Genomic DNA, 72,089 nt, shown 5'->3' with positions numbered 1-72,089 from the left:
TTAACAGGCACAATCCTTTTAAGGAATAGCAACATGCGCCTGATATCGATTGCATTACCGATAATGCCCATGTGGGCATAGATAGCTCCAAACTTTCCGTTTAACTTGATTAAGCCCCAGTGGGCATACCTTTTGTATTTAGCTAACCACATAGCGTAGTTCCACACATATTATAAAAATAAAGTGAAATTATTCAGCCAGCAATAAACTTATTAACAAAACAAAAATACAATGAAAAAATATAAAAGAAAACTATAATATTCTAAACTTAAAAACGGAAATCTCAGGAAGATTAATTTAAGCTCATCAAAAGCCCCTTAAACTACAAATGTGTATACAGATCTTCTTCCATATTGAGGCCCATAGGTGCTTTACTGTTCAATTCCACAATATAGCGTGATTCCAGTTTTCTCAAGCTCTTCTGTTTATCTCCACCCCTCACATTAGGGGCAATCGCATCAATAACAAAATACGTTAAACCAGTCACATCACTACCATGAAAGGCTGCAAAATGACGTGCCACAGGGTAAGCTCTATCTACATGTTTTATAGCCCTCAAATGTTTGAAGTACTCTCTTATGGACAGGATGAATTGTGCTGCCCATGTACTGAAGATTGCAAGGGCAACTCAGTACTTACACAGCAAACTCTGTTTTGCAGTCAAATTTCCCCCTAATGTTCTTTTCAATTTGCGAGCAACCTGTCATAAACTTTTTTGTATTTTTGCCATGCTGGCATGCTTTGCACTTCAAACACTTGATAAATCCATCATGACGTTTTAGCCATGATGTTTTAAGGGGCTGCTTCAGGGATTTAGGTGCCATGTTACTGACCAACATTTGCTTAAATGATTTGGCTCTTCTAAATGTTATCATAGGTTTCTTTGATACAATTTGACCCAAAATTGGATAATTTCGTATCAAGTGCCAATGTTTGATCAAAATACTGCGCTCTTGCCCATGTTGTTTATTAAATGAGGTCACCAATCTACACTCATTAGAGCCCTGTAATTGATTCTGCCTACGTTTACTCGTTTCTGATGGTTGAAATAGAATTTCTTCTCTTGTTTTTTGCTTGACCTTGTGAATTGCACTCTGAATGCACTCTTCCCCATATCCTCTTATTTTGAAACGAGAGCGTAAGGTCTGTAATTCTATCTCGCTGGTGGCAGATTCACTACAGTTATGTACTGTTCTTAAACATTCCCCATAGGGGATGCTTTTAATGAGGTTACTGGGATGAAAATTTGTTGCATGTAGCAACGTGTTTCCTACTGTAGGTTTTCAAAATATTTTGGTATGCAGTTTACCATTCTTCACATACACAGTAAGATCTAAAAAGTTCACTTCATTATTATTCACAGTACTGGTGAATTTTGGATTTAGATTATTAATCTGGAGTTTTTTAACAAAGTTATTGGCTGATATTTCAGTTCCTCTCCATATGACGAACAAGTCGTCGATGAAACGACTCCAGTGGAGGATGTTATTTTGCCATTCTTCTTGGCACTGCTGACGGACCACCTGCTCCTCCCACCAGCCCATATGCAGATTCGCATAGCTGGGGGCGAAGCAGGTGCCCATTGCCGTGCCGCAGAGTTGATGAAACAGTTCCCCATTAAAGAGAAAGAAGTTATTTTTTAGGCAACATTCCACCATTGAGCATAACATTTGTGTATGAGCCCATAGGGAAATTGGTCTTGTCCCCAAATAATATTTAATGGCATTAAGTCCATCTTGATGTTTTATGCTTGAATACAGCGTAGTTACATCGATGGTCATAAAAAACATGTCATCTTCCCATGGCAGATCATAGATGCTCTTGAGGAAATCACCTGTGTCTTGAATAAATGAGGGTAATAGCTTTACCATTGGACATAAGAATGAGTCAACAAACCTGGAAGTGTTTTCTAAACCACTCCCAATGGCCGAAATAATCGGCCTCCCTGAGGGATTGTTCAGATCTTTATGAACTTTTGGTATTAAATAAAAGACTGGAGTTACTGGGATATTGATCTCTAAATACCGAAATTCATCGTGCGATAGCAGACCTTAGTCATACCACTGCTGTAATTTGGTATTAAACACACGATTGCTTTCTGACATCAGGTCAGGGGGGACCCTTACATAGTTATTCTTGTTATTAAGCTGTTTATATGCTTCATCTAGATATTTCTGTCTGCCCCATAAAACTATGTTCCCACCCTTATCGGCATTCTGTACAATACAATTGGTATTTGAGGACAGTTTCTTAATAAGATCCACACAATTTTTTTGTTGCTGTGACCATTTTTTATGTTTAGACCCTGTGCATTTCTCCAGATTCTTTAAATCATTGATTACCAGTTCACTAAATATGTCTACTGAATCCTTTACAGTTGTGGGGATAAATCTTGAGCGAGGCCTAAAACCTGTAGAAACACTTTCCCCAATTGAAACACCTTGTTCTAATGCAACTTCCTCTGCATTCTGTGATGCAACTTCTGCAGCAGCTGAATAGTCATTCTCTTGTTCGTTGCCCATTTGTCCCAATTCCAGTATTAAGTTCATATCATTGACCTGTAGATTTCGTAGGTCACTCTTTATTACAGTACCTTTTTGGGCTACCTGTACCCTATATTTACCAGGATTCATTGCGAAACGTTTCTTAAGTTTTAGCATTCTGGTGTACTTGAATGTATCAATTCTAGTAGACACATAATTAAATTCCGCAGGGGGACAGTATGACAGACCAAGTTGTAGAATTTTTTCTTCTTTAGTTGATAACGGGATTGATGTTAAATTAATTACTGCCGTGGGACTCTCAGACGAAGTTACGTCATTTACTTTTTCTTGCTTCTCCCATTGCCGGTGCCACTGTCTGGCCCCTTTGCGCCTCTGTTGCCTCTGCCTTTTCCCCTTCCGGGTCATTCAAGTACACCAGAATGCTAAAACTTAAGAAACATTTCGCAATGAATCCTGGTAAATATAGGGTACCGGTAGCTCAAAGGGCTAGCCCAAGGGTCCCCCCTGACCTGATGTCAGAAAGCAATCGTGTGTTTAATACCAAATTACAGCAGTGGTATGACCAAGGTCTGTTATCGCACGATGAATTTCGGTATTTAGAGGTCAATAACCCAGTAACTCCAGTCTTTTATTTAATACCAAAAGTTCATAAAGATCTGAACAATCCCCCAGGGAGGCCAATTATTTCGGCCATTGGGAGTGGTTTAGAAAACACTTCCAGGTTTGTTGACTCATTCTTATGTCCAATGGTAAAGCTATTACCCTCATTTATTCAAGACACAGGTGATTTCCTGAAGAGCATCTATGATCTGCCATGGGAAGATGACATGTTTTTAATGACCATCGATGTAACTACGCTGTATACAAGCATAAAACATCAAGACGGAAATAATGGCATTAAATATTATTTGGGAGCAAGACCAATTTCCCTATGGGCTCATACACAAATGTTATGCTCAATGGTGAATGTTGCCTAAAAAATAACTTCTTTCTCTTTAATGGGGAACTGTTTCATCAACTCTGCGGCACTGCGATGGTCACCTGCTTTGCCCCCAGCTATGCGAATCTGCATTTGGGCTGGTGGGAGGAGCAGGTTGTCCGTCAGCAGTGCCAAGAAGAATGGCAAAATAACATCCTCCACTGGAGTCGTTTCATCGACGACTTGTTCGTCATGTGGAGAGGAACTGAAATATCAGCCAATAACTTTGTTAAAAAACTCCAGATTAATAATCTTAATCTAAAATTCACCAGTCCAGTGAGTAATAATGAAGTGAACGTTTTAAATCTTACTGTGTATGTGAAGAATGGTAAACTGCATACCAAAATATTTCGAAAACCTACAGTAGGAAACACGTTGCTACATGCAACAAGTTTTCATCCCAGTAACCTCATTAAAAGCATCCCCTATGGGGAATGTTTAAGAACAGTACGTAACTGTGGTGAATCTGCCACCAGCGAGATAGAATTACAGACCTTACGCTCTCGTTTCAAAGTAAGAGGATATGGGGAAGAGTGCATTCAGAGTGCAATTCACAAGGTCAAACAAAAAACAAGAGAAGAAATTCTATTTCAACCATCAGAAATGAGTAAACGTAGGCAGAATCAATTACAGGGCTCTAATGAGTGTAGATTGGTGACCTCATTTAATAAACAACATGGGCAAGAGCGCAGTATTTTGATGAAACATTGGCACTTGATACGAAATGATCCAATTTTGGATCAAATTGTATCAAAGAAACCTATGATAACATTTAGAAGAGCCAAATCATTTAAGCAAATGTTGGTCAGTAACATGGCACCTAAATCCCTGAAGCAGCCCCTTAAAACATCATAGCTAAAACGTCAAGATGGATTTATCAAGCGTTTGAAGTGCAAAGCATGCCAGCATGGCAACAATACAAAAAAGTTTATGACAGGTTGCTCGCAAATCGAAAAGAACATTAGGGGGCAATTTGACTGCAAAACAGAGTTTGCTGTGTACGTACTGAGTTGCCCTTGCAATCTTCAGTACGTGGGCAGCACAATTCTTCCTGTCCATAAGAGTGTACTTCAACATTTGAGGGCTATAAAACATGTAGATAGAGCTTACCCTGTGGCACGTCATTTTGCAGCCTTTCATGGTAGTGATGTGACTGGTTTAACATATTTTGTTATTGATGCGATTGCCCCTAATGTGAGGGGTGGAGATAGACAGAAGAGCTTGAGAAAACTGTAATCACGCTATAATGTGGAATTGAACAGTAAAGCACCTATGGGCCTCAATATGGAAGAAGATCTGTATACACATTTATAGTTTAAGGGGCTTTTGATGAGCTTAAATTAATCTTCCTGAGATTTCCGTTTTTAAGTTTAGAATATTATAGTTTTCTTTTATATTTTTTCATTGTATTTTTGTTTTGTTAATAAGTTTATTGCTGGCTGAATAATTTCACTTTATTTTTATAATATGTGTGGAACTACGCTATGTGGTTAGCTAAATACAAAAGGTATGCCCACTGGGGCTAAATCAAGTTAAACGGAAAGTTTGGAGCTATCTATGCCCACATGGGCATTATCGGTAATGCAATCGATATCAGGCGCTGTTGCTATTCCTTAAAAGGATTGTGCTTGTTAAAGCCATGATACAATATCATTTTAATCTGTAGATTCAATAACATTGTCTACATTTTATTGTATATTGCTTCGTTCTTATACATACTCCGACACCGCTTACCGGCTTTTTTGGTATTTAGCAGGCAGAAACTACTAGTCTTTTGTCTGTTACAACTGGTTTGTAGTCCTCACATGACTTTATCACGTGCACAGCATAAAATGGTGGGATTGTTTGACAAAAATTGGTTGGTGAATAAGCCTGCTGGTCCAGGCGAAACGCGTCCGACATAGCCACTGATTAAACCCTGGCTGCATTTGTCAAGACACTGCGTCGTGTCCTTTTGTTCTGAGAGGAGCGTTTGTTTCTATTTAAGCGGACCAAGCTTGGAGGTTCGCCTGACGACGCACCCGCTGATTTGGTGTTTGCGGTGGCTGTATCCAATCAATTTGGAAAAGGATATATATATATATATATATATATATATATATATATATATATATATATATATATATATATATATATATATATATATATATATATATATATATATATATATATATGATATAACCAGGGAAGGGAAGTAAGTACTGGAATTAAGTACTGCCCCCCTAACGAACTACAGCCGACAGTACAGACGTCAAGGTTATGCCACAAGGAGCTGTCAGCATATTTAGCTGACAATGACTTCAGCTGGCCAAAAAACAGTTGTAAACCCTAAATATGAGGTCTAGGAGAAAATGCTACCGTTTGGATTAAAGGCACTTTACTAATCTGAAAGCACTTCTTTGCACAGTTATAGAAATCTGCTACAGCCAACGAAGAAAAGCACGGACTGAAACTAAGGGCTCAGACTCGAAAAGACAAGTGCAAAGCTGAAAAAAACGAGAATATAAACTCTGTCGCTTTACTGGCTTAAGTATAGTAAGCTTTTAGAAAGAATTTATAAACACAAGAAATGTGAAGTAAGGAGTTTTATATGTACATTTCTGATTTTAATTGAAACTGCTTTTGTATTGCAATGGTTTTAACTATGCAAATAAAATTAAACTTGAAACTTGATAGAATATGAAGCAGAAGAAGTAGTACAGCGCTGCCCAGGATCCCACAGGAAGTCAGAGGAGAAAAGGGATCCAAAGGGGAAGCCTGCACAAGTCAACAAGATGGCTACGACTCAAAGGATTGGCACTCAAGAGGCAATTTAGCATTCAGAATAACTACACCCAAGATGGATGTGCAGACATATATATATACACACACAACAACATTAACAATAAAAGTAATGTAGGGTAAAGCACTAGGGAGCTCCACACGGTAAGACTGAAGCTCAATAAGTTCCTTACCCACAATTGCTGTTATAGATACTGACTGCAAATATCCACATATGGGATATGCATGCAAAGGAAGGGTCTGTGGAGCTGATACCCATGGTGATGTTATAAATGTAACTCAAAGACATTACTCACAGTGAACAAGAAACACCACCTAGGTTGTCAGCTGTGCCCACGGATCCTGGCGATCAAACATTAACAGACAAGGCAGTAACAACAAGGGGGTAGAACTTAACACAAGCACAATAGACAACAAGCTAGAAAGGGGAAGTGCTTAACAGAAAATGAACGAAATCACAGGGCACACTTGGCAGAAAGCAACTAACAAACATACAAGGTAATAGAAACAAGGCAGCAGGAATAGAAAGACTGTCAACTAGGAACTGGAACCAAGTAAATGGGAAGAAAAGCAGGAGCTGGAAAAGGATATACAGAAGGGTAGGCTACAAGGGTATACTAGAACAGTACTGAATCAGAAGACAAGAAAACACAGTAGCACTGAAAGCTGTGCAGAAGCAGAAATGAGAATTGAGCAAAAGCTCAAGAGCCAAGGTAGCACTGCAGGCAGTGCTAGTTCATGAACAGGAAATTACTATGGCGCAGGAGTCAAGGTAGCACTGCAAGCAGTGCTAGTTCAAGGAAACAGGAAATAGCTACAGCTCAGGAAACAAGGAGTCAAGAGAGCACTGCAAGCAGGGCAAATGACGAACAAGAAATAGCTGGAGCCCAGGAACAAAGAATAATGATAGCCCAGGAACTCAGGAAACGAGATAGCATTGCAGGCAGTGCTAATTCAGGCACAAGGAATAGCTACAGCTCAGAAATCAAGGAACAAGGCTTAACTTGGTCTCACCAGAACACAGCTACAATGACAAACCCTTGGCCCGAAGGGAGCTGGGACTTAAAAGAACTCACAGTAATCACATGCATCAGGTGTGAGCAGGCTAGCAGCAGCCAGCCACATGTGAGCTGAATTCCTCCACCCATCCTTGGCCTGCAGGGGTGGAGACGAAGCAGTGAGCAGGGGAATATAGGTAATGGAGTTTCCAGCATGAGCAGACTGGTTTCCACAAAACCCGGCATGAATTGGGAATGGATGTCAATTCCTAAATGGTGTCCAAATGCATGGAAGTCAGGATATGTATGCAAGGGAATATCTGGAAGCATATTAGAACACTGGAAAGCCCCACAATTCGCCCCCCCCTGGTGGTGGACACGAGAGCACAGGGAGTGAATCGTGACAATTGTCATTTACAACACCAATAGCTCTAACTCTCACAAATGCGAGTCCCAGTGCATTGCAAATGCTTGTTAGTTAATGTTCTCATATAAGCTACCTTCTACTTTGTCTTCTAGTATAGTGTGTAGAAGCTACACATTTTCTTTCATCTTACATACACTCACAATGTTTTATCTAAATTACTTTTTTTATACTGCAACCTAATTAGCATACCTGTAAAAGCTCTTTGATGCCCTCCAACTTTAATTACTATTTCTGTTAACATCTTTTTATATTGGAAATCACAGGTCAGTGCTATAGCGATCCTCCTTCACTCTCAGTACAAAAGCAGCTGAAATGGCTAACCCTCACCATGTACTCTTACTCAGACACCTGTAGTTAACAAATAACCGGCTTTCTTTCATCTTTTATTTTTGTTATACCACTTCTAAATGATCAATATTTTTTTTTAACCATTTCCATATTTCCTGGAGAGAATTTGTATTTTATTTTCCAGTAAATCAGCAGATCCACCGTGACGCTCAGCGTGGCCCCATGTAACTTCATGGTGGACCTGCGTATTCACACAGAATCCCTTATAAGCATTTAATAATTTACTATTAATAGTTTGCATTTATGTTTTACTTTGTAAAAACGACTCAATTAAAAGCCAAACACTCCAAAATAACCAATGTTTTTACAGCATTCTTTTTAAGTTTTACAGTGCAGTTGTTTTTCTTCCCATATTCTTGTAGCTCCATGCCCATGGTGACCATGTTTGCAGCACTCTCTACCTACCACTAGGTCACAAGTACACATTAAATTCTGTAAGCAGTATGCTAGCTTCAAATTAAATTGTAGTCGGTGTGGTTGACTGGTTGCAATTTCAAGCATATCCCTAACAGCACAATTGTATTTTTTTCAAAACCAATCACAAATGTAGTTACTTATTTCTCTAAATCACTACCTACTTTTAGTTCCATGCACACCTCCATCATACAATCATATATGTTCTTTTATATTCTACTTGCTGTCCTCCATTTCGGTTCCCTTTCATCTTCAAAACTGTCTCATTCTACTACAACTTTCTCCTCTGTGCTACTCCTCCTGCCTCTAAAATGGCCATAGTGCAGATTATGGGTCATATTTTAGTGTTTTGAACATCATGGATCCCAAACCAAAAGCATACATTTATGTAAAACAACAACACATTTAATACAGTAGACATGTAACAGGCTAAATAGGTATCTACAAGAGTGCAGGAGTGATTGTATAGATCTGTGAGTAAGAGTGTCAGTGGTTTTGATGCTATATGAGTAGGCTGTCCGGAATTCAGTTAAAACCGACCCTGCCCGACAGTACCCTACCGGATGAAAATCAGCTGACCCGGTTGAAACCGAGTGTCACTGATTTTCATTGCGGTTGCACCACTTGTCCACTTGATGGAGCCAAAGCACTGCAGATCAAACTGCAATTTAGGCCCGAGAAGGAAGCAGCCCCGAACGTGCATCACGGACCCCCATTAAATTCAGGGGAGACATATTGGTTGACACGGTTGGTGAGTGTGGCCAGGTGCCATTGAAAATACTGTCTGGATTTTGTCTAGCCCCACACACCTCACCACACTTCAGGCAACCGGGACGACCAGACGACGACCGCCAGACCGTAATGTTCCGAGGCCTATTTTATTTTTTAGCCATCCAAGGTAAATGTTGGGAGTGTTGTGCAGTTCTATATAGCGCTTGTCATCTGTAATGTCTGTGGTGCGGTTGTTCTTACACCCCTTCGTAGAGCATGTTCAAGTGTTTTGCGTACTTTTTAAAATGTTCTTGAAACTCTCAATGCGGCCCATGAGCAAGGGCCCCCTGCCTGGCTAACGTGGGGGAGAGAAGCTCAGCCCATCAGCAGGGTGGTGTATTTCAGGGCTCCGGCCAAATGGCTGCCCTGTGCCGCACTAACAGAGTCATTTCAAATGCAGAGTCTGTAATGAAGCTGATCAGCATGCAGGATGGAAAGATAATGGGAAGTGGAATGCAGAAGAGCAATAAACAGCATAACCATCAAGACCAAAATAGTGGCATTGTTTGGCTAATTGGCAAGAGTTCAACTTCACAAACTCTAAGACTTAAAGCATAGACTCGCCCATAAACTTTGAGAATAACAGCAGGAGAGGATGTAGTCTAATGGTTAGGGCAGTCGACATCACATCTAGCGGGGTTCGAGTATCGGCAATATCGCTCAACATCCTGTGATTCTGGGCAAATCACCTAATCTACCCGTCCCTAACAAAAATGAATGTGCCCTTGTGTAACGCAACAGGTGCTCATGTGAAGCGCTTCAATGCCTTCAGGTCGAGTTAGCACCATATAAATCTCTGAGGGGAAAAAAACAGCAGTGAAAACCAGCCTAGCTTTACTCAGAGCCGTGCCATCATGCACACTTTCTTCAAATGACAACACATTGATTTTAAAATGAACTATGAGGACTGCAACAGAAGTGTGCTCTTCCCTGTTTGCACAGCAGTCACCTGACCATGAAAATGTTGTCGTTCTCATTATTTCCTCAACAGTACGAAACTGGTTTCTAAGTGTTTTTTTGTATTGATCTAATTTGCGCAGAACAACATGCCCCGCAGAATAAAGACGGCAGAAGATTATGTGCTAGAAAACAAAGATTTCCTTGATTGGAGAAGGAGGATTCTAGCACTATATAACTTGGAGTCCGGTGTCTGGGCTAGGTGGGGTAGAGCCAGGCGTGAGTTTGGTAGAAAGATTTGGGCTCCACTTGAGGCATGGATAGGTTAATATCTATCCTACTTAGGCTAAGCAGTCAGGCACATAGTACTATTGTAAGATGTAATATAAATGCCCACTAATGTCGAATTATATTGTTATGATAAATGATGGAAGCATTCTTATTAACCTGTTCTTTTCTTTCTGTTCTATTGCTTATTAAGTGTCTGTGTCAGGATTATACATGCCTACAATTATCTTGTACTGTTTCATTTGCTCTTTCCTTCGTTTTTATTCTCTGTTGTAATCACAAGCACAAATAAAAAAAAAAAAAAAAAAAAAGAAAACAAAGATTTCATGGTTGAAGAAGTGCGTGGGCAAAAGATGTTAATCTGCAGGTTTTGCAGAGTGACTGTCCCAATAGTAATTGGGAAGACTGCAAGCCGAATTGCTGAACATCTTGTCACCAAGACCCACTTGAAATTGAAAGAGCCACCTAATAGCGACAGCCTATGCCAGATGTTTCTTGCTGAAACAATGACACGCTTCAAAAGAAAACGTGAGGAAGAAAAGGATGTGGCACATGAATTTGTACGTGCCCTAGTGCAATCTGGAACCAGCTTACACCAAGTCGATGGACCGATTGGAAATCTGTTCCACAAGCGTGCACCAGCATGCAAAACATTACCAAAAGCAACACAGATGTATGAGAAATACCTACCAGAGGTGTTCCTTGCAGACATTGAACATATTTCAGAGTTACTCCAAGGTGATGTAAAGATCACCGTTACCATTGATGAAACTCCAGAGATTCGTGGCGACCCAGCTGTGGCAGTGCTAATCACATTTTGTGATGCAAAAAATGGATGGTACAGACGTACCATCATGGCAGATCTAGATGTACTGGAAACATGCAATTGCAGTGTCACTTGGAATGCTTCTGCAGAGAGTTCTTACTAAGTTCAACAAAGATTGGAGTGATATTGTTTGTATTTGCAGCAATTCAGCTACGTATATGAAAAAGTTATGTGATGACCTGTCAAAAGCAATACCTGAGCTGAAGTGTTTTCCTGTGAGAGATCCTTGCCACTTGCTAGATGGTATGCTGAAGGCATCATTATAATCTTCTGAGCTAATGAAGAATGCTATTGATTTTGTAGTCCATTCAGGCACACTGTTTCGTTATGCAAGGGAACTCAAACGTAAATATTTCTCATTTTGTGTTTTGTGTGGCAGCAAAGAAAGAGTCATCCCAACTGTGTCATTTAGTCGGTGGTTCTCAGTCCTAGAGGCTGTGAATGCAATATTATCTATGTGGCGACCATTTACTGAATTTTTGCTTAGTGATGATGCAAAAGGCAAGAAATGTGAGGATCTTCGGGTGCATATTGATAGTGATGTCAAAAAAAGTACACTGTATTGCATCCTTAGATTTTTACAGGAAAACATGACTGCTGTAGTGGACATAATAAAAAAACTAGAGTCAGAAAACACCCTTGTCCACCAAGAGTTCAGCATAATTGGTGTCGATGTCAAACATCTCTCTCCTCTAGAGTAGGATAGGCGACACTTTTAATGACTTTGGCACTGCAACATGTTCCCTGTTAGAATGCTTGCCACTTGGTAAGCAAAGAGGTGTTGAGGACCAATTCAGGAAATTTTATTTTACCATGCATGAGAAATAGCTAGCTATGATGCATAGAAATGTCCCTTCACCAACCATGGCGTTTGGAGCCAATGAAGCCTCACTGTGGTACTCTGCACAAGTATTAGATCCCTTCCGTAAAGGGAAATTTTCTCCGGACTTTGAAAAATACAGCTTCATTTTGGACCGCTTTAATACCTCTGAGGCCATATGCACCAAGTTCAATACATATGTCGCAGAACCTGTCCCAGAGAATGTCAACCTTCAGGTGCACCAGTATTGGCATGGAAAGCTACGTCAGTGGCCAGAGTTGGCAAATTGTGTACTGGCTGTTTTGGCGTTGCCAGTCTCAAGTGCCAATGTCGAGAGGGCCTTTTCACAAATAAAAGTATACATGGGAAGGAAAGAGAGAGCGCGAATGACCAAAGAATCACTGAAGAAATATTGTATGGTGTACTACAATAAATGTGACTTGTAAACATTTATTTGGACTTCATATGCACTGTACGTACACTGTCTATATACCATGCATCATTGAAGAAAGCCAGCAATAATAAAAGCAAAGCGTTCCATAAACACTGGTAAAACACCGTTTCAGTTGTTTTTTATGGCACGAAAATGAGTAACCACTGAAAAGCACTGTTTTTTTCAGGTATTGAAATCACTGGAAAACACTGACAAAACACCACCAGAATTTACCAAAAATAGAAACTGAAAACAGGAAAGCCTATATATGAGTTAGTGTATAAGAGACTGTATCGGTTTCTCACTGGGTGTGTGAGTGGCAGTATGGGTCACTGAGTGAGCATGTGACTGGGTGAGTGAGTAGGCGTTTGACTGGCTGTGTGAGTAGGTGTGTCATAGACGGATAGGTGTGTGGGTGGGTTTGTGAGTGTGTGACTTGGTGCATCAATGGTTGTGTGAATGGTAATATGGGTATATGAGTTGCGGTGTGAGTGGTTGTATGGGTGTGTAGTAGTTTTATGGATGTGAATGGCTGTGTCAGTGGTTGTATGCATGTGTGAGTAGCTCTGTGGGTATATGAGTGGGGGTGTGACTGGTTGTATGGGTATGGTAGTAGGTGTATGTGTAACTGTGTAGGTAAGTGTGTGAGTAGCTCTGTGAGTGTGGAAGTGGGTGTGTGAGTGCTTCTCTCAGTGTATCAGTGGCCCTGTGAGTACCTGTGTGGGTGTATGAGTAGTTGTATGGGTATGTGAATTGGAGTGTGAGTATCTGTGTGTGGCTGAGAGGATGTGTGAGTATCTGTGTGGATCTATGAGTGGGTGTGAGTGGGTGTTTGAGTGGATGTGCGATTGTCTGTGCATGTGTGATTGGGTGTGTGAGTGTCTGTGTGGGTCCTGTGAGTGGGTGTGTGAGTGTCTGTGGGTCTGTGAGTGGGTGTGTATGTGAGTGTGTGGGTCTGTGAGTGGATGTGTGAGTGAGTCTCTAGGTGGGTGTCTGAGTGTCTAAGTGGGTCTGTGAGTGGGTCGGTGAGTAGGTATGTGAGTGTGTGGGTCTGTGAGTGGGTATGTGAGCATGCAAGTGGGTGTGTGACTGTCTATGTGCATCTGTGAGTGGGTGTGTGAGTGTCTGAATGGGTGTGTGAGTGAGTGTGTGGGTTTGTGAGTGGGTCTGTGAGTGTCTGAGTGGGCCTGTGAGTGGGTGTGTGAGTGAGTTTGTGGGTCTGAGTGGGTGTGTGAGTGTCTGTGTTGGTCTGTCAGTGGGTGTGTGTGTCTGTCAGTGGGTCTAGAGTGCTTGCATGCCTCTGAGTGGGTGAGTGAATGCCTGCGTAGGTCTGTGAGTGGTTGCATGATTGCCTGTGAGAGACTATAAATGGGTGTGAGAGTATCTGTGTGGGTGTCTGAAAGTGTTTTTTTTTTAAAGTGCATCAAGATTCATGGATCCAGTCTGGATTTACACAGGGCAGCGCTGAGCCTTGCAGGGGATCCACATATTCCCAAGGTGGAAAAAACCACCAATATAACTAAAATATTTAACCAACATAGGTCCCTCGGACACCCCTCTAACACGCCCATGGGGTCAGGGTATCTCTACCCTGACCCCTTTAATCATTTTCCAGAAAGAATTAAAGTACCCAGGACTGTTCCCCGATAATTAAAATGATGGCCGCAACCTCCCGGTCAGGTTGTGGTCAGCCAATCATGGCGTTGATGGTGGCGCGTGACTATGTGGCTCCACCCAGATTTACAATTTTGATTTTCCCGTACTAAATCTACACTACTAAACAGATTGACAACAAATCACAAAACGGGCTCTTTCTGGACCAAGAGCTACCTCTTTGCCAAACTTGGTGTCATTCTGTCCAGCAGTTGGGGCTGTAGTCATGTTCGAAATCTCTATCGTAAATTGAATCGGAAATGCACATTTATTTACCCTTCCCCTTTTTCTCGGCCCCCACTTCACGGATCACCCCAAACTTTCCATACAAAACTAGACAAAGTTAAGTATTTTTTTGGGAAAACGTCATGAAGAGCCGTCAAATGGCACGAGAGTTATAAGCAAGTCAAAAAATGTTTTTCCTATGGAAACTAGGTCCTAACTATAACTGTGTGTGTATGTGTATATATATATATATATATATATATATATATATATATATATATATATATATATATATATATATATATATATATATATATATATTTTATTATCTACTGACGGTCGCCAGTAGATGGTTATAGTTAGGACCGTGTTTCGATAGGAAATCCGCAACATTCTATTTGGAATAACTTTGGTGCCGGTTGACGAATCCTCGCGAAATTTTCAAAATAGGTGGGGCGCTCCGCTCCGCTCCTACCCTGAAAGTCTCGGGGGGATTCGTCAAGCGGCGGCTGAGAAAAAAGGGGGGTCCCAAAACGCATTTTCCCCATGCAATTTTCCATAGGGACCTTTAGTCCAAGGTACAGCCCGAACGGCTGAACAGAATTGCTTGAAATTTGGCAAAGAGGTAGTCCTCAGGTCAGGCATGTGCCTTTTGCAGGTCTGGTGTCAATCTGTTCAGTAGTTCCTGAGAAAATCAAAAGTAAAATCATATATATATGTGGGCGGAGCCTAACCACACATCTCATCCTGAGATCTGATTGGCTGTCAGCACTTCATCCAAGAAGTGTTGGCAGCCATCTTGGGACCAATATACATGATAGCACCTCATTAAAAAGCATTGCAGTTAATAGAAGGTTTTAAGACTTTAGTTACATTATAAATCATTTGTTGATGGTACCATACTCATTTTAGGAATTGTGGTATGTTCTAAGGTGATGTCACCATGTGAAAAAGCCTTCTGCTGGGATATCATGATTGAGAGAAAAATATTTTCTCATGCTTTTCCCACAGAGGTTTGGAAGGTGATCTATAAGCTAAACTGAGAGCTTATTTTCTGTAAATTCACATTATCTTTCTCAGTCATGTGAGAATGAAGTCTGAAATTCTCAGTAAAACATGTACATCCAACAAGGGCAGAGACTGTCAGTTGATTCCTTTGTGTTCTACTGCAGCTTCCCAGAGTGTTCCAAAGAACAACTAGAGCGCTTACAGTCCTACTTATGATAAACGTATGGCACACCTGAAGCCATCTTGCTTGGATTATAGTGGTAACTCTTAAAACATTTAATTTAAAAAGGAACAAAATTAGGGGATTCATTTTTCCATAAAAAGTATGATTAGTGCTGCAGAAAGAAAAATTAGGGCACATTTTGAGTGACTTCTCAAATCCTCTTCTATTTCATTAAAAAATTCTGACATGCAGACTGAAACATGCACTTTCAATACCAGCAGCAGTTTTCCCTGGTGAGCAGTAGCTTTACTACAGTGATCTAATGAGCAAAAAGAGTGCTAACATTCTGAATTTATGGCAAATGTGTGACACATCTGAATGCCTTCTTGATGGAATCAAAGTAAAAAACTGAAAGTATTTCCTACTGAGGAGACTGCAGTAAATGAGGAAATTAGGAAACTTCATAACAAATAAGTCTCCCAAGATGGCCACCAGAGACAAAAGAGCCCAAATGTAGCCCAAATATCACCCAGATGTAGCCCAAGTATAGCCCAATGACAGAATGTCCCAGAGTGTTCTTAAAAACAACTAGAGCACTTACTGTCTTCACTATGACAAAAGTTTGGCACACCTGAAGCCATCTTGATTGGAATAAACTGGTAACACTTAAAACATTTAATTCAAAAAGTAACACAATGAGGGGGTTCATTTTGCCATAGAAATTATGATTAATGCTGAAGAAAGAAAATGAGGGCACATTTTGAGTGATGTTACTCTACCAGATGAGTCGTTAGTTGATATTCTTGGTGAAAGTATTAAAGATGACAGTATAGCTGATTACGCAGACAGGGAGGATTCTATGATACATACCCTGTCAACATTAATTAAATCCTTACTTTCTCCCATACAAGAGAGACTCTATGGTATAGAGAAGCTACTTCAGATGCTGCAGAAAGATATAAAGATAAAGCAGTGCAGCCAGGAAAAAAGGGCAAATAATGAGATTATTTCGGTGGAACAACCGTCGATCTTAAATGATAAACGACTGGAAGAGAATAAAAGAACCCGTATAATTCCTCTCCCTAAACCTATGCAAAATATAAATGGCTCAGTGGTGACTGCAGATGTTCTGGGATCTATTTTGGTCCCTGAAGCAACTGCATCAACTATAGTTTTGCCCTCCGTACCCACTCCTAACCAAGATAAGGTACAACAGGAGAAAACTGAAAAGCGTAGAAGTATAAATCTGCCTCCAGATGCATGCCCTTACGTAGTAGTATTAACTGGGGTCCCTGAACTGGCTCCACATATTACAGAGCCCTTTGAAGCACTTAGAAATAAGGTGATTCACTGGTTAAACTCAAACTATCCCATACCATCAGTTTTGTCCAGTAGAATCCTAATGGTCCAAAGGGTTCCATGGGTGGGCTATAACAGAAAGAAATCACAGGGGGACTGCGTGGTTATAACTTTTGAAAATCCAAAAACGGTAGACTACATCTGCCATAGCATTACTAGGAATCAGGACTTGTTGATTAAAACTAGACCCCTATCGTATTTCTATGCTCCAACTGTACAACCAGATGACAGATGGAGCTGGACTAGGAACGAAAACTGCGCAAGGGAAGGGAGGAGATATAATATGTATGGGGAGTTAAATACTACTAGGCAGGGATGGAGGGAAGATGACAACTGGACCCTCATACAGCGAAAGGTAGGAAGAAATCAAAAGGGAGGCTTGTACTATAGGGGAGATTGGCCAGGCATACAGCCTGTTCCATTCTCACTCCCATGCTATAACAGATTCAGCCCACTTGATATGATTGATTGACGCCGAGGGTCTAAAAAACCCACTGAATCGTTCCCATCTGTAAACACTATTCTAAATTCATTAGCGCTCAGCCTATCTCAGGAAGACTCTGATACGTCCAATGGCAATCTGTTTAACAAGTCTGTACCAGTAAGCCAAGAATTGAATAATTTGGTCAATCCGATTGTGCAAGAGTATGCTAAACAAAATAATGGATTATTTCTACATAGCAGACAAAATCCAATCCCTGAGCCATTACAAACTCTAGAAATTTTAGGTGAACCCGTAGCTGAAATAGTTGAGACTGACGGAGGTCATATTGTTACAGATGAGGCAACAACATCTAAGTACAAAGAAAATTGTACTGTGATGTTCTGGAACGTGGCAGGTCTAAAGCACAAAATTCTTAATCCTTCATGGAAGACAGCCACGGATAATATGGACATTATGGCCTTCCAAGAAAGTTGGACTATAGATTCCATACATTTAACTGGCTACAAAACGTATTGTACTCTTGCAGTGAGTGGGACACATGGGAGACCCAAAGGCGGCATAACTACGTACCTCTCAAATTCTTTATTATGTGAGAGGGTTCGTTTTTACCAAAGCTGCAGCTTTTACCATAAAGTAGTCATAGATACTAAATCTGGGATTTGTCTTGTTGTTGTTAATTTTTATAACAACATCCCAGGTACAGCAGTTCGGGAGATTCTGAAAAAGCTAAACGAGGATCTGCAAGGGGAGATAGTTAATAAGACGAGAGAAGTAATGATTTTATGGGGGGGATTTTAATTGTCATCTTTGCAAAATGGGTCAAAAGGGAATTTGTGGTTTAATGTTAGAGCAAGACATTAATCTCACACATTTTGACCACACTCTAACTGGGGACTTGTTGAACGAGATATTATTTAATTGTGATTTAGGATATATAAATGAACTGGGCATGCGCCCAACATCTTTTGTCCCGACCTTTATTGGAAGGGGTGCATCGACCACTATTGATTTTATTATTTGTTCAAATACCTCTGGATTTAGGGCTTCTAACTATAAGATTTATGAAATACCATTGAGTGATCACTACCCGCAAGTACTTGAAATCGATAGCCCATTTACAGCACGCCAACAAGATAGCTTGCAGATACAGGCAGCCCCAGATGTGCAGATGGGGAGACAGAATGGGTACTCCCTTAAGTGGAGCATAGTGGTCCCGGACGAATTTTTAGCAAAATTTGTTAATACCTGTTCAGATAGTTTTAGAATATGTCTAGATGAAAATTCAAAGAGTGACAATATAATTGAACATTTTAACATTATAGCTGCCGCCGTTAAAGAGAGTTTAAGGGTGGCTTCCAGAAATAGGTCTAAAAATGACAGAAGATGGTTCGATAATGCATGCACTAAAGCCCTGACCGAGCTTAAACATGCTATTCACCGGGAACCCCGGAACCCTACCTTAATAAGAGACTTAAGGCACCGTTACAACTCTGCATTGCAACAAAGAAAGAATAATATAAAGAGGATGGCTTGGGAACAATTATGTGAAGCCTCACAGTCTAAAGATACATCGGCATTTTGGAGGGTGGTTAATGCGTCCCTCCTTTTTGATAATAGCAAGGCCCGCTTAGAAATTGCAATTAGTGAGGATGATTGGGTCACACATTTTTCCACCCTCTATATGAGTTCAGAACAGTTCCCACAAAAGGTTTCTACTCTGTTACGAGATAAAGGGCTGGATGTACAAAAAGTACCATCTGAGGTCCCACGGGAGAAAGGGGGGTTTCCCGAAAAAATAGTGGTTACATTGCCTGAGGTTTTATTGAGCCTAAAAGCAACAAAGGGTGGAAAAGCACCTGGCCCAGATGGGATCCCAGCTGACCTGTATAAAGCAAACAGTGATATCTGGGGTCCCATCTTGGTACAGCTTTCTAATGCAGCATTGGCAAAGGGTTTAAGCCCGTCATGGTTTACATCCATCATTGTCCCCATTTATAAAAAGGGAGACAGACAAAACTGCGCATGTTACAGGCCAATATCCTTACTCGATTCATCTATAAAAATCCTTGGCAGAGTGATTTTAGCTAAACTACAAAACTGGGCGGAGGATAACGGGGTAATAAGTGACCTACAGTTTGGTTTTCAAAGGGGCATAGGGACGATAGAGCAGTGCTTAAATTTATTTTTTGTTCAGCAGAAGTATATATCGATAAAGAAAGAGCGCATTTACTTCGCCTTTGTCGATCTTACTTCAGCTTTTGACTGCGTGTTTCACGATAAATTATGGAAATTGATGCAAAGGATGGGCGTGGATGATTCGATTCTCTGTTTTCTAAAGGAGCTGTATTCTGGGGCTACAGCCACTGTCCGCTATGGAAAAGGGGGGGAGTGTAGTAGATCTTTTGGGATAGGGCGTGGAGTGCGCCAGGGATGTGTCCTGGCGCCTTTCCTATTCCTGATATACATAAATGGGTTAGAAGATCGTCTACTGCAGGAGGGCAGGGATATGCCTGCTGTTGGTAATAGGCGTATCCCTGCGCTCCTGTATGCGGACGACGCCGTTTTAATGGCGCGAACGCCAAATGCCCTCCAAAATTTAATCACATGCTTCAATAAGTTTATGTACAGTTTGGATTTAAAAATCAACTGTAGTAAAACTTATACCATGAATTGCGGAATACGTTCTAAGAAGAAGATGAAAACTATTTTAATAAATAACGTTTCTGTAGAAAACACGCCCGCCTTTTCTTATTTAGGCATCTTATTCCATGAGACTGGCTCATGGACAAACGCGATTAGGGCAAGAACTCTCTTGTTCTCAAAAACAATAATGGCCTTGAAGAGTTTCATACAGAAACTGGGAAAGAAGCCCTTTAGGGAAATTTTAACTGTTTATAATGCAACGTGTATATCGGTGGCCGTGTATGGAGCAGGACTTTGGGGGTATGCTAATATAAATGCTATCCAATTGATTGAAAACAAGTTTATGCGGTACATGCTGTCCGTACCCGATAGCATTGCGACCCTCAACTGCCACGAGGAGCTGGGACAGCCGTATATTTCAGATATAATCAGAATTCAGCCCATCCTACTATGGCACAGGGTTTGGACTGTCAATGAGTGTGTTGTAAATCGTGCCATACTCCAGGATGTGTTACAACTTGATCATGTAAATGCCTTTAAGTGGCTAAATTATGTGAAGTCCTTTTTGATCGAAATATATTGTCAACAATATTTTGAGGACCCACTCTTAATGGTTCACATCTCCAGAAAATCACTGAAAAAAACCTGTATGGAACATCTCAGGGAGAAAAGAATACGTGAGGAAAAAAAGAAACAAACAGTGTGTTCCCACCAGTTGATAGTGAGTGGTGCAAAATTACAATCATACTTATGTCTTTCTATGGAAACTCATGACAGATTTTGCCTTATACGTTTCAGATTTAACATTCTTTTTAGACTTTTAACTTTCCCAGAAATGAATTCTTGGTCTAATGATTTGTGTTTATGCCCATGTGATGAATTATCCTCGCAATCCGATATTCATGTGCTGTTTTTCTGCAGATTTTACATTATGCCCCGTAGGAAATTTATCATCCCAATTCTTAAAGAGATGAAGATAAATAGATGCCGCCCAGCGTTTTTAGAATTGCAAAGAACGGACACTGTATTTATTGTTGCTTCCTTGACAGAATTTTTTAAAAATGTTTTTAGATTGCGTAAATCAATGGATGGATAATTTGCTCTTGCACTTCTCCCCTGCAATAATAACTATGTATTGAATTATTTTAATTGTATTTGTATTCTTGCTGCTTTTATGGTTATTGTTTTTTAACCGAATAAAGTATATTTTGACTTTGACTTTGAGTGACTTCTCAAATCCTCTTCTATTTCATTAAAAAATTCTGACATGCAGACTGAAACATGCACTTTTAATACCAGGAGCAGACTTCCATGGTGAACAGTAGTGTTACTACAGTGATCTAATGAGCAACTAGAGTGCTAACTTTCAGAATTTATGGCAAATGTGTGACATATCTGAATACCTTCATGATGGAATCAAAGTAAAATGCTGAAAGCATTTCCTACTGAGGAGACTGCAGTACGTGAGTAAATTAGGAAACTTCATAACAAATAAATCTCCCAAGATGGCCACCGGAGACAAAAGAGCCCAAATGTAGCCCAAAATCACCCAGATGTAGCCCAAATATAGCCCAATGACAGAAGTGTGCAAAACACTTATTATTTTGTGTTTTTGCAGTGTTATATAGTGCAGACTTGTCAGGTATTGGAGTGCTTTACATGAGCATTGGTTACATCACACAAGAACAAATTCATTTTGGTTGTAGACATGGGGAGACTAAGTGATTTGACCAGAATCACAGAATGTCGAGCTGAAGCAGAAACTCCAACCTGGTTCCCCAGTTGCAAAGTCTGCAGTTCTGGAAGTAACACCACATCCTCTCCCCTAAGTGCAACTAGGTATTACAGTTTTGATTACATCAAGATGACGTCAGGTGTTCCACACTTTTGTAATAAATATAGAATGTTAGCAATCTAGTTGTTCATTAGGATACTGTGGAGAGGCAGAGGCCAGGGGCACGGACTCTGAAAATTGAAGGCAGGTAGGAGGGTGCAAAGGCAACAATTTAACCACACTGAGCAGGCAGGAAGGGCCGTGGCAGCACAACAGACTATGGAGGGCAGTGGAAAGGGGGTCAGGGGCAACAAACCAACAATACAGGACTTGCAAGAGAGGCTGTGGCAATGTAATAGACCATTGGGGCAGAAGGAAGAGGCAATGGTAGTGTGGAAATATGGATTTTTATGATCAGTTATGTCCCCTATCTTGGACCCCAACGGTTTCATGTATGAATCATAAATACATGTATGTTCCCTCCAGTTCCAGTTATGAAGACGCAAATACATGTGCGTCCACCGTTAACATGTTCTCTTTCAGATCCGCCATGAATGGGCCGGATATTCCATTCCTAAGTATGAAAGGCCACCGGCTTTATATGGTTCACTTATGCCATTTTACAGTCCAGGCAAGGAGGCCCTGATTCTGCCATCAAGCTTTTCCTGCCTTCTGCCTCTGAGAGCTCCAGTCTGAGCCTGCATCTGTGACCGTGAACTTTGTCTCATTCCCTGCGCGGCTCACGGTGCCTGACATCAGCCTTGTTGCCTGCCAAAAGCTGTATTTCACCTTCGAAATTATCTGCTCCGCTCCCTGCCCAATGCATTCCTGTCTAGTAGTTTAAGTAAACATTCTTCCAGCTACCGAGCAAAGGCCCGGCTTCTCTGTCTTTATGCAAGTAATTCATAGCCCTATTATCATGGAAGACTTCTGCCCCCGCATCTAGTGTAGACACTTAGACGCTTGTACACGCACTAACAGTCAGTATAGTCAGTATAGAATAAGATTCTACTCTAAGAGACCTCTCTTTTGGATAACATAGTTCTTTAAACATAGGATGTTAGATATGATTTGGGATTAGGTTGACTTGACCCTCCAGACATCTGTCGCCACATGTAGAGTTAACTGTCAAATCCCCTTCACCCCCTAGTCGCACGTCAATCATACGTCATGCTGCTACGCGCGCATTTATGCCAAGTATTTCTACTGACATTGCGAAATTCTTTCATGGAACCACCCTATTATGACATCATACCTGATGACGTTCTTTAGTTACACCCAGTTACGCCCACTTTTGCTACGCATGTATGTTCTATCTCTATTATCAATTGTTACGCCTCCTGCATTTGCTTCACTGTAATGCCTATTGTATAAAAGTAATTACTTATCAATAAAGTATGTACTTCACTTCCTGAACCTCCGTGGTGATGGAACCTGGAGTCCACGATTTCGAAATCGTCCATTGGAATAAAGCCCATTCCGAACCTCTAATATGACGGATTTTGCCTCTTATTTTACTGAGCTATATTTATTATTTTTCTGTATCAAATTAAGTCCCGGTAATTAAATTATTTACCACATGAATGGCGCCCGAACAGGGACACTTTCGCATCTCACGCGCCGGCGGTGCGTTGCAGGCCCGGTCTCCTGCCACAGCTGGACGGACAACAACGCGTACCAGCAGGATTTCCTGTATCTCCCTCCGGTCAAGCGGGGGCGACTGAGGCTGCGATCAACACCCAGACGAGGCGGTGAGAAGTGCGAAGTATCCCGACCAGAGCCTAGCTGAGAGAGCAAGATCCGAGGTATACAGAGGCCCACCAAGTTCCGAAGTTCCGAAGTTCCGAGGTTTCCGATGTCCCGAAGTGTCCGAAGTTTTCAAGTCGAGTCCAGTTCAGTTCAGTTCCGTTCCGAGGCCTTCCGTTCCGAGCTACCCGGTGAGTACCATTACTGGGGAGGCGTTCTGGCGTGCACATAAGTTGTGCCGGTCCAGACGGGTTTGGGTACACAAATCCGGTCTGCACTGTTTTAGCAGTGTATCTGTACTGTTTAGCGGTATATCTAGTATATCAAGTATATAAATTCAGAATAATTCAGTTAATGCCGAGGATTATGTTTTGTGATTAAGTTTTCTTAGATCGTCATCATCATTGTTGTTCATTTAAAACGTTAAATGTTAAATGTGTTAAAACGTTCTGCATATTGTGGTGTGAATGACTGTTCATTATTGTGTTTATTGTATTAAGTTTGTTCAAGACCAAGTATCAGATCAGTTCTCAATATGCCGCTCTTTTCGAAACTAAGACAGATCACAACTAGAAAAGGGGTACTCGAAGAAGCTGTTCCCATTCCTCCTAGGGACACTCCAGGGTACTTCATGTATCATAAACATGGCCTAGACGCCATATTATTTCTTGATCTATGGGTAGACTACACTAAGGAATTACCAGAAAGTCAGAGGTGGCCCGTAGCTGGGACCTGGGATGCAAATTGCATCGTGAAAGTAGAGGAAGAATTATGGAAAAGGAAAGCTAGACAATCACAGAAAGACGCCATTGAATTATGGCATAAAGAATCGTATCGACGTACAGAAAAAGCACGTAGACAGGAAGAGAAGAGTAAGGAAAATTCAAATAAAGTCCGAGAAAATCTATTAATTGAAGAAGGTACACGAGTGAAATCAGAACAAGTAGACAGACAAAGAAATGCCCTTATGAATGGTATGTATCCCCTTCTGGCCGAGGGATTACCTAAGGCTACCCCGGAGATACCAAAAGACTTGCCACCCCCATTGTTCCCAATAAAAATGCATCCTAAGGGGCATCCTAGAACAGCAGAAGATGTTTTTCTTTCCTCATATTTAGATGAAGCAGCTCCCGAGTATGCTAACCCCGCCCCACATAGACCGTCTGCCGGGGAGGTTCAACGCCAAGATCCTGTATCTGTATCCCTACGGCATCAAATCCTGACACAAGTTCCGGCAAGCACATCTGTCTCCACATCTGTTCCTACAGCCGCTTCTACAGCTGTGTCCACACCTATAGTTGCTGTATCGCGTTCAACGAATCCTTTCACGCCCGATACCCCAGACGGGGCTACCGGAGGTGCTACCAACATTTTTTCTACGCCACCCAGAATAAATAAACTTACTTTTCAAGAATCAGCACATCCACGTACCCCCAAACTCATAAATTCCCGTACACTTAAGGAACTTCTTGTAGATTGTAGATATGACCCTGTGCCCGGAAAAGAGGACGAAATGATCCTGGCATCATTACGTATCAGACGAGCTGCGGTGTATTTAGGAAAGCTACCAGGAATGACTATGCATCTAGATGATATATATCATTTTGTCCAAACAGGGCGAGATTCTGAATGTATTAACAGAGCTATGGAATACCAGAAAGTGGAGATACAGGGGGAACTGTTACGTTTCCTCATAAATTGTGTAATCAGAAATCAAGACCGACCGGGGGTAGATCCGGAAATAATGCAAACCCTTACCAGATGGAGCCAGAATATATCAGAAGGGAGACATGATAGGTAAAAATGTATAATAGCCATGTGCCGAAAGATCCGTAAAGAAATAGAACGCCTACACGAAGAGAGATTAGCGGTAGACCAGTTTGAACAAAATGAGGAGGAGGAAGGATCAGGACTGCCCACAGGACAGTCAGAAACCATAGCCTATGTAGGTAGAGGAAGATCTTGTAATAGTACTAGATGTTTCACTGACCCGATACGTCCGATATGTCCAGATAATAACAGGAATTTCCATACACCTATAATAAATCTAAGGTCCCCCGAGCATTCGTTCCAAGCCGCTGACAAATTACTCCAAGAACGAAGGGGTTACCATTTACTCGATTCTATGGATGAACAAGAATTAGCCAGGTCAGCCGTTCATTGGGTTGACAGTCCCGGAAAATATGGTGATGATACAGTAGCACACACATTTTTGAACCTCACCCCAGATGAACAGCGTTTAGCTGGGATTTATATGATTCAACAACTTCTTATACTTTATAAAAGTCAACATTCCGATCCTGGTCCGTTACCTGATATATTGACTGAATTACTCACGAATAGATGGAGAGGTTCAGGTACTAAGTTAATTAGAGAAATACTAGAATCAAGAAAGCAGTACATCCTTTTTGTATGCCCAGAACATGTCTCATTGCCCATCAAGGAAAGAACGACGTATTACATGGACAGACAGAATCCCTTACGAGAAGTACACCCAATAAAGGGCGAGGACAATCAGTTTAAACGTGTATATGTATATACGCCCATATCGAAAATAGAATTGTTAGAAATGAAGAAAGTGGTACCCAGTCATGACAAAGACCCAGCGGGTTTTCACCGAGAAATTAAAGACATGTTACTCATGGGAGAGTATACCTATCCCGACATTATGACAATATTAAAGGTATTAATGCCTGCTGGCATTTATGAAAAACTCAAGGAAAAAGAGTGGGAGGTGGGAGACCAAAAGATAGACTGGACAGCATTAGAAAATGAAGAAAGGGCCCGAGGTCCAGGTTCGGGGCTTGGGGATAAAACTAAAGCACTACCAGGTTTACTAGTACAGGTACTGCCACGTTTATTAACCACGAAAAAGGAAGACTGGGGTGCAATCTCAGCCTGTAAACAAAAGCAAGATGAAGACACTAGTGATTTCTATGCCCGATTCGAAAAATGTTTTGGTATAAATAGTGGTATAAAAGCAAGTAGCGAGTCATACCCACATCTGTTTGTGACAAAATTAGTTGAAAATTCCTTGCCCCAGGTGAAGAATAGAGTATTAAAATTCGAGAGTACTTGGCAAGGTAATACCCCATCACAAATGTTACAAATGTTACAGTACCATTACAATAGAATTAGAGAGGAACAAGAACATGAACAGAAACGCATGAAGGACACAAAAATGAAAATGCTAGTCTCCCAGACAGTTCCAGCTGAAGGTCATAAAAAGGGTACGACACAGTCCGGTGATTCAGCTGGACCTGTAAAAGGGACATGCAACTACTGTAAACAACCAGGTCATTACATACACGATTGCCCAGTCTTGAAGCGTAATATCGCCACAGGTAAAACACAAGAAAGACCACGGCCACCTAGACAGGATCAGAATGAACAAGGAGCACCGCAGCATGCCCAGTCCATGCCAGCTCCACAACAGTCTATACAGTTTGTGCCAGCTGCACCAGCGCTGCCTGTTGCTGCCACACAAACCACGACACGACAGCTGTACCAGACCGCACAGTATGACTATCCTGATTATCAACGATACTCATGAAACAGCCTAGAGAGGGAAGTTGACTTACCCCTTATCGAGGTCCCGGTAGACCAAGAAGGACCTTATGTACATAGTGAACTATTAGGCCAAGATAGAAAATTTTTACTTGATACAGGGGCAAGTCGAACAACTATAAAACGTAGTGAAGTTCCAGGCTCACAGAATATTTCCCTTGGTTTTTCAGGAAAACCTATTGTTAATGAAGTATCACAGCCTCTTCCACTTACGATAGGACCCTTGACCCGAACTACAGATTTATTGCTTACTGAATCATGTCCAGAAAACTTGTTAGGTATAAAAACACTGAAAGCTCTAGGAGCTATAATATGTTGTTCTCCGGAAGGAGTAAGATTGTTTTTACGAGATTTCAAAGGTCACTATGTGTCTCGAGACATGGATCCCCGACTGCAGACTTTACCTACACATTTATGGGCACAAGGCCCTACTGATGTGGGTTGCATGAATATTACACCATATCGAGTTACACTAAAGGCAGGAGTGGTACTACCACGAATGCGACAATACAAGTTACCACCAGATGCTGTAGTGGCTTTACTACAAATCATTGACGAGCTCATTGCCCAAGGAGTGGTTGTGGAAACAGACTCCAATGTATGTAATTCCCCGATAATTCCGATTCTTAAACGAACAGATCCAAAGGCCCCGCCAGTATATCGATTGGTTATTGATCTGCGCGAATTGAACAAATGCATTGTGCCACAATTCCCTGTGGTCCCAGATATCTCGTCATTACTGACAGCTATTGATTCCGGAGCAACATTCTTTACTGTAATTGATCTCAAGAATGCCTTTTTCAGCGTCCCAATAGATCCGGAAAGCCAATACTTGTTCGGATTTAGTTTAAATGGACGTAGCTTTAAATTCACACGCGCACCTCAAGGATTTACAGAAAGCCCCAGCATCTATAGCCAAGCACTGAAACGAGAACTCGACAGTATCCACATGGCAGTCAACACTGCCCTGCTTCAATATGTCGATGATCTGCTGATCACCGCTAGAAACGAACCTGAATGTGAGAAAGCATCACTGACGGTATTACAATTTTTGGCCGAAAAGGGGCACAAGGTGTCCCCTTCTAAGCTGCAATTCTGTGTCCAGCGAGTTGTTTACCTTGGTCACTCGCTGTCCAAGGAGGGAAGGCAGCTTACACCAGATCGCATCCAGCTAATTGCAAATATGCCAATACCCAAGACACAAAAGGAGGTGCGGGCTTTCATAGGCCTCACTTCATATTGTAGGCAGTGGATCCCTCAGTATGCATTTCTAGCAAAACCACTCATTCAATTGACAACACAGGAGGCAGCCACATCGACTGTCCTCCCTTGGACTCAGGAACATACACACGTTTTTGAAAGTTTAAAGAAAGCTTTATGTCAAGCACCTGTCCTAGCAACACCATGTTACAATAAACAGTTTACACTCTTTGTTACAGAACGCGAAGGTACTGCCTTGTCAGTACTCACACAGGAACAGGCAGGATCACACAAACCATGTGCTTATTTTTCTAGTACATTAGATCCCGTAGCTCAGGCTTTGCCTGCATGCCTAAAATCAGTGGCAGCAACAGCCTTAGCAATCAGACAAAGCGATGCCATAGTATTAGGACATCCATTGACAGTACAAGTACCACATGCAGTAGAGGTTCTTTTGAACCGCACACAAACACAACACTTGACTATAGCACGACTCACCGGTTACGAATTAACATTGTTTCAGCCACATATAGAAATCAGACGTTGTAATACATTGAATCCTGCCACACTGTTACCAGTAAACGGAACAGACCCACTTGCACATGATTGTATTGAAGTTATCACTATCACGACGAAACCCAGACAGGATTTGACAGACGTTCCATTATCAGACCCAGACCTGACGTTGTATGTAGATGGTTCATGTATGAGAACAGGTACAGGAGAGTTAGTGGCCGCTTATGCAGTCACAACAGACGCTGAAATCATTGAAACAAATTGTATAAATACCTTGTCCGCTCAAGCCGCAGAGCTCATCGCTCTGACACAAGCCTGTATTCTAGCCACAAATAAAAAAGTCAACATATACACTGATTCACGTTATGCATTTGGAGTTGTACATGACTTCGGCGTGCTGTGGCGAGAGAGAAGTTATTTAACTTCTCACGGTGCCCACATTCAGCACGGACCCCTCATTCATGCCTTATTAGATGCAATACACCTACCCACTGCAATATCAATTATGAAATGTAAAGCTCATACGAAAGTTACTGATATCATTTCTCAAGGCAATGATCTAGCTGACAGAACAGCTAAACAGACTGCTCAAACTCAAACATCCGACATGACAAAGACAATAGTCCCGACACCAACACATGGCATGATGGTTAAGGATCCCGCTCTTGACGTAATTGACATACAGACACATGCTACTCCAGACGAAATAAAGAAATGGACTGAATTAGGAGGGATCCAAACGGATCAAGGATGGATGACAAAGGAAAAATCTGTGTGGTTCCTTCCTGATTCAATGGTCCAGGTCGTTATTAACACTGTACATAGTCCAGCACATCTAGGAGAAAAAGCTATGCTAGACAGCATCCAACACCTTTGGTTCAACAAACATTTACGAGCAGCGGCTAAACAAAAAGTCCGTACCTGTATGATCTGTTGTCAGTTTAACCCAGGTAAAAGCATTCCCGTAGAACAGGGTGGATTTCAGCCTCCTGATCACCCTTTTGAAGTCCTCCAGATGGAACGATGTCGAGGATTCAAATATGTTCTCGTAGTTGTCTGTGCTCTTTCCCGTTGGACAGAGGCATACCCGGTTTCAGATTACACCGCCCCGACTACTGCCAAACAGTTAGTTCGAGAATTCTTCCCACGGTACGGTTTACCACGTGTTGTCTACTCAGATAACGGCCAGCCGTTCTCATCCGAACTAATGAAACACGTTTCACTTTTGTTAGGTTATCAGTGGAAGTTTCACTGTGTCCGACACCCCGAGGCAGCAGGTCTCGTGGAAAGACATAATCAGACCCTGAAAATTAGGTTGTCCAAAATTTGTAGAGAGAAAGGTGTCGACTGGGTAGTAGCTTTACCCGTTGCACTCTTTTACATGAGAATGGTAGCACACTCTCGAACAGGGCTATCCCCGTATGAGGTGATCTTTGGCAGACCACCGAATATGTGGGGGACGCCTATACCACGCAAAATAACTGATATTGACTGTAATATGCTGACAGATTACTTGGCTTCCTTGATGTCTGCACTACAATCTTGTCGTTCACAGGTAGCTGCAGCTTTTCCCGACAACACTGAGGTGAAACCCCATGACGTAATTCCAGGAGATTTAGTCTTAGTGAGGAACTTTGATCGGAAGTCTCAGCTGGATCCTAGGTGGAGGTCGCCTCAGCTCGTATTATTGACGACGAGGACAGCCGTGAAGATCGAGGGTCGAAAAGGCTGGATACATTCAAGTCATATCAAGAAATTTCATGGACTACCATCAGATGTAAACGACACACCTTGCGTGTCTTCCCCGAGTGACTCTAAACTTCCTTTGGTTGAATCGAATAGTCGTGAACTATATAAACTAAAACTCAGGTCTAACCAGTCAGGCAATTTGATTGTTTAAGTCCTCTCCAAGGTGAAGCGGTCGAATTTGTCTCTGACATGTATCCCTTAGACCTGTACAGAGAAAGAAACAAAAGGATAAAGCTGAAACGACATGCGTACTGTAAATCACTGCGTAGTCATTGCACAGTGACGTTATTAATTCTGTTTTTCCTAAGTCTTTTAATAATTACTGCAAGTATATTGTTGCACATATATTATCCTATTTCTAGACATGTTTATAATGTTACTGCTGAACATTCTTTTAGTGAATTACCTCCGCATGAATTGTCATATAGATTTGCGCTGCGCAATAACACTTTTATTAGTATGTTACATCATTCCCATCAGGTTAGCAATGCTACAAATTGTTGGATATGTGGCCGACTCCCTCCCTATCAGAATTATAAAGGAATTCTACCTCTCTTTCCATACCCGTTCACACACAACGGCTCCTGTGGAGCATGGTTTAGTTTAATCAATTCCCTAGATTCGAGCTCTGCAGTTTATCAAGACAACGGGGTATGGGGAAATCTGAACTTAGTTTTACTTAAAGTCTGCCACCCCAACAAGGAGGGACTTCCCAAAAGAACAGGAACTGATCTAGAAAATGAAGTATATGAATTAGGTAATTTTACGCTTAATCTCTTGATCTTGAATGTCGAATCCGAAGCTACTCCAATTTTGCCCGCCATGTCAGTATTTCCAGTAAAAGGTGAATTATGTGTAAGAAAGAATGGTTCCATACATATGGGCCATAGTAGATGCACCACTGTAATAGAATTTAGTGATCAAGGCAAGTCGACATTTAGAGCTTCCCGCCATTCCTATTTTATATGTGGTCAGACGGCATATATACGTCTGCCTCTAGATTGGGATGGTACCTGCTACATCGGATTCCTTCTGCCACCTGTTTTTCTAGCTCCTCCTGATTATCACAGAAATACTCATTTAGTACACAATAGAGAAAGGAGAGATCTCCCAATAGTCGATTACACTGAAACAGCATGGGAAAAATACACAGATTTCAATAAAGGTCTCTTTCCCTATATAGGTACAGTCACCAATAGTAAGCTGATACGTAGATTAACTAGAACCCTTGAAGCAGTAGTGAACGAAACTATTTCCGCCTTAGGCAATTTAACAGAAGAGCAGTCTGCTATGCGGATTGTTGTGCTTCAAAATCGTCTTGTCCTTGACGTCATCCTGGCCGATAGGGGCGGAGCTTGTAGGGTCATCGGATCAAGTTGTTGCATTTTCATACCAGAAAATTCGCCATCTGTATATAAAGCCATAACTCGCCTTCATAAGATTGTAAGCCAGATACACCAGAATCCAGGCACCTGGACTTGGTCCGGTTGGTTTTGGAGTGTATTATCTACCTTTGGATGGAAGGTCCTATCCTTCCTAGGTATTGGCTTTCTCATACTATTCAGTTGCTGTCTATGTCTACAATGTGGACCCGCGATCTGTGGTCTGTGTGCCACATCGTGTATTCCACCACCAAGATTTCGTTCGTCCCAGAAGAAAAAAGAAGAACAAATGATGCTATATGAACAGATCAATGGATTGATGAAGATTGATATCTCTTGACGGGCAAGTAGGGGACAAGGAGGGAATGTGGAAATATGGATTTTTATGATCAGTTATGTCCCCTATCTTGGACCCCAACGGTTTCATGTATGAATCATAAATACATGTATGTTCCCTCCAGTTCCAGTTATGAAGACGCAAATACATGTGCGTCCACCGTTAACATGTTCTCTTTCAGATCCGCCATGAATGGGCCGGATATTCCATTCCTAAGTATGAAAGGCCACCGGCTTTATATGGTTCACTTATGCCATTTTACAGTCCAGGCAAGGAGGCCCTGATTCTGCCATCAAGCTTTTCCTGCCTTCTGCCTCTGAGAGCTCCAGTCTGAGCCTGCATCTGTGACCGTGAACTTTGTCTCATTCCCTGCGCGGCTCACGGTGCCTGACATCAGCCTTGTTGCCTGCCAAAAGCTGTATTTCACCTTCGAAATTATCTGCTCCGCTCCCTGCCCAATGCATTCCTGTCTAGTAGTTTAAGTAAACATTCTTCCAGCTACCGAGCAAAGGCCCGGCTTCTCTGTCTTTATGCAAGTCATTCATAGCCCTATTATCATGGAAGACTTCTGCCCCCGCATCTAGTGTAGACACTTAGACGCTTGTACACGCACTAACAGTCAGTATAGTCAGTATAGAATAAGATTCTACTCTAAGAGACCTCTCTTTTGGATAACATAGTTCTTTAAACATAGGATGTTAGATATGATTTGGGATTAGGTTGACTTGACCCTCCAGACATCTGTCGCCACATGTAGAGTTAACTGTCAAATCCCCTTCACCCCCTAGTCGCACGTCAATCATACGTCATGCTGCTACGCGCGCATTTATGCCAAGTATTTCTACTGACATTGCGAAATTCTTTCATGGAACCACCCTATTATGACATCATACCTGATGACGTTCTTTAGTTACACCCAGTTACGCCCACTTTTGCTACGCATGTATGTTCTATCTCTATTATCAATTGTTACGCCTCCTGCATTTGCTTCACTGTAATGCCTATTGTATAAAAGTAATTACTTATCAATAAAGTATGTACTTCACTTCCTGAACCTCCGTGGTGATGGAACCTGGAGTCCACGATTTCGAAATCGTCCATTGGAATAAAGCCCATTCCGAACCTCTAATATCACGGATTTTGCCTCTTATTTTACTGAGCTATATTTATTATTTTTCTGTATCAAATTAAGTCCCGGTAATTAAATTATTTACCACAGTAGTACAACCATACATGCCAACAGACCCGATTCAGCCAGGAAACGTCCAATGTTTTTAAGCTCAAATGGGCTTTATTTGATCTGTCTCCTGTCTACAATCTCCTCTTTTTCAATGTAACTCAAAGGGGAAAATCAATACCCCAGTTTTTTTTCAAAATCTCCCTCTTACCAAGTTCAAAATGTTCGCAAGTATGGTACATTGGATCATGGAAGGAAATGGGGTAGGGACATGGACTTGGATAACAGAGTACAGGAGGGACATGGAGAGGTGCACCAAACTGACCCTGCAGGGCAGGCATCAGGGTTTGCAGCAGCACAATACACCACACAGGGCATGCGGGACGGGAGTGCAGCACAACAATCCATAGAAAGCAAGAGGGAGGGGACAGGACCATGCACATGGACAACAGAGAACAGAGGGGCAAGAGGCAATGGTAGCTAGCTGACCATAATGGACAGACAGGAGAGAAAGCTGCAGCATAACAGACCATAAAGGGCAGGAGGGACGGATCAGGGGCATTGCAATGGAACAGACAAGCCAGGAGGGAGGGAGTAGGGGTCTGCACATGTAAACAGAGGGCTGGGGGCAAGGGGGCAGGGCAGGAGCAGCAAGATAGCCATGGAGGTCAGGCAGGATGGGCACTAGAAGCAAGACACACCATGAAGAGCAACAGTGAGACTGTGATGGCATACACACAGACCATGGAGAGAAGGTGGGAGGGGGTCAGGGGCAGCTAACTGACCACACAGGGAAGGTGGGAGGGGCCATGGCAGCACAGAAGACCATGCATGGCAAGTAGGAGGGTTAGTGGCAGCACAATGGCTATGATGGGCAAGAAGGAGGGTGCAGGGGCATGCACAAAGGACGATGGAGGATAGAAGGGAGGGTCAGAACCTGTGCACAGACAAGAAAGTTCAGGGGAAGGGGCCTCACAACAGACCGCATGGGGCAGGCAGGAGGAGCAGTTGCAGCACAACAGACCAGGGAGGGCAGAAGGGTGTGGCAGTGCAATGGACCATGTAGGGCAGGAGGAAGAGGATAGGGGCATGGCATGTGGACAGGCAGGGTGGAGGTGGCAGGGACAGGTTACAGTCATCTGACAATGCTAGGCAGGTGGGAGGGGAGTGGCAGCTCAACAGAACACTCAGAGTAGATAGGAGTGGCAGGTCCATGGAACATGGTGGGCAAAAAGGATGGAGCAGGGGCATGCACAAAGACATCGGAGGGCAGGGGGAAGGAGAATAGGGGCAGCAAGCTAAGCACAGAGTTTAAGCAGGAGGTCAATGATGGGGCATAGAATTGGGCAATGGAGGGCAGGAGGAGTGGACTGGTACATCATACTAAATTGAGGGCAATGGCAGCACATCAGACCATGCATGGCAGGAGGGAGGAGGCTAGTCCATGGATTCACACAACAGAGGATAGGGAGGAGGGGGATGGGGCAGCAAGCTAACTGTTCAGAGAAGGCGGGTATTAGGAACTTTATTGTTTTTAAAACGTGTGTCTGTGCGAACTACTTAAAATATGAACAAGTATGCAGCATAATCTCACTTTTATTCAGGAAGAAGAGGACGTTTGTGACTGTGACTCCGGGCTCACTTGGCAGAAACACCCCCTGACCCTCCATCCCCTATCGCAAAATGTAATGCCCGTGAAAAGGGTAGGTGAACACAGTATTATATAGAACATAGTCCTGAGAGCACGATTGAAAATGAAAACTAGATATAGTGTATGGTATAAACTATGCACCAAAAAGTGTGATATAAGATGAACCGGGCGTGAAATATTATATGCAATACATTGTGCGCAATGACAGATTCATTGGAGAGTGCGAGATAGCACAGGCACTAGCGCGTGCTATGCGATATGCGCCTTGGAGTGTAATCTGCACAGGGCAGTGTTGTGTAACCTAACTAGTCTCTAAAGTTGTAATATAAAATATGTGCTGGGGAGTGTAACGTTGCATATGCACTGTGACAAAGATATGGATCCCAGATTGTAATATGTATGGCATAGCACTGTGCGTTATAACATAGGCATCGAGGAAGGCACGTTAGATGGGGCAATATAACCCGTGCGAAGACAAGTGTGGCATGACATATTCACGGGTTGGTGTTACAGTGCACATGGGCTAGAGAGTGTCATAGCATATGCACTAGCTGGTGGAATACAACACAGAGGTGTGTGGCACTCGGCAGGCAATGGTGGGTGTAACACAGCATTGGGCTCTGCCAGGAGCGCGCTGTGACTCTCAAGTGATGTTCGTCCCCTTTCCAGAGAGTAAAATAAAAAGTATTACACATCCGGCAGTGGATGTGTGTTTTATTAACCGTGAGGGGGGTTTCTTGCATAGTTTTGGTCGAATCCCCTTTGAATGGCTTGGTGTGCATGTGTATTAAATGTGCCCGTCAATAGCTACCCATGTTTGTATAAATAAACGACAAGGGTGTCTACCGGGATTAGGCACGGTAGGGCATCAGACATGTCAGAGCTTCACTAGTGGTGTAAATACATTCCACGTGGATTCATTGTATGCATAGTCGCCTTTTAATGAATATCACGCAAATCGTCATGGTGATAGGTACGTACGGTTTGTCCAGCATGTCCTAGGTGTGTCTATAAATATATATTTTTTAAAAATAATAAAAAACAGTGGCCGGCCCTGGGGATTGGGGTCAAAAAAATATAATTAGGAGACAGGCCCTGGGGGATGGGGTCATCAGGGCCAATAAATTAGAATAAGAAGGGGAACCACACAGCCCCCCTTCTTAAAAAATTTAAATAAATAAAAGACTGGCATCGTGCCGGAGGTCACGCCCCCTCCTTGCAGCACTCTGCAAACGCGCCCCCTAGCAAATTGTAAGTTGGGGAATTAATTCCTCTTCAATACTGAGGGTCCCTGAGGGCCAACTAGCCCAACAGGCATCTCCAGTATGCGCCAGGGAGCTGCGCTGCAGACAGGTGTTCTGAGGCCAAGCCCCTTTTTACACCTCTCTGCAACGCAGCTCTGTGGCGCTTACTGGAGGTACCTACTGGTCTAGTTTGACCCTAGGGACCCTTAGGATTCAAGGGGACTTAATCTCTCAACTTAGAACAGCCACAGTGCGCGTTTACACAGTGGTGAAGGGAGGGGACGGGGCCTGAGGTGACGTGTGCAAACACGCACTATGGCACGTTTTAAATTGGGGATATAATTTCCCTTCAATGCTGAGGGCCCCTGGGGGCTAACTAGCCCACCAAGTGCTTCCAGTAAGCGCCACTGAGCTGCATTGCAGAGAGGTGGTCCAGGCCGTGCCACTTTTTACACCTCTCTGCAGCGCAGCTCTGTGGCACTTACTGGAGGTACCTAGTGGGCTAGTTGGACCCTAGGGACCCTCAGGATTCAAATGAACTTAATCTCCCAACTAAAAACGGACACAGGGCGTGTTTACACAGTGGTGAAGGGAGGGGACGGGGCCTGAGTTAACGTGTGCAAAAACGCCCTGTGGCCTGTTTTAAGAGGTAGTTTTAATCCCCCTGCCCTATTATATACTAGGGGCTTACAGAGGAGGTCATGCTAATCACAGGGGGACCCCAACGCATAATGTTCCCTAGTGTATGTAGGTGTTTTCACTGTATTCTAAGTGTCTTTTAACATAGCACTGGCTCTAGGACTGGTTAGTCAGACTCAGTTACCACCAGTATCCGTCTGAAAAAAGTTGAGGGTACAGGATGATTTTGCAACAAGGATTCTTTCTGCTCTTCTTTTTGTTCTTTCTGCACGTTATCCTTCTTCCTGCACTTTTCTTCGTCTTTGAGGACTTCTGTTTCTTCTTTCTGCACTTCTTTTTTTCATTCTGTGCATTTTTTCTTCATTCTTCACATGTCCTATCTCTGTAGGCATAGTTAGAAATTAGCATTTAAAAAACCTTTGAAATTCACAGAAAAAACCATAGGTTTCAGGCACGTTATAGTTAGGAATTAGCATTTAAAAAACCTCAGAAATTCACTGAAAAAACCATAGGTTTCAGGGGTGTTATAGTTAGCTGGACTTTTCACTTGTACAAAACCATTGAAATTCCTCCGTTATAGTTAGTTCAGCTAACTATAACTCGCGTGCCCGCAATGCACTGCTGATGACGTCACATATTACATCACTCATGACATGGTCAGTGACATCACTCATGACATCACTGATGACATCTCAAATGACATCACTGATGACATCACTGATGACATCATCCTTGTGATAGAGTGGCAGACCTCCTCTCACCCTAATATAACCTTTGAGACACACATTCACAAATAGAGGCTAAAACAATGGACATACCAATACCAGTTACAACAACCTCTTCAGTAATTCTAAGATCCACATACACTCATTCACCAACAGTCCTATACAGTCACTCATACATGTACTCACTCATCATATGTACTCATACACCTATACATCCTGTTACACAATGCCACTCATCCATAGAGTTACTCACACACATAGTCACTCATGCTAATAAAGAATCAAACATACATTTACTTGCATATACAGTTATACACACACCACCACACTTACTTCTACGGAAACTTACACATACTTAGTCTTTTAAACAATCACTTATAGAAACACATACTTCTTCATACAGGAACTCTTTCAATCTCTCACTCTCACATATACTCACTTATATACACCAATAGTCACATATACTAGTTTAAAACATATGTAGTTACTCATAAAGACACTATTGAGACAGTCATTCACTCACTAACACACCCATACACACACTCATCCACCCATACAGTCCTGTGCACACATGCTATCTTCAACACATACAAACAGTGAGTCACTCATTCATGCACCTATGCACTACGTAATACCCCCCACCGAACCATGCAGACACTCAGACTGATACTCAAAAAACTAACTAATAACCTATATAGACACCCATGTAGCTACTCACCAACCCATGCAGCCACTTATACACAAAGTGAGAGACTGATACAGATATTTACATATTTAAACATTACTCACTAAGCCATGTATTCACTATGATACACTTAATCAGTCAGTTACACAATCAATTTTTCAAAAACAAATCATCCATTTAGACACTTATATACCCATTTATTCTTCCATCGACCTTGAGATATACATATGTAAAACATATTTAATTTTCAGAAAAACAGACATTCACTGGATGATGTCATCAGTGATGTCATCAGTGATGTCATTTGAGATGTCATCAGTGATGTCATGAGTGATGTCACTGACCATGTCATGAGTGATGTAATATGTGACGTCATCAGCAGTGCATTGCGGGCGCGACAGGTTTAGTTAGCTGAACTAACTATAACTTGGGAATTTCAATGGTTTTGTACAAGTGAAAAGTCCAGCTAACTATAACACCCCTGAAACCTATGGTTTTTTCAGTGAATATATATATATATATATATATATATATATATATATATATATATATATATATATATATATATATATATATAGCGCTACCAGTTCCACCGGATAATCGTTCCCATCAAGGATGACAGCACTCGCTGGGGGTGAGTTCCAAAGATTTATTCACAGATGAACTCGGGGCATAGAGACGCGTTTCAGCAATCCGCCTTCGTCAATGTTTGCACGAAGCGCCGGCGCCGCCATTACAATTTTATATGCATTTACTATACACAAACACATTGTCAATTTCCGGGCAAAACAAAACTGTGGAAGGACTAATCCACATCACATTGCATTAAAACCAGCGAACGTTCCACCATCTTGTAAAAGCTGTGCTCTCTCTCTCTTTCTCTCTCTCTCTCTCTCTCTCTCTCTCTCAATATATATATATATATATATATATATATTCAATGAAAAAACCATAGGTTTCACACACGTTATAGTTAGGAATTAGCATTTAAAAAACCTTAGAAATTCAATGAAAAAACCAAAGGTTTCACACACGTTATAGTTAGCTGGACATTTTACTCGTAAAAAACCATTGAAATTCCCCCGTTATAGTTAGTTAAGCTAACTATAACTCGCGCGCCCGCAATGCACTGCTTATGACGTCACATATTACATCACTCATGACATGGTCAGTGACATCACTCATGACATCACTGATGACATCTCAAATGACATCACTGATGACATCACTGATGACATCATCCAGTGAATGTGTGTTTTTCTGAAAATTAAATATGTTTTATATATGTATATCTCAAGGTCGATGGAAGAATAAATGGGTATATAAGTGTCTAAATGGATGATTTGTTTTTGAAAAATTGATTGTGTAACTGACTGATTAGGTGTATCATAGTGAATACATGGCTTAGTGAGTAATGTTTAAATATGTATATATCTGTATCAGTCTTTCACTTTGTGTATAAGTGGCTGCATGGGTTGGTGAGCAGCTACATGAGTGTTTATATAGGTTATTAGTTGGTTTTTTGGGTATCAGTATAAGTGTCTGATGTCTTTATGGTTCGATGGGGGGTATTACGTAGTGCATAGGTGCATGAATGAGTGACTTACTGTTTGTATGTGTTGAAGATAGTATGTGTGCAGGACTGCATGGGTGGATGAGTGTGTGTATGGGTGTGTTAGTGAGTGAATGACTGTCTCTACAGTGTTTTTATGAGTAACTACATATGTTTTAAACTAGTATATGTGACTATTGGTGTATATAAGTGAGTATATGTGAGAGTGAGAGATTGAAAGAGTTCCTGTATGAATAAGTATGTGTTTCTATAAGTGATTGTTTAAAAGACTAAGTATGTGTAAGTTTTTGTAGAAGTAAGTGTGGTGGTGTGTGTATAACTGTATATGCAAGTAAATGGATGTTTGATTCTTTATTAGCATGAGTGACTATGTGTGTGAGTAACTCTACGGATGAGTGGCATTGTGTAACAGGATGTATAGGTGTATGAGTACATATGATGAGTGAGTACATGTATGAGTGACTGTATAGGACTGTTGGTGAATGAGTGGATGTGTATGTGGATCTTAGAATTACTGAAGAGGTTGTTGTAACTGGTATTGGTATGTCCATTGTTTTGAAAAGTTTAGTCTCTATTTATGAATGTGTGTACCAAAGGTTATATTAGGGTGAGAGGAGGTCTGCCACTCTATCACAAGGATGATGTCATTAGTGATGTCATCAGTGATGTCATTTGAGATGTCATCAGTGATGTCATGAGTGATGTCACTGACCATGTCATGAGTGATGTAATATGTGACGTCATCAGCAGTGCATTGCGGGCGCGCGAGTTATAGTTAGCTTAACTAACTATAACGGGGGAATTTCAATGGTTTTTTACGAGTAAAATGTCCAGCTAACTATAACGTGTGTGAAACCTTTGGTTTTTTCATTGAATTTCTAAGGTTTTTTAAATGCTAATTCCTAACTATAACGTGTGTGAAACCTATGGTTTTTTCATTGAATTAGCAAGGTTTTTTAAATGCAAATTCCTAACTATAACGTGTGTGAAACCTATGGTTTTTTCAGTGAATTTGTACGGTTTTTTAAATGCTAAGTTATGTATTTTTTTCTATTTTTTTTACATATTTTTTTTTAAAATTTTCTATCCTTCTTTTAAGACTGTGGTTAAAATTTTAAAATTCTATAATATGTTTTTTTAAAAATATTTTATAATACAAAAAGGTAAAATTTATTAGCAATACATTTTTTCCTTTTTTTTTTTTTTTTTTTTAGTACGCGTACCGTAAGCTTACGGTAAGCGTACGGTTTACGCAACGCCCGTAATTTTTCTACGCTGTTTGCTTATAGTTACGCAATTTGCGTAGCCGCGCGTACTCCGCGTGGGACGCGTACGCGTGTACGCTACACGCGCACGTTACGTGGAAGTGTCGGGTAGTGACTGTTATGCGCATGCGCGCAAGCGCGTGTCTTTTTTACGCGCATGCGCACTTTTGCCGTAAGCGTACCGTAAGCGTACCGTAAGCGTACGGTAGGTCATGTGATCATGAAACACAACTTTTGATTGGTTGAAACTACTTTCAGTTCTAGAACTCTCCTACACCACACCCATTCCCCTCATTTCTGCTTGTGATCCCTTAGGAGAAGGAGCTGGGTTGTCTTTGTGATACGATGGCAGACCAGCAGAGCTCTTCTGAGAGTGAGGCTAGCACTAGCAGCACTACCTTGAGGCAGAGAGCGAGGAAACAAAAGACCTCTTATGTATGGGATTATTTTACTTTTCCTGAAGGCCAGAAAAAGGTAAATGCACCCTTAGTAACTTGCAAGCTGTGTAAGCGTGTACTTTCAAGAGGTAATCCTGACAGGAAGTATTCCTTTGGGAATCATACCATGAAGAGACACCTCAAGGATGTACACAGAAGGACACATGCTCGACTTTTTGGAGGTAACCCTTCAGAAAGTCAACCAAGCACATCCACAGCAGCTCAGCCTGGACCATCATCTGCAGGGCTGACTCCTTCTTCTGCAGGTCAGGTGAGCCCTTCATCTGTGGGGGGAGCATCTCCTTTTGCTGGCCCTCTGGAAATTAACCCTCGATTTCTGAGGGTTGATATTCGATGTGCCTCTTGTCATGATCTAATTTGTCATAGGGAGACCAGTGTTTCCCTAGTGGACCTCAAAATAGATCAGCACACTTGTCACAGAGACTAATTTTCCCATTCTTTCTTTCCTCTCTCCCTGCATGAACACAACGGCTCTTTTAAGAGCCAACCTTATCTTTCATCTTTTTTTTATAGATATTTTTAAAAACTTTTTTTGCGCGTAATTATTATTATTTTTTTTTTTAAGAAAACACTAAAAATCAATAATCACATTACAAGGACTTTGAAACACTACAATTATTATTATTGACTTACCATACCCACTCAAAAAAATATTTATTCATTTGTTTTTTAAAAAAAAAAGTATTAATATTTTTTAAACATTTTAAAATACAGTACTCGTATTTACATATTTAAAAAAAAATATTTTTGCCTTATTTTTGCTGTTTTCAGAATATATTGCATTTCACTTTAAATTGTGAAAGCAATTGCATTCATCATTTAACAGCGGGCAAAAAAAAAATAACAATCTCAAAGATTGTATTAAAAAAGCCCAGAATCTCTTCTCACTTAAACTTAACATTACAGAAATGCATAATATTCTAAAAAAATATCATCAAAAAACAATACTTATTTCTTTAAAATACCGTCTGATATTTTTGTTTCAGAAGTATAATCACAATATTATATCTCAAATAACTCCACAATACATCTGATTCCATTTCCTTTAGGCAAAATAGTAATTTTAAAAAAAAATTTGGATTAAATTTCCAACGGTAATCCAATAAAATTCTAAAGTTTAATTTGTCCAGATCTCACCGATTCTCTGTAACATTTTGGTTCAAGAATTTTTTTTTAATAATTTAATAAGTCCACAATAGAATTGGTTACTTTTCCGCATGGCCAAATAGTAATTTTTAAAATCATTTTTGAAAAAATTTCCAATGGCACTCCAATAACATTCCAAAATTTAAATTGTGCAGATGTTACCGATTATCTCTAAATTATTGGTTTTTGAAAGTTTCATTAAAAATTAAAAAAGTCAACATTACAATTGGTTATCTTTCCATTAGGCCAAATGATAATTTAAAAAATCTTTTTTTTAGAAATTTCCAATGGTAATCCAGTAAAATGGTAAAATTATTTTGTCCAGATCTTGCCAAGTTTCTCTAAAATTTAGGTTTCAGGAAGATTAGATAGGAATTTGCTAAATCAAAAGGCAAACGTTGTTTGAAAATCAATTGGGAATCATTACACAGTGTCCAGCCTTTTTCACATTTAAGATAAACTGTGTAATGTCCAGAAGTAACAGTAGGTCCATCATGGAAAATTATTGCAACAGTTACACAAGTTTTTCCTGAAATTGATAATTGCTGTCCTGTAAACTTCTTTATTAAAGTATCCAATTTTGAACCATCAGCTCTACATCGTTGCATCATTAAAATTACATACTTTCCGTATTCGTTTAAAATTAATGTTGAAAACATGTCAGATTTACACTCACCGCATTTCATGCTATGATTAGCATCTTTAACTAATTTTGCAAAAGTGACTGTTTTACTGTCTGGCAATGTCAAATAAATAAACCTTTCATTATCAACATTAGAGCCACATATATTATAACAGTTTTCACAACTATGTTCCCATTTATAAGAGAGACCAAATACATTTTCAATGGGAACCCCTTCTTCTTCCAGTACCTGAAGAAAATACATCAAGAATTCCTGTGCATCTTGCTGTACATTTTGAGAAAACTGTGTTCGTCCTGAACATATATCTAAAAGTTTTCTAATTTCAGTAGCACTTTCTATTTGAGTTTTATCTTTACTCAGCTTTTGAAAAAGGAGACTCAGCTCAGAACAGAATCTTTTTCCCTGATTTACTATTATCTGCTCTTGCAAACTTTCCAGATAAAATGCAACATTCAGCACTACATTTGCGTAGCAGTTGACACCAGAGCTATTTTCAAAATGACATCCTACAACCTGTTCTTCATTTTCCTTTTTCTTTTTGCTTGCAATTACATCACTCCTCTTTTTTTCCTCTTCTCTACATCTTCATTACAGATATTCTCATTTTTTCTTTTACGAGAAACTACACGTTTCTCCAACACAGGATACTGACCTAAATGAGGAGCATAGCTTCTTCTTAATCTATTATACTCCTTTACACAGTTTGTATCAGCACTAACTTTTGAATCATCAAAGTCTATCATGAATAAACCTGATAATGTTTTCACTCGTGACAAAGCAACATATGCCATACCTTCTTTGAATACAGTTGAACCAATGTTCACAAATGCACAATCTACAGTCAATCCTTGAGACTTGTGAATAGTTACAGCATATGCTAGAGAAAACGGAAACTGCTTCCTACGTACATATAAGTCTTTCACAAGCATGAAACGAACTGTACAACGACAAATATCTTTAACTTCTTCTATCTGATCAAATTTTATTTTTAAACATTCAATTCCATCTTTTTTCTGATAATTAATAAAACCCACAACTCTTCCCATAGCTCCATTAACTAAACCTTTTTCAACATCCAAATTTCTTCTTAAAAATACTCTACAGTTCATGCAAACATATAGATTTTCTTCTAATCCAGCTGTTTTGGAGATGTTCTTCTCTAGTGAGTCCAATTTATTTTTCAGTTTGCCTGTTACTGTGACAGTAATTCTTCCATCCTCAATTTTGTCCACTGCTTCCAATTTCCTGATCTCTTCCTTTTCCAATTTCAAAAGCTCCTCATTAAATATTGAGCATTCACGTAGAGTTGGCATTAAGCAGATGACACTTTTGTTTTCTGCAATGTTCTTGTATATCTTCTCTGCAACTATTTCTTCCTTTGGAAATAAATTATGTAGCAGCCGACTCTGTAATGCTTTTTTGCCAACTTCTGTGAGTAGTCCAATTCTGATATCTTTCAGAATACTTCCATATTCTTCATCGCTTGCTTGCCTCATATTAGTAGTAAGTTCCTTGTACTCAAAGAAGGACCAAATATTTGTATTTCTGATGCTTCCCAATGACTTCTTCGTGTCTTCATGTGTGACAGTACTAAACACTGGTTGTCCTTTAACTGGAGTAAGTTGCAAAAGATCTCCAAAAACTATGACGTGTTTTCCACCAAATAACATGTCATAGTCTGTCTTCAAAATTTGCTGCATTCTTAAATGCACAAAGGCAAGCATTAAGTTTGATACCATGCTCACCTCATCAATAATGAGAACTTGCATCTTCTTCAATACTCTTGAAACTTCCAAGGATGCTTCTCCAGTTAGCTTGTTGTATTGTATTTTGTTCTCATGCTCCACTGGTAACATTAGCAAACGATGTAAAGTGATTCCTTTTATGTTATATGCTGCTAACCCAGTTGGAGCAGTAACCACACAAGACAAAGTAGAATCTGTTTTTTGCTGTAGGTAGCTTCTGATGACTTTTATAAGGAAACTTTTTCCAGTTCCAGCTTGTCCGCTTACATACATCCTGATTGGATGAAATGATGTGCATGAGCACTCTTTTTTTTCATGTAGAAATCCGTGTTCAATTTTGCTTCTGATCTCTTCATAAATTTGTTGCTGCTCTTGATTCAGTTGTCTTTCCAAATTTTCTAAGTCTATAAATTCTTCTTGAGCTTGATTCATAGCCGTTTCCACTTCATTCATGGCTATTGATGCTTCATTTTCAACGATTGGTTGTCCTAGGGGATCTTGACTGAGTGTTCCTGAACTTTGGCTGTCCTGAGAACTGTCTCTAGCTATTTCTGCTGCAATTGTAGTTTCCTGTTCAATTTCTTCATTTAACATTTGCAGATAACTTGAGAATGTACTGCATTGTATGCTGTCTTTGCAAGCATTAAAAGAATCTTCATAGCTTTGAAATTCTCCCAGTAGTTCATCCTCTGTACGCCATGGTTTAAACAACTGTAAAAGAGCCAAGTAGTAAAATTCCTTCTTGTCAGTAGTGTCGCAACTCAGCTTCCTGTGATTTATCAAACTTCCTTTTGTTTGCTTCACCAAACATCCTTCCTCACCAACGACTTTATATTTTCCATTGTTGATGTCTTCTGCGGCTTTCCGTGAATAAATGTAGTTCTGCAGCACTTCATAGAGACACATGTTCTCCAGATCTTGACTTCTCTTGGGATAATATGTGTCCAACATGTTTGATTTCAAAATATCTGTACTTTCTGGGTCATTCTCGGCCAAATATTCAATTTCTCCAACAGATTTCAGTACCCGATTTCTCATTGCTGCAAGGCCTAAACTTGCCCAAATTATTCTTCTTGACTTCGAGTAGAGACTTGCAGAAGATAACCTATCTGAACATTCGTAGGATCCAATTTCTCGATGCGATAACATCTTCAAACTGAAACTGTACAGCTTCTTACTGACAGTCTTCTCGTGAGAAATCTCTTCCCACATTTCCTTCAATTCTGTTTTTTCTGATTTCGTAATGTAAGACGTTACATATCGAGCAACAGCAATGGAATTGTCAGCTACATACTGTATATCCATGTTAGCGTTCCACATGGATAAAATGACTGGGTTGTAGTCATTTATATTTTTGGATTCTTCTTTTCTTTTTAGGTTGTAGGTATTCTTAGGTGATTTCCTTGTGATAGTATGTCTCACAGCTGACATAAAACTGTTGACTCTTCCATTTGAAAGAACAGGTTTAGGAAATCCAAATCGACATTTAGTGTAGTATTTATCTTTGCTCTTGTATTTCCGTCGACAGTATTTTCCACACCGATGACTTTGGAAACGTAAAACTTGCTCCTTTAACTTTTTCTCTTCTGTGCTTTTTGGTATAGCACATGTTGCATATTCTTCAATGAAAGATAACACTGCTTCATCAGTATCTGTTCCAAACTTTGGGGCATCCTTGATCCACAACAGCATATGAATATGAGGAGCACCTGTTGCCTGGTACTCTTTTCTCCAAAAGAAATCTACTACTTCTCTAAGAGGTGGATTTTTTTTATTGCAGATGAAGGACATCATAGCCTCAAATCTATGATTGAAATATCTGCAAACATTAACCGGATCCAATGAGCACAGTTCTCCTGCTGTCTTGTATTCAATGTTTTTAATGTTTGAATTTGCCTCTCGTAGAAAATCCAGTAAATCATCCCAAGCGTACTCCGCACAGCTTAGGGTAACGAACCATGTTGGTGTTCCTAAATTCCGTAACATGCATTTTAGTTCACCATGGCGTCGGTACCAATATTCATTTGTCCCACGCTGACAAGCCATCAGATTGATCAGTTGTGTTTCCAAATGATCATCTCGGTGCTGCACTTTCTCCATAAAATCCTTAGCAGACACATTTTGTAAATGTACTCCACTTTTTAAAATGTGATTTACTGCATAAGACAGTGCAGACAAGTCGCTTTCAAATAAAAGATGGAACAAATAAGGAATACTTTGTCGAAATCTGGGATCTTCAGCATATAGTCTTGTAGTCCGATACTCAGAAGCTGGAATCTGTTCTGGACGTTCATCGTATCGTCCTCCTTTTCCTTTAGGAAACAGCTGGGGAAAACATCGAGCTTCCAAGCTCTCCTCCCATACACTCACGGGAGTTCCTTTTGCTTTCTTCATCTGAAAGAGATCAATATTATCTCCCATAACTTCTTTTGAATGAAGAGGATGTATGCTAAAATGTTCATAAATTTCTTCTTCCTTTGACTTGTCCACTTTTTCAATTTGTCCAGTTGGTGTTTCTGTGTCTTCTTGTAAATCTTCTTCTTCTTCTTCTTCTATATAAATTGATTCATACCATTTGTTATTCCTTTTCAAATACAAATTTGCTCTTTGTACTTTCCGCACATCTACCAGCTCCTGCCAAATCTTCTTATTCTTTGTAGGTACACCATTAACCAGAATAATTAATGGTTCAGTTTCCAAAGTATCCGCATCAATAGTTTCCATATTTTTTTTCAAATCCAAGGGCAAATACACCACTCTTCCTTTTAAACCTCTCAGTAAATCAGAAGGAGGCAATTTACCAGTTTTGGGCTCCATACGTACTATGGTCTGGAACGGATGAACACATTGAATGAGTATAGACTCATATGTATTTAATTCAGAATGTTCAGCAGGAATAGCATCCAATTCTAAATTATTATGTACAGCTCTGGTCGGCATTCTATTTTCCTCTAACTTGTTGTAACAGTATTTACAAATACGCTGATCTTCACCCAAATCAAAACAATTTTCTAGAAATATATATGTGGCAAAATCCTTCCACTTATAATTATCTTCATTTTCACTCTTTCTGTAGAGATCAACATTCCTAGTTTGTTTTCTATAATGAGTTCTGCGGCAACAAATACAAGTAAAATTTGGTCTTTCATTAGAGACTATTGCAAATTTTGTTATATGATCATTAAATGTGTTACTTACAGAGCGTTCTACATTCTCTTCCACTTCTTCCTCATTTACTGTGTCCTTCTCTGCACTGTTTTGTTCAGGACCAAAGTAACAAAACTGAATTTCATCCACAACCTTCTCTACATCTGATACCGTTCCTCGGAACAGAGCCCTATTCAATTCATTTAACTTTATTGCTGGACTTTTGGCAAAATACAACCGTCTCACAAACTTTCTCATTTCAGTATGATGAACAGCCAGCATCCTAAAATGATGGAAAACACTATTGCACACTTTTCTAGATAGACAAGCCAGAGAATGACCCTGCAAACCAGTATTCTCTATCACTCTGCATGGATCCAGACTTTGAAGCACCTTAATCTTCTGTTTTATACTTTTTTTACTATATTCTCTTAGAAACTCTCGAAATTTGTCAATAGATTCCTGACGCACAGTGCAAATACTACTACAATTCCAAGTGTACACTGGGGCTTTAGGACGTCTCCCCATAGCCTCATCTGCCATCACTTGTACCTCATCTCTTGGAACCATTATCTCCTTCTCCATTATGCAACCATTTTTTACTTCGTAAGAACGACCTCTGGTGTCAACTGCATGCAGCAAACTATTACTTTGAAAATAGCTCTCTTCATTAAAAAAAGGTTCACTACTTGAACTATGCATCCACTTTCCTAAAAACACTTTACAAAAGTTTGTTCTGTTCACTACTCTTTTCCTTTTGCTATGTGATTTCAGTACATTAACCATTTTGTCTAATGTACGCATCCTATTCAAAATTAAAATGAATAGTTTCCTTTTTAATTCTAATGCCTTTGCTGCAATGGCTTCTATTTCTGTTTTTTCTTTTATAAAACTTTGTCTTTTTCTTATATTTCTTCACATCCTTCATCAAATTGGACATAACTCTTCTCTGAAACATTTTTCTACGTATCTCTTTAAACGCTGTTTTTCTATTTATATAAATCTTTTCAGTTGCTGAAGGTATATTTGCATTAACTAAATTGTCAATTTTTTCCTCTCCTTTTCTGTTCAAAACATCCTTTCGAGTACAGACATTTTGTACATTTTTCATTCTTTTGAATATATTTTTTAGAAATTGTTTTTTCTGCTTACCAGAAGATTTTTTCTTTTTCCCAACATGAGCATCTTCTACTAACTTTGGTCCTCTAGTTGTCTTCAAATATAGGTTTTTTTTGTGCGTTTTTTGAACTCTGGATTTTGTAGGCATCTTAAATTTTGTCCACTGCTCTTCAGCAATACCTGAAAAAAACTAAAAAAAAAATCCTTTATTTTATTTAAATATATTACTACATTTCTTTTCACAATAGTCACAAAACGTAATTTCTTTGCCAATTTGAATGCACACTTACTGCTCTTTTTTTTGGCAAGTTAAAATCACTTTTACAGACTGACACATTATGAAACCACTTTTCAGTTTTTTAAAAAAGCCCATGTCCAGACTGCTTTTTCAGACCACCACCATGTGTATCCTCGGTGACTACCTACACTCCAGCAAGGGCAACCAGCCTTAGTGATGCTGAATGTATTTGCATTACAGACTGAAACCTGAAAACCCCACTCGCTTCTAAATACTGTGCATGATTATACATGGAAAGGAGCTGGGTGTGTGCTAAGAGTCTGCTTCTTCCCCCAAAAAATCGCTCCCCCTTTTTCCTACTAATGCAACTGTGAAATCACCAGAGCAAAACGCAATAAATCTCTGCCTGTAATTCCTATTTCCACACAGAGTCATGTTTTCACATTAGTCCCAAAACGAAATTTCTTTGCCAATTTGAAAGCAAACTTACTGCTCTTTTTTTTTGGCAAGTGAAAATCACTTTTACAGACTGACACATTATGAAACCACTTTTTAGATTTTTTAAATTGCACATGTCCAGACTGCTTTTTCAGACCACCACCATGTGTATCCTCGGTGACTGCCTACACTCCAGCAAGGGCAACCAGCCTTAGTGATGCTGAATGTATTTGCATTACAGACTGAAACCTGAAAACCCCACTCGCTTGTAAATACTGTGCATGATTATACATGGACAGGAGCTGGGTGTGTGCTAAGAGTCTGCTTCTTCCCCCAAAAAATCGCTCCCCCTTTTTCCTACTAATGCAACTGTGAAATCACCAGAGCAAAACGCAATATATCTCTGCCTGTAATTCCTATTTGCACACAGAGTCATGTTTTCACATTAGTCCCAAAACGAAATTTCTTTGCCAATTTGAAAGCACACTTACTGCTCTTTTTTTTTGGCAAGTGAAAATCACTTTTACAGACTGACACATTATGAAACCACTTTTCAGATTTTTTTAAATTGCACATGTCCAGACTGCTTTTTCAGACCACCACCATGTGTATCCTCGGTGACTGCCTACACTCCAGCAAGGGCAACCAGCCTTAGTGATGCAGAATGTATTTGCATTACAGACTGAAACCTGAAAACCCCACTCGCTTGTAAATGCTGTGCATGATTATACATGGACAGGAGCTGGGTGTGTGCTAAGAGTCTGCTTCTTCCCCCAAAAAATCGCTCCCCCTTTTTCCTACTAATGCAACTGTGAAATCACCAGAGCAAAACGCAATAAATCTCTGCCTGTAATTCCTATTTGCACACAGAGTCATGTTTTCACATTAGTCCCAAAACGAAATTTCTTTGCCAATTTGAATGCACACTTACTGCTCTTTTTTTTTGGCAAGTGAAAATCACTTTTACAGACTGACACATTATGAAACCACTTTTCAGATTTTTTTTAAAAAGCCCATGTCCAGACTGCTTTTTCAGACCACCACCATGTGTATCCTCGGTGACTGCCTACACTCCAGCAAGGGCAACCAGCCTTAGTGATCCTGATTGTATTTGCATTACAGACTGAAACCTCAAAACCCCACTCGCTTCTAAATACTGTGCATGATTCCACATGGTAAGCAGCTGGGTGTGTGCTAAGAGTCTGCTTCTTCCCCCAAAAAATCGCTCCCCCTTTTTCCTACTAATGCAACTGTGAAATCACCAGAGCAAAACGCAATAAATCTCTGCCTGTAATTCCTATTTGCACACAGAGTCATGTTTTCACATTAGTCCCAAAACGAAATTTCTTTGCCAATTTGAATGCACACTTACTGCTCTTTTTTTTTGGCAAGTGAAAATCACTTTTACAGACTGACACATTATGAAACCACTTTTCAGATTTTTTTAAATTGCACATGTCCAGACTGCTTTTTCAGACCACCACCATGTGTATCCTCGGTGACTGCCTACACTCCAGCAAGGGCAACCAGCCTTAGTGATGCAGAATGTATTTGCATTACAGACTGAAACCTGAAAACCCCACTCGCTTGTAAATGCTGTGCATGATTATACATGGACAGGAGCTGGGTGTGTGCTAAGAGTCTGCTTCTTCCCCCAAAAAATCGCTCCCCCTTTTTCCTACTAATGCAACTGTGAAATCACCAGAACAAAACGCAATAAATCTCTGCCTGTAATTCCTATTTGCACACAGAGTCATGTTTTCACATTAGTCCCAAAACGAAATTTCTTTGCCAATTTGAATGCACACTTACTGCTCTTTTTTTTTGGCAAGTGAAAATCACTTTTACAGACTGACACATTATGAAACCACTTTTCAGATTTTTTTAAATTGCACATGTCCAGACTGCTTTTTCAGACCACCACCATGTGTATCCTCGGTGACTGCCTACACTCCAGCAAGGGCAACCAGCCTTAGTGATCCTGAATGTATTTGCATTACAGACTGAAACCTGAAAACCCCACTCGCTTCTAAATACTGTGCATGATTATACATGGAAAGGAGCTGGGTGTGTGCTAAGAGTCTGCTTCTTCCCCCAAAAAATCGCTCCCCCTTTTTCCTACTAATGCAACTGTGAAATCACCAGAGCAAAACGCAATAAATCTCTGCCTGTAATTCCTATTTGCACACAGAGTCATGTTTTCACATTAGTCCCAAAACGAAATTTCTTTGCCAATTTGAATGCACACTTACTGCTCTTTTTTTTTGGCAAGTGAAAATCACTTTTACAGACTGACACATTATGAAACCACTTTTCAGATTTTTTTAAATTGCACATGTCCAGACTGCTTTTTCAGACCACCACCATGTGTATCCTCGGTGACTGCCTACACTCCAGCAAGGGCAACCAGCCTTAGTGATGCAGAATGTATTTGCATTACAGACTGAAACCTGAAAACCCCACTCGTTTGTAAATACTGTGCATGATTATACATGGACAGGAGCTGGGTGTGTGCTAAGAGTCTGCTTCTTCCCCCAAAAAATCGCTCCCCCTTTTTCCTACTAATGCAACTGTGAAATCACCAGAACAAAACGCAATAAATCTCTGCCTGTAATTCCTATTTGCACACAGAGTCATGTTTTCACATTAGTCCCAAAACGAAATTTGTTTGCCAATTTGAATGCACACTTACTGCTCTTTTTTTTTGGCAAGTGAAAATCACTTTTACAGACTGACACATTATGAAACCACTTTTCAGATTTTTTTAAATTGCACATGTCCAGACTGCTTTTTCAGACCACCACCATGTGTATCCTCGGTGACTGCCTACACTCCAGCAAGGGCAACCAGCCTTAGTGATGCTGAATGTATTTGCATTACAGACTGAAACCTGAAAACCCCACTCGCTTCTAAATACTGTGCATGATTATACATGGAAAGGAGCTGGGTGTGTGCTAAGAGTCTGCTTCTTCCCCCAAAAAATCGCTCCCCCTTTTTCCTACTAATGCAACTGTGAAATCACCAGAGCAAAACGCAATAAATCTCTGCCTGTAATTCCTATTTCCACACAGAGTCATGTTTTCACATTAGTCCCAAAACGAAATTTCTTTGCCAATTTGAAAGCACACTTACTGCTCTTTTTTTTTGGCAAGTGAAAATCACTTTTACAGACTGACACATTATGAAACCACTTTTCAGATTTTTTTAAATTGCACATGTCCAGACTGCTTTTTCAGACCACCACCATGTGTATCCTCGGTGACTGCCTACACTCCAGCAAGGGCAACCAGCCTTAGTGATGCAGAATGTATTTGCATTACAGACTGAAACCTGAAAACCCCACTCGTTTGTAAATACTGTGCATGATTATACATGGACAGGAGCTGGGTGTGTGCTAAGAGTCTGCTTCTTCCCCCAAAAAATCGCTCCCCCTTTTTCCTACTAATGCAACTGTGAAATCACCAGAACAAAACGCAATAAATCTCTGCCTGTAATTCCTATTTGCACACAGAGTCATGTTTTCACATTAGTCCCAAAACGAAATTTGTTTGCCAATTTGAATGCACACTTACTGCTCTTTTTTTTTTGGCAAGTGAAAATCACTTTTACAGACTGACACATTATGAAACCACTTTTCAGATTTTTTTAAATTGCACATGTCCAGACTGCTTTTTCAGACCACCACCATGTGTATCCTCGGTGACTGCCTACACTCCAGCAAGGGCAACCAGCCTTAGTGATGCTGAATGTATTTGCATTACAGACTGAAACCTGAAAACCCCACTCGCTTCTAAATACTGTGCATGATTATACATGGAAAGGAGCTGGGTGTGTGCTAAGAGTCTGCTTCTTCCCCCAAAAAATCGCTCCCCCTTTTTCCTACTAATGCAACTGTGAAATCACCAGAGCAAAACGCAATAAATCTCTGCCTGTAATTCCTATTTCCACACAGAGTCATGTTTTCACATTAGTCCCAAAACGAAATTTCTTTGCCAATTTGAAAGCACACTTACTGCTCTTTTTTTTTGGCAAGTGAAAATCACTTTTACAGACTGACACATTATGAAACCACTTTTCAGATTTTTTTAAATTGCACATGTCCAGACTGCTTTTTCAGACCACCACCATGTGTATCCTCGGTGACTGCCTACACTCCAGCAAGGGCAACCAGCCTTAGTGATGCTGAATGTATTTGCATTACAGACTGAAACCTGAAAACCCCACTCGCTTGTAAATACTGTGCATGATTATACATGGACAGGAGCTGGGTGTGTGCTAAGAGTCTGCTTCTGCACCAAAAAATCGCTCCCCCTTTCCATCTAATGCAACTGTGAAATCACCAGAGCAATACGCAATAAATCTCTGCCTGTAATTCCTATTTGCACACAGAGTCATGTTTTCACATTAGTCACAAAACGAAATTTCTTTGCCAATTTAAATGCACACTTACTGCTCTTTTTTTTTGGCAAGTGAAAATCACTTTTACAGACTGACACATTATGAATCCACTTTTTAGATTTTCTTAAAAAGCCCATGTCCAAACTGCTTTTTCAGACCACCATCATGTGTATCCTCGGTGACTGCCTACACTCCAGCAAGGGCAACCAGCCTTAGTGATGCTGAATGTATTTGCATTACTGACTGCAACCTCAAACCCTTAAAGTATTCCTTATTTTTACCAGTACACCTTAATTTATCATGAAAAAATTGTCCATATTATTTTACATGTTCCTCACATTTAAATTTCTCCCAAAACAGAAAATAATAAACACAACTTCTACAAAAGGAATTCCAATTCTATTATTAATTTCTTAATTTACCATATACATCCCCTCTCAAACTCTAAACTCACCTTTAAAATTAGTTAGTTGTGAAAGAAATGTGGCACTCAAACAGCAGATTATCAGAGCCAGGATCTCTGTTCTCTACACCTCTCTCCTCTCAGCAGAACCAGATAATGGCAAACTTTCCCTCTATTTTTCCACACATATACATGTAAGTTTCAAATCTCAGTGCTTCCCCCTTTTTTTCAAATGTAATCACACATTTCTATTGGTTGAAAACCAACCCTTTTCCAAAAGTACCCTGCCCCCAACTTGACTTCTGCCTAGTACCCTTCCCCCAACTTGACTTCTGCCTGCTACCATAGCAACAGCTCATGGAACACTGCTGTGTGGAGTTAGGTCAGAAGTTCGCCACACAATGTTTCAATTCCACAGAGCAAGAGTGCTTGACTTTTCAAACCTAACAGCAAATCCATAGTACTGTTCTTTGGTAACACATTTTTTTGTACCAATACAAAACATGCTTCTATTAATTTACACATACAGCCTAGTTTTTATTCTAGAATGGTATGAAACAGCCAATCAGTTCTTTTTGTTTTGAAAAAAATATGTATGCCTCCATTTCCAAACTGTCTTTCTTTTCTTATTGCCATTCTACTGAAAGACACCTCCTGAGTGCATCAAGTTCTCCTTTGAAGATGTTCACAGTGTGGATTGTAGGGCACAGCTATGTCTTCTGGAGTGAAAAGTTTGCAGAGAAAACAGGTATGGTGAGAGACCTTGCTTTGCCAAATGTAGACATTAAATGGATTGGTCAGAGAGGGTTAAAGTGGCACCAATTGATGCCATTGGTGAAATCCTTCATGCAAATCCAACACCCTGACCTCATAATAGTGCACTGTGGTGGCAATGACCTAGGCACTTTGACTGGGGTAGGTCTGGAAATGCTTATGAAGGACACCTTTGCACAACTGTTTTCACTTTTCCCTAAAACTGCCTTTGTGTTTTCCAACATATGCCAAAGGCAAAAATGGAACTGGTCCAATCATTTCTGTCCGCAAATTGACAAAGCAAGAAAGCACGTCAACAAATCTGTTTCTGCTTTCCTCCGTGACTATGGTATGGGTGCCATTTACCACAACAACTTGCGTTATGACATGCAAGACATTTATAGAGGAGATGGTGTGCACTTCAATGATGAAGGGAACAGAGTCTTCCTCTTGAACCTTAGACTCTGCATCGGTACTTACTTGTAGGTACCACTTAAAAAATCACTTCATAAACACAACGGCTCTTTTTAGAGCCCCCTAATATCTAAACTCTTAAATCTGCATTTCATTTCTTTTTTTATTTTTTTTTTCTTCCGTACGCTTACCGTAAGCTTACCGTACGCGTACCCCGTGATTTTTTTTTAAATCCATAAATGTTTTCTTTGTACTTTTCTGTCCTTCTTTGACCCCCTCACAAATGTAAGGGGGTCTGTAACTCTCCTCCTTGCCCCCTTTTCTTGTTTTCACTCTTTTTTTTCTGAGTGAAACACACAAAATGGCGGCCGCCGCTTCCTGGTTTCGGCCGATTCGAATGTTTACTAAGATCTAACAGCCAATCAGAATCGCGCTCGCGCACGCCACCGTACGCGTACGGTAAGCTTACGGTAAGCGTACCGTAAGCTGGCTCAGATATATATATTGATTTAAATGCTATTTTCTCAGGACCTACTGAACAGATTTACACCAAACCTACAAAAGGCACTTCCTTGACCTAGGGACTACCTCTCTGCCAAATTTCTAGTAATTCTGTTCAGCCGTTCGGGCTGTAGCCCTGTCTAAAGGTCCTATGGAAAAATGCATGGGAAAAACGCGTTTTGGGACCCCCCTTTTTTCTCAGCCCCCGCTTGACGAATCCCCCCGAGACTTTCAGGGTAGGAGCGGAGCGTAGCGCCCCACCTATTTTGAGAAATTCGCGAGGATTCGTCGACCGGCGCCAAAGTTATTCAAAATAGAATGTTGCGGATTTCCTATGGAAAAGGGGTCCTAACTATAACTACCTACTGGCGACCGCCAGTAGGTAATATATATATATATATATATATATATATATATATATATATATATATATATATATATATATATATATATATATTACCTACTGGCGGTCGCCAGTAGGTAGTTATAGTTAGGACCTAGTTACTATAGGAAAATGGCAACATTTTATTCCCAATAACTTTGGCGCCGATTGACGAATCTTCGCGTAATTTTTAAAACTAATTCTTTGTTGAGATCAGCTCCTATGTTGAACGTTTGGGGGTGATTCATCAAGGGGGGGCCGAGATAAAAGGGGGGTCCCAAAACATGTTTTCTCCATGTTAATTTCCATAGGAAACTTTTGACAAGGCTACAGGTCGAACGGGTGAACGGAATTACCCCAAATTTGGCAGAGAGAAGGGTCTTGATCTAGAAAGCACGGTTTTGTTTATTTGGTGTAAATTCGTTCAGTAGTTTTTGAGAAGTATTAAAATTTACAGATATCGATATTTGGGAATTCTGCCATCTGATTGGCTCAGGCGTTACGAGCACGAGCTTGTTGCTGATTGGGTGCGAGCGGTTGCAACTAGGAAGTGTTGGCCACCATTTTGTGATTCCGTTGAAGCGAGTAAGGTGAAAAAGGGGGGAAAAAGGGGGAAATAGGAGGGTAGGAGCACTGTAACCTCTGTGGGGTGTTAAGGGTGTGCTATAGAGGGGGTGCGAAGCGAAGTATTTACCCCTACCGGTGTGTAAGTGGTGGGCTACAGAAAGTAAGTGAGGTATTGGGTAGAGTCTGATGCGGGTAAGGTGAGCTGGTGCAGGACTCGGGGATTAAAGCGTGAGCCCAAACTGTGTGTCATATGCTGTGAAGTCATGTGCTCTGGCCGCTGTGCCACATCTGTGCAAGTAGTGTCAGCATGTAGTTATAGGTACTTGGATGAACTTTTGTTTAGATCATTGTAGTTTGTGTATGGTGCTTAGGTGGTGTTGTATAGGGAGTGCGAAGGTAAATCAGTATGGTATTTGTAGAGCGCAAACTACTCACCCCTATGGGTGAGTAGAGGTGGGGATCAAAGCGAGAGGTCTGTGCTGCAAAGTGAGATGGTCTGGCCGCTGCACCACAGCTGTGTGGAGAATACATTTTGGTGAGGGTGCGGGAGTTGGCGTTATATGGCCCTAAAATAGGGGGCCTAAGTTGTAAGTTATAGGGTGGCTCTAAAAAGAGCCCTTGTGTTCATTAGTTTGAGCTACATATTAGTGCGGATGAAGAGCTTCCAGTTATTCAGGAGAACTCGTTTTCCCTGATCTGTGAAGTGTACTCCATCACTTCTGTATATATCCGTCAGATCAAAACGTATGTTGTTGTTGTTGTATATGGACCCCATTTTCTTGTCTCTGAGGTATGCAGAAACAGCTTTGTTGACTTTTTCCAAGATTTTTCAATCTGAGGACAAAATTGTTTGGACCATTTCCACTTCTGTCTTTGGCATATATTGGAATATACTAAGACAGTTTGAGGCAAAAGTAACATCAATTGTCCAAAGGTGTCCTTAATAAGCATTTCCAAATCTACCCCAGTCAACGTGCCTAGGTCGTTTCCACCACAGTGCACAATCATGAGGTCAGGGTGTTGGAGATGCAAACAGGTTTTAACCAAAGGCAACAATTGGTGCCACTTCAATCCTCTCTGTCCAAACCATTTAATGTCCACATTTTGTAAACCTAGGTCTAAGTCAATACGTCTCTGTTCTGCATACCTCTTGCACCAGAAAACATAGCTATGTCCTACGATTCACACTAGCATTTTGAAGGTATGGATGGAAGGTATGGAAAGATGTCTGTAGCTCATGCAGTTCCTTCGTAGAATAAGAGATATGTTTAAAGATGTGGAACTAGTTACTTTTCGCATACAAAATGGTACCTGATTGGGAGATGAAAAGCATTATTTTTTAAAAGTAGGGTGCACATTCGTTTTGTGGAAACGTATGTTTGTGATTGGTTAAGAAAAAGGAGTTTGCACGTACATATTATAGTACATATTATAGGATAAAATTTGCTCAACTCAACCACAGCTGCTACTTTCATTTGGAAGGCACTGTTCGAACTTAAAACAATCGCGAACTTTTAACCTGCACGTGCCATTAAATGTTCGAGAAAATGTTGCAAATAAATATCATTAGGTTTAAAAAAATTGATGAACTTTTAACTTCCACGTTTTGTAGAATGTTCTAGAAAGTGTGTTGATAGAATAAGTTGCATTTCTGACTTCGATGTGTACTTGAATATTAAAAAAACTATTTATATGGAAAAGTAGAAAGACAGTAATAGAGAGAATTTTTGAAAGCTAAAAGAATCAAGGAACTATTGTAATTTGTTCTTGATTACCTACTGGCGGTCGCCAGTTGGTAGTCATCACTGTTAACAGTCTGAAAGTGCGGTGTTGCTCAGAGTGGCATGGTGGTGATATGATATGGTGCTACACTCGGGTATGAAAGCGAGAGTCTAATCCGTGAGGTCATTGTTGTAAAGTGATGTGGTCTGGTGTTTGTAGCATACGTGTGCAAGTAGTGTTAGTAGGCGTTTATACCATACAGGGAGTGGGAAGCAAACTACTGACCTCTACTGTGTGTTGATAGTATACCGGAAGCGGGAAGAGAAATAGTTAGGCCTACCGGTGTGAAGAGTTGGGGATGAAACCGAGCTGATTGCTGTAAAGTGATGGGCTCTGGGCGGTGTAGGATACTAGCCGCTGTAGTATAAGTGTGTAAGTAGTGTTAGTATGCGTTTGTAGTATATAGGGAGTGGTAAGCGAACTACTCATCCCTACTGGTGTGAAGACTCGGGGATTAAACCTTGAGCCTAAATTGTGAGCTCATTGCTGTAAAGTGATGTGCTCTGGGCGCCGTAGCATACTTGTGGAAGAGGTGTTAGTTTACGTTTATACAATATAGGGAGTGGGAAGCGAAAGACTTACCCCTACCGGTGTCAAGACTCGTGGATGAAGCTATGAGCTCATTGCTGTAAAGTCATGTGCTCTGTGTAGTATTCCATTGTAAGTCATAGTAGAATGTTAGTATGTAATTCTACTAAAATCTAAGGGGCATATTATCAATGAACGGCGTTAAAATTATCGCCGCTTTAGCGGCAGGAAACTTCCGCTAAACCGCGATAATGGGCTTGATAATATGCAGTCGAGAATTCCAATAGAAGCCCATATTAACACGAGAACATGGGCTTCTATTGGAATTCTCTATGGCATATTATCAAGCCCATTATCGCCGTTTTAGCGGCAGTTTCCTGCCGCTAAAGCGGCGATAATTTTAACGCCGTTCCTTGATAATATGGCCCTCAGTATGTAATGTTAGAATGTAGGGCTGTCATGAGGGGAACCTTGCGGAGTTTGTATGTAGTGCTGTATTAGACGGTTGCTTTGCTGTCTGCTCCTGTTGGTGGTTGTTTCAGGTGTCTTGTTTTCTTGTAATAAATCTACTTATTGGATTCACTGCTGTCTGCCTCTTCACTACATAAATTTGGCGATGAGTGGGAGAAGGCAAAAAGAAGGCACCAGTCAGCAATATTTCAAAATTGCTTGCGTTGTGCTGAAGACCGGTTTTGTTTGTGTAGCTGTTTCCACTCATGCCAGGGTCGTCGGCTCATTGAACTATGTCATCCGACTTCTGGTAGGATTCAGATTTTTAGATTTTGCGCTTCCTCTGCTTCTTCACATCATTCTGGTCGCTGTACTACACGTGTGTAAGTAGTGTTAGTATGTGTTTATACTAACAAATGCATCATGGTAGTAGGGAGTGCGACCTCTCAGGCGCAGCTCATACAATGTCCCGGGGTGTGCATTCGCTGGAAATTTGTGTTTGCTATTAGAGGGTGGTGCATGGCTTCCACCCTGTGATAGCAAATACTTGTACGACTACTTGAAGCGAGAGGAGGAAAACCTTGTATCGCTGTAATAGAGGGGATGCGGATGGTAAAAATTGAGAGAAAAGAACAAAACTAAAACAAAAAGCGGGGTCTCACCCGTTCTTTTAAATGAGGTCCCTAGTGGGTGGGTAATGTTCCGTGGCCAATCCAATTATTATATTGCGGGGTCTCTGTGGAACTGGGGATCTTAATGTCACATGTAAATTAGGCGGGGAAGGGTACAGAGACGTTTTGCAGCCTAGGGGAGCGCCACCTTCCCGGGAATTGTTTACTAATTGTTCGGGGGGTTCGAGGCCAACTGAAGTCCGGGGATCGCCACACTCCGGGTCTTTATTTAAATATGCAGGATGGGCCTCGGCAGTCCCTGACGCTTCGGTGGTCCTAGGCAGTGCCTTATTTGATCTGTAATGACACGGGCAGTACTTACGGTGTTATAAAGTGATACACTCATAGAACTCTTGCAGTTGTACAATTATCCAGGCTTCATTTGTCTAATAGTCAGTTAGATTATGTTTGGTAGGTGCACTCTAATATTAAATAATGTTGTCCTTAAAATCTCCTATAAACAGATGATTTTCACAATAAACAATAGACAAGTGTCGTCAGAAAAAGAAGACCTATACACTCAGATATTTATTTGAAAAAATAAGTAACCTTTATTAAAACAGAAATAAATAGAAATGTAACTTTAATAGAACAGTATAGTAAAAAAAACGTGGGTTGGACTCCAGTGGAAGCTGCGTAGGAAACCTGCAATACAAAAATGAAACATAAGTATGTGTGCTATGTGGAAGAGGTAAAGAAAAGTAGTCTGAATGAAAGGACCATAGTGAGAATGGAAGGGAGGGGGAGTGGGTGGAAGGGAGAAGGGGAGGGAGAGTCAAAAGAAGAGAGGGAGGAGGAGACAGAGCGTCAACCTATTGCACCCAACCCTTAGTGTTTACCCTCCGTCACCCGTTTGTCTAGGATGCTGGGGTCTGCGAGAAAGAGCGTGGTTCAGCAAGTCCATAAAATTAAATACATGAGGCCAGAGATTATGGGTAGGCCTGGGCGAAAATTTTGTTCCGTTCGCGGAAATTGCGATAATTTGACATTTTCGTGTTCCGCGCAGAGCGCGAAAATGTCAAAAATTCCGGTTTCCGCAGCTTGGCGATAATTTGTTTCTTGCTCGCGCTGTAAAATAATACCTTCTCGCGCGCCTTACCTGAATCCCTGCATTCGCCGACAAGTTTTCTTGATCCGGTCGCGTTCTCCATGAGATGTTGTATTGTTTTTAGCCATTTGCGCTGTCTCGCGACAGTTCGCGCCCGCAGTGACGTCATGCGTCGCGCGATCACGTCTTTCTTCTCACGATCATGCACCGCGAGACAACTCAAAACAAGATGGCCGCGCCCGCAAGCAACCACATGGGTAAGTTGGCGACCCGCAACCATGCAGAAGATCTCGCAATATTTCCGCTTGTTTGCGATAATTTTAAACATTTTCGCGATAATTTGCGAAAGTTAATTTCGCAAATTCCGCCCACCCCTAATTATGGGCCATATTATGAAGGAAGGGCGATAACATTATCGCCGCTTTAACGGCAGGAAACTGCCACTAAAGCGGCGATAAGGGGTTGATAATATTCCCTTGTGAATTCCCTTAGAAGCCCAGGTTCTGGTGTGAACCTGGGCTTCTATGGGAATTTACAAGGGCATATTATCAACCCCTTATCGTCGCTTTAGTGGCAGTTTCCTGTCGCTAAGGTGGTGATAATGTTATCGCCGCTATTTGATAATATAGTCCTACATTATTAGCTATGGGAAAATCGCTTGCATGCACCTGTGCACCCAGGGTGCTGCACCCCAACCCCTTCCCCCTCACTGTACTCAATTGTAGGTCTTGCACACCGAGGCTTCACTGCTCACCTGCCACCACTGGTGTGTCCCACGACGTGTTGGTGCAAGCTCCTAGTCCGGGGTATGTTTGTACGATAGACCAAGTCTCCGGGCGGGGGTGGTGTCTTGATACCACGAGGGAAGGTGTCAGAATGCCAGGGCATCATTGCGGGGTCAGCTCCCACTCCGCCCTTCTTCTTGGCAATCAATGGAATGTCTGAAAAGGGAGGAATAATTTAATGGTGGAAACGTCTGGAGGTAAATGAAGGTTTATTTCAAGCTTGATAGAAAATAGGAGTTGAGTGCATCCTTCGTTTTTGAAGTACGATCTACCAACTGTTAGTGGTAATCGTGGTTCAAAGAGCAGTTGGAGTGCAAAAGAATACACAAGGTTAAATAATATTATGTTATGCCAACGTTCACATACAAAGGAACAGAGCACATGCTAGAAGCATAATGTGCGCGAGTAATGCAGTGGCGGGAGCCTGTGTGCATGTACACTTAGTAAGGAGCTCACTACAGTGTCCTAAAAGCCAACGCCACATGTCTGTAGGGCAGCGCTGCCCGCTGGCGCAGGTCTACAGTACAGTCCAGCAGGTCCTTAAAATTAGACCGATGTGACTGAATGAGGTCAGAGATCACATCATTACGCACGACAACATCGCTTTTTCGCACGTGCGCACTCAGGGTGATGCACCCCACCCCTCCCGCAGAACCGCCCTCAACAGGTGTCTGTAGGGCAGCGCTGCCCGCTGGCTCAGGCCTACAGTACAGTCGAGCAGGTCTTTAAAATGGGACAGAGATGTGACTGAATGAGGTCAAAGATCACATCATAACACATGGCAATATCGTTTGTTCGGACCTGCGCAGCTAGACTGAAGCCCCCACCCCTCTCGCCGCAGCACGCTCAATTGGAGGCCCGGTGCACCCAGGCCACTCTGCTTACCTGCTGTCATTGTTGTGTGAGCAAATACTACAGGCAGCAGTGCTCACAATTCAGATGGAGTGTTGATTGCAGGAGAGTATACACCTCATGGATCCCTTTCGTAGACGACGGGTAGTAGGGCTCACAATTTAGAGCCCATGTCGCTTGCCAGGATGGAGTACACCTCATGGATCCATTTCTTTTTTTTATTGCGCATTGTGATATGCGAGGTGGATGCGGCAAATCATTTGAGGTAGTGTGGAAGAAGAGGGACGTGTGGCGTCGTGGTTATCCTATTTATACGTACGCAAAGTGGGCTGGGCTTGCGTACGCCCGGCCAGCGCAGGGGTGTGAATAATTATTCCAGGGACTTGGGCGTTGTTCAGTTCCTACCTGGCCAGGAAGTGTACTTATGTGTGTTTCGTTTTGTGGTTTTGACCTCGCAGAGTGCGCAATTTCGATTTGTGTAGTATGTGTCGGGAGGGCGGAAACTATCGTTAATGAGATGGCATGTGATCTAGGATGGGCAGTCTGCCCGTGGCTAATGATGCTCCTTAGAGCCAGCAATTCCCAGGCCGAAAGGCAGCACAATAATGTGCAGACACACACACCAGGGGCATCGTGTAACACATATTTGTTTTTTGATGGAACGTCTGAGATGCATGGCAATCACACGTGGAAGGCTAATGTACAGAGCATGAATATTGATCAAGATGATCATTGCATGTTGTGTGTAGTATAAGATATGTATATACAGGAAAACACTTTTTAAAAAAGCTTTGTAAGCAGAAGAGGTGTCTCTCATCAAACGCTGTAGAGAGAATGAGTAAAATGGGTGGGGTCGTACAACTGTTACAATGGGAAATGTTATGAACCAATCAAATGCTTTTTTTAAAGTTCACATGGCAATCGCGCACTGAGCGAGCAAGGAGGCCGCACCAGACGCGATTTTGACATAATATGTTTATCATAATTTTATTTTATACAGTTTATTACAGTTAGAAATATATAAATGTTTAAAATAATTTCGATTTTCGTGTGCTCTCATATACTGTTTAAAGTTATTTAGATATTCTTTTGAGACAAAAAAAACAAAATGGGAATGGCGTACCCGGCGCGATGCTATACGTCTGTGACGTAACACAGGGCCTGGCAGCGTGTACTCGTCGAATACGCAACGTGCAGCAGGCGCGACCCCATCCGCACAAGACGTAACGCATGGCTTGGTACTGCGTACCCGTCGGATACCAAAGTAGTACCTGGGGTGACTTCATGCGTATATGATGTTACACGGGATGCGGTGCCACAAACTCATCGGATACGAAATGCACATCATTTACGAGTGTAGTAATATGGCGGATAGGATTTGTGTGGTGATGGAGCTTGGTACGCTACCGGTATGGGAGTGCAGTTTCCCCACCCCCCCAAAAAAAATATATACATATTTTTTGGGGAAGATTTAAATCATTACATGATTTTTAAAGTTAAAAACAAGAAGTATAATAGAGTTCCAAAATATTTAAAAATATAAGGTTTTATAAACATTAAAATATGAAATTAACATTTAAAAAACCTTCGAAATTCACTGAAAAAACCATAGGTTTTACAGACGTTATAGTTAGGAATTAGCATTTAAAAAACCTTAGTAATTCACTAAAAAAAACATAGGTTTCAGGGACGTTATAGTTAGTTGAACATTTGACTCACATAGAACCAGAGAAATTCGCCTGTTAAAGTTAGTTGAGCTAACTATAACTCGCGTGCCCGCAATGCACTGCTGATGATGTCACATATTATATCACTCATGACATGGTCAGTGACATCTCTGATGACATCATTGATGACATCTCAAATGACAGCACTCATGACATCACTCATGACATCATCCACGTGACAATCTGATGCACATACTGATGCTCTAATATAAACTTTGATACACCCATTCTAAAATGCTGACTACTATTTTTGAAACCATACACAGAAGAATGCCATATACTACATAGCACTCACTATTTCCTAGGTCTACACACATCCAGTCACTTATACATGTAGTTACTCATCAATAGAGGACTATAATATGCACTCATACATCTATACATGCAGTCACATGCTGCCACTCATCCATAGAGTTACTCACACACCTAGTCAGTAATGCAAAGAATGAATCACATACCCATTTTTTCATGCATACAGTTATACACACCAACTTCGTTATTTTTAGACATACCACATCACTTATTCATACAGATACTAACACATATTTACTGTCTTATACAATCACTGATAGAAGCAGACACTTATTTATACACCCACTCTTGAAATAACTTAGTCTCACGTATACTCATTTATATACTCCAACGCTCACATATAGTGGCTTACAACATACGTAGTTAGTCACAGATATACCACTGAGACATTTATTCACTCACCAACACACCCATAGACACACTAACTCACCCATACAGCCCTTTCCAGATGCACTTTTTAATCCATACAACCCCTGAATCACCCACTCGGACATCTATGCACAGACTCATACACCCACCCATCCACACAGACACTCAGGGACCCATACAGATACTCAGACAACAAATCAATAACCTATATAGACACTCATGTAGGTATTCAGCAACCCATTCAGTTGCTTACACACCAATGGAGAGACTAATACAGACTTTTATACAGTTTAGTCACTAACCCATGCATTCAGTAAGAAACGTTCAATCACTCACTTATACAGTCAGTCACACACATACAAAATAATTCCTTTAGGCACTTGTAAATGCATTCATTCTTCAATACACCTTGGCATATATATATATATAAAACATATTTACATTTTATATTTCACTGGATGATGTCATGAGTGATGTCATGAGTGATGTCATGAGTGATGTCACTGACCATGTCATGAGTGCCTTGCAGAGAGGTGTTCTGAGTAAGCCTGGGCGTTGAACTACGCTCCGTTCGTGGAGCTTGCGAAGTTTTGGTAACTTCGCGCTTCGCGCAGAGCGCGAAGTTGCAGATTGCTACGCAATCTAGCGCGTAGCGTAGTAAATTTGCTTCCTCGCGCGCTCAATATTCATTCTCGCGCGCGCGGTAATGTCTTACCTTGATTCTGCGATCGCCAACTTGCTTTTCTGTCAGTTTGCGAGCGCCACGAGATTTGTACTATGGCTGCCCAAGCCCGCGAGAGTGTGCGACCCCGAACACGTCATTGGTGCGCGCGAACTGACTTCCGGCGGCTGTTTTGGTAAGATCGCGATCCCGAACATGGAAAAACTGCAATCTGGCAAAGAATATCTCGCGAGCTTCATAAAACCTTCTCTAAAATGATCATTTTGCTCAGAAAACTCCTCAGATTGTGATCTTGCTGTAGTCTTTGTGTAAGAAAGAGTCCTTTAATTTTTTTAAAATTTTTTTTTCAAGAGGAAGGAAGTGCCCCTGACACTACAACTTCCTGTTCCTGTCCAGCAGGCTCCTCCCACGTGCTTTGTGCATGTGTTGTTCACTTTCATTTGGATTTGGAGCTGGAAGGATCACTTTTTGTGTCTGTCTGCTGCATCATACCATTTTTTTGGATTTATTTGAGGAATTTTTGATTTGAGATTTAATTTACGACAAGTAAGTTGGAGAATTGGTGTGTTTGTTTCATTGGGGCTTGTTTGTACCTACATTTTCTGGGATTTTTATTGTTTTTAAAAATTATTGTTGTGGTGGGTGGCCTGTACTACTTTCAATATGGGCCTAGTTGTTTTTCTCTGCAATTTCAGCCAGTAGGGTACCCATGGGTCCATGTTTTGTGGTGTCTGTAGAATTTCTACATCATGTAGGGCATGGATGGCATAGGATTGAAATGCTAAACGTGGCTGTGGTGTATTTCACTGTTGGTGTGTGTGTGTGATTTACCTTTGTTGGATGTGTGTGCTTGTGGCCTAGTAGTCTTCCACTAGGCCCAGAGGTAGTCAGCCTCCAAGCTGTGGTGCGTGATTTTACATGTACAGTTGGTGTTGTCTGGTGATTTTCCTTTACTCCATGGATGGCTTTGGATTTTGTTGCAAAAGGTGTGTTTGGGGTGCAATAGCATTTTTTGGGTGTGTGCTAAACAAATTCGGCTATTTTGGCCTGCATGTAAGGCAAGGGATTCAGCTCGCGAACTTTCGGTAACTCTGCACAGCGCGACAACGCGGACTTACAGTTTTCGTCATTTTTGCGCTCGCAATATGCGTGTTCGCGCACGCGAGAAAGCCTTTTTGTACAGTTCGCGATCCCGAACACGCAGCTTTTGCAATCTGGCAAACAATATCTCGCGAGCAACATAGACCCTTCTCGAAAACGCTTTTTTGTGCATTTCTGCACAAAAAACTCCTCAGGCTGTCATTGAGCTGTAGGTTTGGAGCAGGGAGAAGCTGTTATTTGTCTGGAAAACATTTTTATGAGAGGGATTAAGTTCCACAGACACTACAACTTCCTCTTCCTGTCCTTTCCAATCACTTTTTGTGTGTTATTGTGGTGGGGGGGCTGAGCATGTGTGTGGCGGCCATTTTAGGAAGGCATGCATTGTGCCTTTGCCATAGGCGTCCATTGACTGTCTCCCATTTCTTGTGGTTGTTGTGGGTGTGTGGCGGCCATTTTGTGAAGCCATCCAAGCAGTGTGCTTGCTTTTGCCATCCGGTTCCAAGCTTGTGGCCTAGTAGTCTTCCACTAGGCCCAGAGGTAGTCAGCCTCCAAGCTGTGGTGCGTGATTTTACATGTACAGTTGGTGTTGTCTGGTGATTTTCCTTTACTCCATGGATGGCTTTGGATTTTGTTGCAAAAGGTGTGTTTGGGGTGCAATAGCATTTTTTGGGTGTGTGCTAAACAAATTGGGCTATTTTGGCCTGCATGTAAGGCAAGGGATTCAGCTCGCGAACGGCCATTTTAGGAAGGCATGCATTGTGCCTTTGCCATAGGCGTCCATTGACTGTCTCCCATTTCTTGTGGTTGTTGTGGGTGTGTGGCGGCCATTTTGTGAAGCCATCCAAGCAGTGTGCTTGCTTTTGCCATCCGGTTCCAAGCTTGTGGCCTAGTAGTCTTCCACTAGGCCCAGAGGTAGTCAGCCTCCAAGCTGTGGTGCGTGATTTTACATGTACAGTTGGTGTTGTCTGGTGATTTTCCTTTACTCCATGGATGGCTTTGGATTTTGTTGCAAAAGGTGTGTTTGGGGTGCAATAGCATTTTTTGGGTGTGTGCTAAACAAATTGGGCTATTTTGGCCTGCATGTAAGGCAAGGGATTCAGCTCGCGAACTTTCGGTAACTCTGCACAGCGCGACAACGCGGACTTACAGTTTTCGTCATTGTTGCGCTCGCAATATGCGTGTTCGCGCACGCGAGAAAGCCTTTTAGTACAGTTCGCGATCCCGAACACGCAGCTTTTGCAATCTGGCAAACAATATCTCGCGAGCAACATAGACCCTTCTCGAAAACGCTTTTTTGTGCATTTCTGCACAAAAAACTCCTCAGGCTGTCATTGAGCTGTAGGTTTGGAGCAGGGAGAAGCTGTTATTTGTCTGGAAAACATTTTTATGAGAGGGATTAAGTTCCACAGACACTACAACTTCCTCTTCCTGTCCTTTCCAATCACTTTTTGTGTGTTATTGTGGTGGGGGGGCTGAGCATGTGTGTGGCGGCCATTTTAGGAAGGCATGCATTGTGCCTTTGCCATAGGCGTCCATTGACTGTCTCCCCTTTCTTGTGGTTGTTGTGGGTGTGTGGCGGCCATTTTGTGAAGCCATCCAAGCAGTGTGCTTGCTTTTGCCATCCGGTTCCAAGCTTGTGGCCTAGTAGTCTTCCACTAGGCCCAGAGGTAGTCAGCCTCCAAGCTGTGGTGCGTGATTTTACATGTACAGTTGGTGTTGTCTGGTGATTTTCCTTTACTCCATGGATGGCTTTGGATTTTGTTGCAAAAGGTGTGTTTGGGGTGCAATAGCATTTTTTGGGTGTGTGCTAAACAAATTGGGCTATTTTGGCCTGCATGTAAGGCAAGGGATTCAGCTCGCGAACGGCCATTTTAGGAAGGCATGCATTGTGCCTTTGCCATAGGCGTCCATTGACTGTCTCCCATTTCTTGTGGTTGTTGTGGGTGTGTGGCGGCCATTTTGTGAAGCCATCCAAGCAGTGTGCTTGCTTTTGCCATCCGGTTCCAAGCTTGTGGCCTAGTAGTCTTCCACTAGGCCCAGAGGTAGTCAGCCTCCAAGCTGTGGTGCGTGATTTTACATGTACAGTTGGTGTTGTCTGGTGATTTTCCTTTACTCCATGGATGGCTTTGGATTTTGTTGCAAAAGGTGTGTTTGGGGTGCAATAGCATTTTTTGGGTGTGTGCTAAACAAATTGGGCTATTTTGGCCTGCATGTAAGGCAAGGGATTCAGCTCGCGAACTTTCGGTAACTCTGCACAGCGCGACAACGCGGACTTACAGTTTTCGTCATTGTTGCGCTCGCAATATGCGTGTTCGCGCACGCGAGAAAGCCTTTTTGTACAGTTCGCGATCCCGAACACGCAGCTTTTGCAATCTGGCAAACAATATCTCGCGAGCAACATAGACCCTTCTCGAAAACGCTTTTTTGTGCATTTCTGCACAAAAAACTCCTCAGGCTGTCATTGAGCTGTAGGTTTGGAGCAGGGAGAAGCTGTTATTTGTCTGGAAAACATTTTTATGAGAGGGATTAAGTTCCACAGACACTACAACTTCCTCTTCCTGTCCTTTCCAATCACTTTTTGTGTGTTATTGTGGTGGGGGGGCTGAGCATGTGTGTGGCGGCCATTTTAGGAAGGCATGCATTGTGCCTTTGCCATAGGCGTCCATTGACTGTCTCCCATTTCTTGTGGTTGTTGTGGGTGTGTGGCGGCCATTTTGTGAAGCCATCCAAGCAGTGTGCTTGCTTTTGCCATCCGGTTCCAAGCTTGTGGCCTAGTAGTCTTCCACTAGGCCCAGAGGTAGTCAGCCTCCAAGCTGTGGTGCGTGATTTTACATGTACAGTTGGTGTTGTCTGGTGATTTTCCTTTACTCCATGGATGGCTTTGGATTTTGTTGCAAAAGGTGTGTTTGGGGTGCAATAGCATTTTTTGGGTGTGTGCTAAACAAATTGGGCTATTTTGGCCTGCATGTAAGGCAAGGGATTCAGCTCGCGAACTTTCGGTAACTCTGCACAGCGCGACAACGCGGACTTACAGTTTTCGTCATTTTTGCGCTCGCAATATGCGTGTTCGCGCACGGGAGAAAGCCTTTTTGTACAGTTCGCGATCCCGAACACGCAGCTTTTGCAATCTGGCAAACAATATCTCGCGAGCAACATAGACCCTTCTCGAAAACGCTTTTTTGTGCATTTCTGCACAAAAAACTCCTCAGGCTGTCATTGAGCTGTAGGTTTGGAGCAGGGAGAAGCTGTTATTTGTCTGGAAAACATTTTTATGAGAGGGATTAAGTTCCACAGACACTACAACTTCCTCTTCCTGTCCTTTCCAATCACTTTTTGTGTGTTATTGTGGTGGGGGGGGCTGAGCATGTGTGTGGCGGCCATTTTAGGAAGGCATGCATTGTGCCTTTGCCATAGGCGTCCATTGACTGTCTCCCATTTCTTGTGGTTGTTGTGGGTGTGTGGCGGCCATTTTGTGAAGCCATCCAAGCAGTGTGCTTGCTTTTGCCATCCGGTTCCAAGCTTGTGGCCTAGTAGTCTTCCACTAGGCCCAGAGGTAGTCAGCCTCCAAGCTGTGGTGCGTGATTTTACATGTACAGTTGGTGTTGTCTGGTGATTTTCCTTTACTCCATGGATGGCTTTGGATTTTGTTGCAAAAGGTGTGTTTGGGGTGCAATAGCATTTTTTGGGTGTGTGCTAAACAAATTGGGCTATTTTGGCCTGCATGTAAGGCAAGGGATTCAGCTCGCGAACGGCCATTTTAGGAAGGCATGCATTGTGCCTTTGCCATAGGCGTCCATTGACTGTCTCCCATTTCTTGTGGTTGTTGTGGGTGTGTGGCGGCCATTTTGTGAAGCCATCCAAGCAGTGTGCTTGCTTTTGCCATCCGGTTCCAAGCTTGTGGCCTAGTAGTCTTCCACTAGGCCCAGAGGTAGTCAGCCTCCAAGCTGTGGTGCGTGATTTTACATGTACAGTTGGTGTTGTCTGGTGATTTTCCTTTACTCCATGGATGGCTTTGGATTTTGTTGCAAAAGGTGTGTTTGGGGTGCAATAGCATTTTTTGGGTGTGTGCTAAACAAATTGGGCTATTTTGGCCTGCATGTAAGGCAAGGGATTCAGCTCGTGAACTTTCGGTAACTCTGCACAGCGCGACAACGCGGACTTACAGTTTTCGTCATTTTTGCGCTCGCAATATGCGTGTTCGCGCACGCGAGAAAGCC

Source organism: Triturus cristatus, chromosome 10 (genome assembly GCF_964204655.1).
Source record: "Triturus cristatus chromosome 10, aTriCri1.1, whole genome shotgun sequence".
Classification (NCBI taxonomy): Eukaryota; Metazoa; Chordata; class Amphibia; order Caudata; family Salamandridae; genus Triturus; species Triturus cristatus.
The sequence above is the reverse complement of the archived record's forward strand: the minus strand, read 5'-3'. Positions refer to the sequence as shown.